The sequence below is a fragment of the Hordeum vulgare genome, chromosome 2H (assembly GCF_904849725.1).
Source record: "Hordeum vulgare subsp. vulgare chromosome 2H, MorexV3_pseudomolecules_assembly, whole genome shotgun sequence".
Taxonomy (NCBI): domain Eukaryota; kingdom Viridiplantae; phylum Streptophyta; class Magnoliopsida; order Poales; family Poaceae; genus Hordeum; species Hordeum vulgare.
In genome coordinates this window covers 637,951,083-638,023,171 of record NC_058519.1, presented here as the reverse complement: position 1 = coordinate 638,023,171, position 72,089 = coordinate 637,951,083, and the positions used below count along the sequence as shown (strand labels likewise).

Genomic DNA, 72,089 nt, shown 5'->3' with positions numbered 1-72,089 from the left:
GGCTTATGTAATGCACCTGCCACCTTTCAAAGATGTATGATGGCTATATTCTCTGACTTTTCTGAAAACATTGTCGAGGTTTTCATGGATGACTTCTCCGTTTACGGGTCTTCCTTTGATGATTGCCTCAACAACCTTGATCGAGTCTTGCACAGATGTAAATACACCAATCTTGTCTTGAATTGGGAGAAGTGCCACTTTATGGTTAATGAAGGCATCGTTTTAGGACATAATATTTCTGAAAGAGGTATTGAAGTTGATAAGGCTAAGGTTGATGCAATCGAGAAAATGCCATACCCCACATATATCAAAGGTATAAGAAGTTTCCTTGGTCATGCTGGTTTCTATGGAAGGTTCATTAAAGACTTCTCTAAGATTTCTAGGCCTCTTACCAGTCTCTTACAAAAGGATATTCCTTTTGTTTTTGACGGTGATTGTGAGGAAGCCTTCGAAATACTTAAGATGGCTTTGATAACGGCACCTATTGTTCAACCGCCTGATTGGAACTTACCTTTTGAGATCATGTGTGACGCTAGTGATTATGTTGTTGGTGTTGTTCTGGGGCAAAGAGTCGATAAGAAGTTGAATGTTATTGACTGCGCTAGTAAAACTCTAGACAATGCCTAGAGAAACTATGCTACTACGGAGAAGGAGTTTTTAGCAGTCGTGTTTGCATGTGACAAGTTCAGGTCTTACATAGTTGATTCCAAAGTCACTATTCACACTGATCATGCCGCTATTAAGTACCTCATGGAGAAGAAGGACGATAAACCTAGACTTATCAGATGGGTTCTCTTGCTACAAGAATTTGATTTGCACGATGTCGACAGAAAGGGTGCTGATAACCCAGTAGCAGATAACTTGTTTAGGTTGAAGAACGTTCTTGATGACCCACAACCTATTGATGATAGCTTTCCTGATGAGCAATTGAATGTCATCAACGCTTCACGTAGTGCACCGTGGTATGCTGATTATGCAAACTATATCGTTGCCAAATATATACCACCTAGTTTCACGTACCAGCAAAAGAAGAAATTCTTCTTTGTCTTGAGACAGTACTTTTGGGATGATCCTCACCTTTATAAGGAAGGAGTGGATGGTGTTATTAGACGTTGTGTACCTGAACATGAACAGGGAAAGATTCGACAGAAGTGTCACTCCGAGGCCTACGGAGGACACCATGCGGGAGATAGAACTGCACACAAGGTATTGCAATCAGGTTTCTATTGGCCCACTCTCTTCAAGGATGCCCGTAAGTTTGTCTTGTCTTGTGACGAAAGACAAAGAATAGGTAATATTAGCAAATGTCAGGAAATGCCTATGAACTATTCACTTGTCATAGAACCATTTGATGTGTGGGGCTTTGATTATATGGGACCTTTTCCAAAATCTAATGGTTATACTCACATCTTAGTTGCTGTTGGTTTCGTCACTAAGTGGGTAGAAGTTATCCCCACTAGTAGTGCTTATCACAACACTTCTATCAAGATGCTGAAAGAAGTTATCTTCCCTAAATTTGGAGTCCTAGATATCTAATGACCGACGGTGATTCACACTACATTCATGGTGCTTTCCGTAAAACGCTTGCTAAGTACGATGTCAACCATAGAATTGTGTCTCCCTACCACCCTCAATCCAGTGGTCAAGTAGAGCTAAGCAGCAAAGAGATTAAACTAATTCTGCAAAAGACTGTCAACAGGTCTAGAAAGAATTGGTCTAAGAAGCTCGATGATGCACTGTGGGCTTATAGAACTGCCTATAAGAATCCCATGGGCATGTCTCCGTACAAAATGGTGTATGGGAAATCATGTCATTTACCTCTTGAGCTAGAGCATAAAGCTTATTGGGAAATCAAAGAGCTCAACTTTGATTTCAAACCTGCCGGTGAGAAGTGATTATTTGATATTAGCTCGCTTGATGAGTGGAGAACTCAGGCATATGAGAATGCCAAGCTGTTCAAAGAGAAGGTTAAGAGGTGGCATGATAAGAGGATACAAAAGCATGAGTTCAATGTAGGTGATTATGTCTTGCTATATAACTCTCGTTTAAGATTCTTTGCAGGCAAGCTTCTCTCTAAATGGGAAGGTCCCTATGTTGTTGAGGAAGTATATCGTTCCGGTGCTATCAAAATCAATAGCACGGAAGGTAATTGTCCGAGAGTGGTAAATGAGCAGAGAAGAAAGCATTATATCTCAGGTACTCCCATAAATGTTGAAAGCAATATCATCAATACCATAACTCCGGAAGAATACCTAAGGGACATTTATTAGCGTGTTTCAGACTCCGAAAACGAAGAGGTATGTGATTCGGTAAGAAAACAGAGTCCAAAACTTTTCCAGTAGGAAATTTTATTCGTTTTGGCATATTTGAAAAAATACAAAAATTGGAAGTAGTCCGGAAAGTGCGCGAAGAGGCGACAATCCTGCACGGCGCGGGCCCACCCCTGGCCATGCCGTGCGGGCTTTTGGCCACCTCGTGCGATGCCCGGACTCCGTTTTCATGCAGGGTACTCCTTCTGGTCTGGAAAAAATCATTATATATACTTCCGTTTGGTCTGACCCCTGCATCACGCAGATTTCCTCTGTTTTTCGTTTCGAGCCTGTTTTTGCCGCAGATCTAGGTCAAGATGTCTTCTCAGGATTCAGAGGGGGAGAGCTATGTGGCTGATTACCTTGCTAACCCCAAGGTCTATGGGGACTTTAATCCATATGGCTGGACCACTGATGAGGAAGAAGATTATGATCCCAAGGGGAAGGAACAAACAAGTTCCGATGAAGAGGAGGCTCCTCTACCTTAACCTGGACGCACTCATGTGGAGTTCAAGAAGTCGGGCCTCCCTGGCTCAAGGAAGAAGCCTAAGACCTTATTTATCCCTTCTCGTTTGTTGCAAGAGAATAAGCAGGAATTATGCCAAAGGGTGTTGAAGCTTGAAGAGGAAAATGATGATCCGAGGGAGCAGAATTTTATGCTCAAGTGGAAATTAAACAAGCTCAAGACCTCTTCAACAACTCCACCACCTTCACCACCAAAGGAAGACAACTGAGCATTGGTATGGGCAATCCCCTTGGCTTTTGCCAAGCTTGGGGGAGTTTCCCCTGTATCGTGTCACCATCACATCTTTTGCCTTTACCTTTGTTTTAGTTTTCCTTTTCAGTTTTCTTTTTCTCTAGTAGTTTAAAAGTCTTAGTGTTTTAGTTTTGAGTTTTTCTTTGTGTCACCCCCGTTGTATTCTTGCTCGTGAGCCTGATAATAAAGAGTGTCTTAGTTGAAGGGCTTTGCCTCTTGCCATGATCAAAAGAGTGAGAATAAAAAAAAGCATGAAAGATCATGTAATGATCTTATGGGAAGTGATGGCTTCACATATAAAAAAGACTGAGGATTGAAACTTGTTGAGGGTAGGCAAACGTAGACCTTGGTCATTGTTGCAATTAATAGGAATTGATAAGGAAGGAGAGGTTCACATATAAATATATCATCTCTGACACCATCTATGATTGTGAACACTCACTAAACTATTGCATGCCTAGAAGTAGATGTTGGACAAGGAAGATAACGTAATGAATTGTGTTTGCTTGGCTCTGAACAATGTTATATGATTAAATATTCTTTAGCATGTGACGATTGCTTCCACCTCATATTAGCCAAAACTCCCGCACCAAGTAGAGATACTACTTCTGCATTCATAAACCTTCAAACCAGTTTTGCCATGAGTGTCCACCATACCTACCTATGGATTGAATAAGATCCCTCAAGTAAGTTGTCATCGGTGCAAGCAATATAAATTGCTCTCTAATATGTATGATCTATTAGTGTGTGGAAAATAAGCTTTGTACGAACCTGTGATGAGGAAGACATAAAAGCGACAGACTGCATAATAAAGTTCTTTATCACAGGAGGCAATATAAAGTGACGTTCCTCCGCACTAAGAGGACACACATCCAAACCTCAAAAGCGCATGACAACCTCTGCTTCCCTCTGCGAAGGGCCTATCTTGTACCTTTACTTTTTGCCCTTGAAAGAGTCATGGTGATCTTCACCAATTCCTTATTTCGCCTTTATCTTGGCTAACGTCATATGCTTGGGAAAGATCTATATTCATATGTCAACTTGGAGGTAAGTATTCATGAATTATTATTGTTGACATTACCCTTGAGGTAAGCAGTTGGGAGGCAAAACTATAAGCCCCTATCTTTCTCTGTGTCCAGCTGAAACTTTGATCTCATGAGTACCACGTGAGTTGTAGCAATTGTAGAGAACGAAAGAATGATTGAGTATGTGGATTTTCTTTACAAGCTCTTATTTGACTCTTTCTGATGTTGTGATAAATTGCAATTGCTTCAATGACTAAAGGCTATCGGTTGTTACTTCTCGGTAAGGTTCTTGATCCATGATTTACTTTGTGAAGGAATTATCACTTTAGCATGAGAGATTATATGTTGGTATTGCTGTTCTGGTCTTGATCATGATGCATGCATGTTCGTATCTTGTTTTGTCGACACCTCTCTCCCTAAACATGTGGACATATTTATTGAGCTCGGCTTTCGCTTGAGGACAAGTGCTTGCTAGCAGTCCACAGCAACGACACTAGAACAATGTTGTTGACGTCTGCCTGACTTGATGCCTCCACGGCAACAGAGCCAGAACTGCTCCCAGTTGCTCAACAATTAGTAATTGTCTTGCAATGGCCCACTAGCGTGTGGGTTCGCGACAGTTTTCGAGGGTAGAGTATTCAACCCAAATTTGTTGGTTCGCCCGACAGGAAGTGAGAGGATACTCTCAAGTATTAGCAGCTGAATGTGTCAGATTCAACCACACCTGAAAGATTGGTATCTGCAAGCAAAGTATCAGTAGCAAAGTAGTATGATAGCAAAGGTGTCAGGAACGATCTCGTGACAAGGCAGACTATTCCTAACTATCGTATCAATGGCGCCAGAAGTTGCCCGTGGACGGGAAATATTCTTTCCCGTCAACGTCGAGCAAAAAATTATTGTAGCAGGTAGCAGCAGTGTAACGAGTAACAACAGTGGCAAGGAACAGAAGTAGTGACAGCAGTAGCAAGTAGCAACAGTAGCGAGTAACAGTAGCAGAAAGTAGCAACAGTAGTAACTGCAGCAGAGCAACGCAAGTAACAGTAGCAACAACAGTAGTAACAGTAGCAGAGCCAAGGAAGTAACAGCAGCAGTGGGACAAACTCGTAGGCAATGGGTCGGTGATTCTTTTGGATGACATTCATCATGCAACAGTTATAACACGGAGAGATATGTGGCTAGCTCCCGTTCGTCAATGTGATGTAGGCATGCATTCCGTGTGTAGTCATACGTGCTTAGGGAAAAGAACTTGCATGACATCTATTGTCCATCCGTCCCGTGGCAGCGGGGTCCAAAAGGATACTACGGGATATTAAGGTTCTCCTTTTAATAAAGAACCAGAACAACGCATTAGCACTTGGTGAACACATGAACTCCTCAAACTATGGTCATCACCGGGAGTGGTTCCGGTTATTGTCACTCCGGGGTTGCCGGGTCATAACACATAGTAGGTAACTACAACTTGCAAAATTGGATCACACATATATTGGTGACAACATAATAATTTCAGATCTGAAATCATGGCACTCGGGCCCTAGTGACAAGCATTAAGCATGGCAAAGTAGTAGCAACATCAATCTCAGAACATAGTGGACACTAGGGATCAATCCCCGTCAAAACTAACTCGATTACATGATAGATCTCATCCTACTCATCACCGTCCAGCGAGCCTACGAATAGATTACTCACGAACGATGAAGAGCTTCATGGAATTGGATTGGGAAGAAGGTTGATGATGACGATGGCGATGATTTCCCCTCTCCAGAGCCCAAAACGGACTCCAGATCTGCCCTCCAGATGAAGAACAGGATGTGGTGGCGCCTACGTATCGCAAACGCGACGAAATCTTCTCTTCTGATTTTTTTCTGGACGAAAGTGAATTTATAGAGCTGGAATTGGGGGCGGCAGACCCATGCTACTGCAACAAAAGACCTTCCAACGGTGCCAGAAATAGGCACGTCGACGGGAGAATACTTGGCTTGATCTTTCTGTTGCGGCTACGCCTTAAGGGAATTCCTAGGCAAGTATGCAAAGGATTTCCCCGTGGCCTTGGAGCCTTGCGTTGGTGTTCCCTCGAAGCGGAAAGGGTGATGTAGCATAGCGGTGGTAAGTATTTCCCTCAGTTTGAGAACCAAGGTATCAATCCAGTGGAGGAGTATCTCAAGATCCTGCACAAACACAAAAACTTGCTCCCAACGCTATGAAGGGGTTGCCAATCCCTTATAGATTGTTTGCCAAGTGAGAACTGAAAGCAACAAAGTAAAAAAGCAAAGTAAAAGCGGAGATGTAAACGATGGATGTGAATAGACCCGGGGGCTGTAGTGTTTACTAGTGGCTTCTCTCGTGAAAGCAAGTAGACGGTGGGTGAAAAAATTACTGTCGAGCAATTGATAGAATCATGCAAAGTCGTGACGATATCTATGCAATGATTATTTCTATAGGCATCGCGTCCAAAACAAGTAGACCGATACTGTCTGCATCTACTACTATTACTCCACACGTCGACCGCTATCCAGCATGCATCTAGTGTATTAAGTCCATAAGAACAGAGTAATGCCTTAAGAAAGATGACATGATGTAGAGGGATAATCTCAAACCAATGATAAAAACCCCATCTTTTTACCCTTGATGGCAACAACTTGATGTGTTCCTTGCTGCCCCTACTGTCACTGGGAAAGGTCACCACATGGCAGAACCCAAAACCAAGCACTTCTCCCATTGCAAGAATCATAGATCTAGTTGGCCGAACAAGACCCAAGACTCGGAGATACTTACAAGGATATCAAACCATGCATATAAGAAATCAACAAAGACTCAAATATATATCATAGATAATCTGATCACAAATCCACAATTCATCGGATCTCGACAAACACACCGCCAAAGAAGATTACATCGGATAGATCTCCATGAAGATCATGGAGAACTTTGTATTGAAGATCCAAGAGAGATAAGAAGCCATCTAGCTACTAACTACAGACCCGTAGGTCTGAAGTGAACTACTCACGAGTCATTGGAGGGGCGATGATGATGATGAAGAGGCCCTCCAACTCCAAAGTCCCCTCCGGCAGGGTGCCGGGAAGGGTCTCCAGATGAGATCTTGTGGAAACGGAAGCTTGCGGCGGCGGAAAAGTATTTTCGAGGCTCCCCTGATTTTTTGCGGAATGTTTGGGAATTTATAGGCCAAAGACCTAGGTCAGGGGGCGGCCAGGGAGGCCACAAGCCTGCCCACCGCCGCCTCCCCCTGGTGGCGGAGTGGGGGCTTGTGGGCTCCCTCGAGCCCACCTAGCCTGGCCCAAAGCCCCCTGATCTTCTTCCGTTCGGGAAAAAATAATTTCGGGGTTTTTCTTCCGTTTGGACTCCGTTCAAATATCAGATCTGAAAAGAGTCAAAAACACGGAAAAATAGGAACTGACACTTGGCACTGAATTAATAAGTTAGTCCCAAAAAAGATATAAAAGGTACATAAAACAACCAAAGAAGACAATATAACAGCGTGAAACCATCGAAAATTAAAGATGCGTTTGAGACGTATCAAGCATCCCCAAGCTTAACTCCTGCTCATCCTCGAGTAGGGAAGTGATAAGAATGAATTTTTGATGCTTTCATGCTACCTAGCATAGGTGCCCTTTGTAATTCCTCTTATGTGACGTGAATGTTCAGATCCATTAGATTCAAAACAATAGTATGCTATTGACGTGGAAACAATAATAATTCAAGCAAACTAGCAAAGTAATCATGAACATTCAAAATAACAAGGCCAAAAGAAAGTTATCCCTACAAAATCATATAGTCTGGCTATGCTCTATCATCATTGCACAACGAATTTAAATCATGCACAACCCCGGTATTGGCCAAGTAATTGTTTCACACCTTTACTTTCTCAAACCTTGTCAACTCTCACGCAATACATGAGCATGAGCCATGGTTATAGCACTATAGATGGTGTGGAATGTGGTGGAGGTTGCAAGACAAAAAGGAGAAGATAGTCACATTAACTAGGCATATCAATGAGCTGTGGAGATGCTCATCAATAGATATCAATGTGAATGAGTAGGGATTGCCATACAAATGATGCACTAGAGCTATGAGTATGTGAAAGCTCTCAAAGAAAACTAGTGGGTGTGCATCCAACTTGCTTGCTCACGAAGACCTAAGGCAATTTTGAGGAAGCCTATCATAGGAATATACAAGCCAAGTTATATAATGAAAATTTACCACTAGCTATATGGTAGTGACAAAACGAGAGACTCTCAATCATGAAGATCATGGTGCTTAATATGCACAAGTGTGGAAAAAGTGGTAGCATTGTCCCTTCTCTCTTTTTCTCTCATATTTTTTTATTTTATTATTTTGGTGGGCTCTTTGTCCTCTCTTTTTTTTGGTGGGCTTCTTTGGCCTCTTTTATTTCCTCACATGTGACAATGCTCCATTAATGATGATCATCACACTTTCAACTCAAAACTTAGAGTAACGATGACTCTATATGGAATGCCTTCGGTAGTGTACCGTGGCAATGATCTAGCATGGCATAGACATCAATGGAAACATCATGCTAGCTATCTTATGATCATGCAATGGCAATGTAGGCGTGGTGGCACATGTCATGGTGGTATTTGCATGGCAATATATCTCGGAATGTCTTTGAAAAAGCCATAGTAGGTAGGTATGGTGGCTGTTTTGAGGGAGGCTAATGGTGGGTTTTGTGCACCGGCGAAAGTTGCATGACACTAAGAAGATAGTGATGGTTGAAGGTGAAAGTGCATCTAAACCATGGACTCAACATTAGTCATGAAGAACTCATATACTTGTGGCAAAGTTTTATTAGTAATCGAAACAAAGCATTCAACGCATATTCCTAGGGGAAGGGTTGGTAGGTATAAACCATCACGCGATCCCGACCGCCACGCAAAGGTTGACAATCAATATACTAATCATGCTCAGATTTCATCACATAGCGGTTCGCCATACGTGCATGCTACGGGAATCACTAACTTCAACACAAGTATTTCTAGATCCACAACACCTTACTAGCATGACTTCAATATTACCATAACCACAACTCAAAACTAATTGAGATGAATCAAACTTCTCTAACTATTCAATGCACATGAAGGTGGAAGTTTTTGTATCCCTTTGGATAACTACCCCTTTTGAGACTACTTTCAAAGCATAGATCAACTACCAAGACACGCACTGCTGTGCTCTAAAAGATATAAGTGAAGCACATAGAGCAGAAGTATCTAGCTCAAAAGATATAAGTGAAGCTCGACAAAATCATGGTGTGTGCATGTCTCTCTCTCTAGGTGTGCAGCAAGTATGATTGTGACAAAAAAAATACTCCTACGATACAAGACGCTCCAAGCAAAAGCACATAACATGTGGTGAATAAAAATATAGCCCCAAGTAACGTTACCGATGGATTGAAGACGAGAGAGGGGATGCCTTCCCGGGGCATCCCCAAGCTTAGGCTTTTATGGCATACTTGAATCTCTTGGGGTGCCTTGGGCATCCCCAAGCTTGAGCTCTTGCCACTCTTTATCTCTTTGTCCATAAGAACTTCACCCAAAACTTGAAAACTTCACAACACGAAACTTAAACAGAAACTCGTGATATCATTAGTACAAGAAAGCAAACCACCACTTCATTAGGTACTGTAGCAAACTTAAATTCTACTTGTGATGATGTTGGGTTACTGTACTGTCAATCTTCCATGGCTAATACCCCCGATACTATCCATAGTTTCATCAAAATAAGCAACCAACACAACAAAAACAGAATTTGTTAACAGCAGACCAGTCTGTAGCAATCTGTATATTTCGTATACCTCTGGTACTTCAAAAATTCTGAAAATTACGACAGTCTGAATAATTTGCATAGCAATCAGCAGCAAAAAGAAGCAACTCCAAATCTCTTACATAAAAAAATGAAAAAAAAATCGTGAGAAGAAAGTTTCTGTCTTTTCCAGCATGACCAAACAATCATCCCTAAGACTAATCATAACGGTTTTGCTTGGCATAAACGCAAAAAATAAACAAAAAACACAATCATAACATAATTATGAAATTGTGGAAAACACAAAACAGAAAGAAAAGGGATAAATTCGTTGGATTGCCTCCCAACAAGCGCTTTTGTTTAACGCCCTTAGCTAGGCAAAAAGTGATGGAATCACGTATAGTCATCTTTGGTGCTCAAACCATAAGTAGCCCTCATCATAGATTCATAAGGCAATCTTATTTTCTTTCTAGGAAAGTGCTCCATGCCCTTATTTAAAGGAAATTGAAATCTAATATTCCCTTCCTTCATATCGATGATAGCACCAATAGTCCTTAGGAAAGGTCTACCAAGAATAATGGGACATGAAGGATTGCAATCTATGTCAAGTACAATGAAATCCACGGGTACATAGTTCTTATTTGTAACAATAAGAACATCATCGATCCTCCCCATGGGTTCCTTGACAGTAGAATCCGCAAGATGCAAATTAAGAGAACACTCTTCAATCTCATGAAAACCAAGAATATCACATAGAGACTTTGGAATCGCGGAAACACTAGCACCCAAATCACACAAAGCATTGCACTCATAGTTTTTGATCTTGATTTCGATAGTAGGTTCCCACTCATCATGAACTTTTCTAGGTATAGAGACTTCTAGTTCGAGCTTCTCTTCAAGAGATTTCATCATAGCATCTACGATATGCGTGGTAAAGGCTTTGCTTTGGCTATAAGCATGTGGAGAGTTTGCAATAGATTGAATCAAAGAAATGCATTCAAACAAGGAGCAATTATCATAATTGAATTCCTTGAAATCCAAAGTGGTAGTTTCATTACTACCCAAAATTTTGACTTCTTCTACTCCACTCTCCACACCTTTATCATCAAGATAAGTGGTCTCCGGATCGTTTCTCAACCAAAGTGGATTCATATCCAGCCCCTCCATAAGTAGGTTTGACACGCGAAAACAAAGATGCAAGAGGAGATACACCAAGCACTTTAAGATCTTCATGATTTGCATCACTAGAACGCACCCTTTTAAACCATTCATGTCTAGCGCGAATTTGGGCGGTTCTTTCTTTGCTCTCATTCATGGAGATACGCATAGCTTTCAAAGTTTCATCCAAGTTGACCTTGGGAGGAGCACATCTAACTTTCAAAGCATCAATATCACAAGACATCCTATCAACGCTCTTAGCCAAATCGTCTATTTTGAGTAGTTTTTCCTCTATGGACGCATTGAAAATCTTTTGAGAGTTGATGAACTCTTTGATATTACTCTCTAAATCAGAGGGTAATTTGTTGTGATTTCCATAAGTGTTGCCGTAGGAATTGCCATAATTGTTATAGGAATTACTAGGAAAAGGCCTAGGAACATAGTTTCCTCTAAAAGCATTATTGTTGCCAAAATTGTTCCTACCAACAAAATTCACGTCCAAACTAGCGTTGCTACTCTCAATCAAAGAAGATAGTGGCATGTCATTAGGATCTACGGTAGCATTTCTACTAGCAACCAAATTCATCAACTCGTCCATCTTAGCACTAAGCGAGTTAATCTCTTCTATAGCGTGCACCTTTTTGCTAGCAGGCGACCTTTTAGTGTGCCACTAAGAGTAGTTGGTCATGATATTGTCTAGGAGTTTTGTAGCGTCTCCTAACGTGATTTCCATGAACGTCCCACCTGAGGCAGAGTCCAAGATATTGCGAGAAGCAAAATTCAAGCCAGCGTAAAAGATTTGTATAATCATCCACAAACTCAAGCCATGAGCGGGACAATTTCTAATCATAAGCTTCATCTTCTCCCAAGATTGTGCAACGTGTTCATGATCAAGTTGCTTGAAATTCATGATATCGTTACGTAAGGAGATGAGCTTAGCTGGCGGAAAATACTTGGATATGTAAGCATCTTTGCACTTATCCCAAGAATCGATAGTATTTTTAGGCAAAGACGAAAACCAAGTTTTTGCGCGATCTCGCAACGAGATAGGAAAAAGTTTCAACTTAATCACGTCATTATCCACATCTCTTTTCTTTTGCATATCGCAAAGCTCAATGAAGGTATTGAGATGGGATGCGGCATCTTCACTAGGAAGGCCAGAGAATTGCTCTTTCATAACAAGATTCAGCAAAGCTGCGTTGATTTCATACGATTCCGCACTAGTGGCGGGAGCAATCGGAGTACTAATAAAATCATTATTATTAGTGCTCGAGAAGTTGCAAAGCTTGGTGTTTTCAGCCATGATGACTTCAACAAACAAACAAGCACACAAGCAAGCAAGAAAACCGGCAAAGGCAAAAGAAAACGGCGAAGGCGAAAGGCGAATGAAAACGGCAAATGTGAAGTGGGGGAGAGGAAAACGAGAGGCAACTGGCAACAAAAGTAAATGCAAGAGAAGAGTTTGTGAGACCTACTTGGATAGATCTTGATTTCTCCTCCCCGGCAACGGCGCCAGAAATACTTCTGCTACTGCAACAAAAGACCTTGCAACGGTGCCAGAAATAGGCACGTCGACGGGAGAATACTTGGCTTGATTTTTCTGCTGTGGCTACGCCTTGAGGGACTTCCTAGGCAAGTATGCAAAGGATTTCCCCCGTGGCCTTGGAGCCTTGCGTTGGTGTTCCCTCGAAGCGGAAAGGGTGATGTAGCATAGCGGTGGTAAGTATTTCCCTCAGTTTGAGAACCAAGGTATCAATCAAATGGAGGATTATCTCAAGATCCTGCACAAACACAAAAACTTGCTCCCAATGCTATTAAGGGGTTTTCAATCCCTTATAGATTGTTTGCCAAGTGAGAACTGAAAGCAATAAAGTAACAAAGCAAAGTAAAAGCGGAGATGTAAACGATGGATGTGAATAGACCCGGGGGCCGTAGTGTTTACTAGTGGCTTCTCTCATGAAAGCAAGTAGACAGTGGGTGAACAAATTACTGTCGAGCAATTGATAGAAATGTGCAAAGTCGTGACGATATCTATGCAATGATTATTTCTATAGGCATCACGTCCAAAACAAGTAGACCAATACTGTCTGCATCTACTACTCTTACTCCACACGTCGACCGCTATCTAGCATGCATCTAGTATATTAAGTCCATAAGAACAGAGTAACGCCTTAAGCAAGATAACATGATGTAGAGGGATAATCTCAAACCAATGATAGAAACCCCATCTTTTTACCCTTCATGGCAACTACTTGATGTGTGCCTTGCTGCCCTTACTGTCACTTGGAAACGTCACCACATGGGAGAACCCAAAACCAAGCACTTCTCCCATTGCAAGAATCATAGATCTAGTTGGCCGAACAAGACCCAAGACTCGGAGAGACTTACAAGGATATCAAATCATGCATATAAGAAATCAGCAAAGACTCAAATATATATCATAGATAATCTGATCACAAATCCACAATTCATCGGATCTCCACAAACACACCGCCAAAGAAGATTACATCGGATAGATCTCCGTGAAGATCATGGAGAACTTTGTATTGAAGATCCAAGAGAGAGAAGAAGCCATCTAGCTACTAACTACGGACCCGTAGGTCTGAAGTGAACTACTCACGAGTCATTGGAGGGGCGATGATGATGATGAAGAGGCCCTCCAACTCCAAAGTCCCCTCTCGCAAGGTGCCAGGAAGGGTCTCCAGATGAGGTCTCGCTGAAACGGAAGCTTGCGGCGGCGGAAAAGTATTTTCGAGGCTCCCCTGATTTTTTGCGGAATATTTGGAAATTTATAGGCCAAAGACCTAGGTCAGTGGGCGGCCAGGGAGGCCACAAGCCTGCCCACCGCCGCCTCCCCGTGGTGGCGGAGTGGGGGCTTGTGGGCTCCCTGGAGCCCACCTGGCCTGGCCCAAAGCCCCCTGGTCTTCTTCCGTTCGAAGAAAAATCATTTCGGGGTTTTTCTTCCGTTTGGACTCCGTTCCAAAATCAGATCTGAAAAGAGTCAAAAACACGGAAAAAACAGGAACTGGCACTTGGCACTGAATTAATAAGTTAGTCCCAAAAAATATATAAAAGGTACATAAAACAACCAAAGAAGACAAGATAACAGCGTGAAACCATCAAAAATTATAGATACGTTTGAGACGTATCAACCCACGTGGGCCCCACAAGCTTGGTTGCCGCGGCCAGGGGGGTGGCCGCGGCAACAGGGCTTGTGGCCCACTGGCCCATCCCCCCTGGTGGATCTTTGCGCATGTATTTTTTATATTTTCCAGAAATATTCTCCGTAAATTTTCAGGACGTTCCGAGAACTTCCATTTTCTGCACAAAAACAACACCATGGCAATTCTGCTGAAAACAGCGTCAGTCCGGGTTAGTTCCATTCAAATCATGCAAATTAGAGTCCAAAACAAGGGCAAAAGAGTTTGGAAAATTAGATACGATGGAGACGTATCAACTCCCCCAAGCTTAAAACCTTGCTTGTCCTCAAGCAACTCAGTTGACAAACTGAAAGAGAAAGAAAAACTTTGACAAACTCTATTTGATCTTGTTGTTGCAACTATGTCTAACTCATAACAAGAATTTCAGCAAGATCACAAGTTAACCACATAAGCAAGTGACACAAAGGTCTCACGGTAAACTAATATCAATGGCATAATCAGCTAGCGAGCAAATAATAATGAGTTTCAGATACCAACAATTCAATCAAAACAAGCATGAAGCAATATGAATAGGTGGTATCTCGCTAGCTCTTTCTGAGACCGCAAAACATAAATGCAGAGCACTTTCAAAGATCAAGGGCTGACTAAACATTGTAATTCATAGCAACGAAGATCCAGACATAGTCATACTCAATATCAATCAAAATCAAAGCATAAAAATGACATAGGTACTCTCTAATTGGTGCTTATATAAGAAGAGGATGACTCAACGGGAAAATAAATAGACAAACCCTTCACAGAGGGAAGCATTGATTTGCAGAGGTGCCAGAGCTCAAGCTTTGAAAACAGAGATAATAAATTTGGGAGGCATGCTTTCATTGTCAACGCAATGACCAAGAGTTCTCAATATCTTCCACGCTACTCATGCTATAGGCGGTTCCCAAACAGAAAAGTAAAGTTTTAACTCCCCCACCACCAATCAATCACACTCCACGGCTAGCCGAATCCTCGGGTACCGTCCATACTAACATCAATCCGGGGGGAGTCTTGTTTTACAGTTATGTTTTCGATTTAAGCGTGGAACTGGGCATTCCAATTACCGGCCCCTTTCTCGTGAATGATAGTGAATAAACACATATCAAGAATAACACGCCTAGCATGGAAGATACCAATAGCCCCCTGTCACCACATGAGCGGTTCGGGCATGCAAAACATATTATTTCTTGAAGGTTTAGAGAATGGCACATGCAAATTTACTTGGAACGATAGGTAAATACCGCAAATAGGTAGGTATGGTCGACTCTCATGGAAAAACTTTTGGGTTTATGGAAGTGGATGCACAAGCAGTATTCCGCTTAGTACAAGTGAAGGCTAGCAAAAGACTAGGAAGCGACCAACTAGAGAGCGACAACAGTCATCAAGATGCAATGAGTTTGACTAACATGGAGTGCAAGCATGAACAGGATATAAATCACCATGAACACGAACATCATAGAGAGGCTATGTTGATTTTGTTTCAACTACATGCATGAACACGCGCCAAGTCAAGCCACTTGAATCATTCAAAGGAGAATACCATCCTATCATACTACATCATAGTCATCTCAAAATCTATGTTGGCATTCAAGACAAACCATTATAAGCTCCTAGCTAATTAAGCATGGCATCAGAAACTATGATCTCTAAGTTGTCATTGCAAACATGGTTCTCTCACAACAAAGTTGTATCTGGGACGACAAGCTAGTCGTATTTACAAAAACAAAATAGATAGAGTTCATACCAGCTTTTCCAGTCTCAGTCACTTCATCATATATCGTCATTATTGCCTTTCACTTGACGATCGACCGATGTGAACAATAATAAGAGTGCTTGTGCATTGGACTAAGCTAAATCTGCAGGCAAACACAAAGGAGAAGACAAAGTAATATGGCTCTTTGAAAGCTAAACAGGTATGCATACAAGAGCCAATAAACATTGTAACCAATATTTTCTACCTTGACCCAAAGAAAAATAAAACTATTTAAACGGGAAAGCTCCCAACAAGAAAAAGAAGAAATGAAAATCTTTTTAGGTTTTCTCAAAAGGACACAAAACAAGAAAACAAGAAAACGAAAATAAGCTAGCATGGATAATACAGTGACAAAGTGTAAACACCGACGAACAAAGTGAAGGCATAAGCATGAACGTAAGGTTGGTGAGAACACGTACTCCCCCAAGCTTAAGCTTTTGGCCTAGCTTGGTCTACTCCCAAGGAGGGAAATAACCAGCTCCGGGATACTCCGGAGCAGACTGTGGATGCCACTGCTGTGTGAGCTCCTCTGGCTCCCACTGATAAACTGGCATCTGGTACTCGACTGGCGGCTTGGGCACGGGCACCTGTGGTTGGGCTAAGCCCCAATATGCGTAGATGTCCGAGGACATAATAGTGTACCTGCCTGCATGAAGATCGAACAAAGAAGGAGCAGGCAAAGTAATAGTCTCTCGAGTACCCTAACTAAATACCAGGTTATAAATCATCCGTCTACTAGCATCTCTATCCAGAAAATCATGGCGAACCATGCTGTCATAATCCAGATATTTCCCAGGAAGAAGCATCTCTTCTTCCTAGCGAAGTCTAATAGGTATCTCAAAGTGTCTAGCAAGACGAGTAGCATAGATACCTCCATAGACGACACCTTTGGAACGGTTTGTGTTCAACCGCTGAGCTACTATAGCACCTAGGCTATAAGTCTTAGTGCTATAAAGGCCTTCGTGCAAAACCGCAAGGTCTGGAGAGCTAAGTGATCCAACCTCCCCACGGCCAATCAAACATTTTCCCACAAACAATGAGAAGTACCAAAGCACAGGAAAATGTATGCTAGCAATTCTAGCGCGAGACACTCCTCTCTCCTCTCCAACAGCAATAGTACCTATGAAATCCTCCAAGTCCCGTCGACGAGGATCATGAATATCGTAGTGTCATGCACTGGGGGATATCGTACAACATGAACTCAACCATGGGAGGATTCTTCCTCGGATAAAAGTTGAAACTTTGAACAAAAATATTGGTGAGGAGGAGGTATTGTGAGCACTTATCTTCAACGAACGCGGTAAGACCTGCGTTCTCCACCAAGTAATAAAAGTCTTCATAAAGCCCGGCGGCGCGCAAAAATTCATCACTTGGCCACTCGCACGCTCGAACTTCCGTGACTCGAGGAACCACGTACTTGGGGATGTTCTTCTCATCCTCCTTGGTGTTACGGCTTGAAGAGCCTCTCAAGAACCTCCTCATTTTTTTCCTTTTCTAGCTCTGAAAAAATTCTGAAATTTTTAGAGACTTCGAAAAAAAATTAAGTAAAGATTAACCCAATTCGTAGCAACTACTCCTACTAGTGCCTAGAGACCGTATCACGCGCTAAAACTACTTGGGACCAGCTAAAATCAACATTTCAAGCTCAAGAACAGGGTCACCAAGGTAGCAAGAATACGCGAAGGATAAAGCACTAGAGCAAAAACTAATTGGACCAATGGAGAAGTCACTTACCAAGGAGTAATTTCCCCAAAATGGTTCGGAGAATGATGCTTTGAGCAAGGAGATCGAAAATCACAGCCAAATGAGCAAGAACACGGGTTTGAGCTGCGAAACGATTTTTTCTGGAGGTAGAGGAAGAGGATGGGAGTTGGAATGAGTGGAGGGGGCCCCTACGGGCCCCACATGCTTGCTTGCCGTGGCCAGGGGGTGGCCGCGGTGACGCGGCTTGTGGCCCACTGGTGTGGCCCCCAGGCCTGCTCTCAGTCCCAGTATTTTTCAAATATTCTTGAAAAAATCATACTAAATTTTCAGGACCATCAGAGACTTTTATTTTGGGGTATTTTTCTCCGGGACGCTAAAACAGGAAATAGGAAAAACTAAACTAAACCTATCATTTTTATTCTAAGAAAAAGAAAGTGAAAGCTTAAAATAGAGGTATTTGACTCTTTGATTCATCCGTTTCATGGTCATCAAAAGAAATCCGTCAATGGGGTTGATCAAATCCTCATGACAAACTTTCTCGAATCGCAAAAGAGAACGGAGAATTTTTGAATAGCCACTAAGTCACCTCAATGGGGATGTGTATCTCCCCAACAAGCAAATCATACTTCATCTTGACACGAGGAATAGGGCATTCAAAGCTCCCAATAAGAATCGATGAAGTTTTTTCGATAGCATTGATGCAATGTACTTGATATCGTTTCTTCGGAAAGTGCACGGTATGCTCATTATCGTTGACACGGAAAGTGACATTGCCTTTGTTGCAATCTATAACAGCCCCTGCAGTGTTTAAAAAGGGCCTTCCGAGGATGACAACCATGGCATCGTCCTCGGGAATATCCAAGATAACAAAGTCTATTAAGGTAGTGGTGTTAGCAACCATAGCAGGCACATCCTCGCAAATGCCGACAGGGAAAGCAGTTGATTTGTCGGCCATTTGCACAGAGATTTTAGTGGGTGTCAACTTATCCAGTTCAAGTCTATCATAAAGAGAGAGCAGCATAACACTAACACCGGCTCCAAGGTCACATAAGGCAGTTCTTACATAGTTTCCTTTAATGGAGCAAGGTATAGTGGGCACTCCGGGATCACCAAGTTTCTTAGGAGTTCCACCTTTGAAAGTGTAATTTGCGAGCATGGTGGAGATCTCAAGATCTGGTATCTTCCGTTTATTAGCCACCATATCCTTCATGTACTTGGCATATGGAGACATTTTGAGCATATCAACTAACCGCATCTGCAGAAAGATGGGTCTTATCATTTCAATAAAGCGCTCAAAATCCTCATCATCCTTTTTCTTGGATGGCTTAGGAGGAAAGGGCAAGGTCTCTGAACCCATGGCTCTCTTTCTTTACCATGCTTCCTAGCAGTGAAGTTATTCTTATCATATCTCTTAGGTTGTGGGTTATCAGGATTAATCGAAGGTGCAATCTCCACATCCTTATCATTGCTAGGTTGAGCATCATTATGAACATCGCTGTCCATATTGTCACCAGGTTCATGTTCATCACCAGATTGTGTTTCTGCATCAGACACAGAAATATCATTTGGTTCTTCAGGTGTGACAGTATTTGGTGGACTAACATGCAGGTTTCTATCATCCTTCTTCTTCTCCTTAGGATGACTGGGTGTATCAGCATTAATTCCTTCAGAATCCTGATCAATTCTCTTAGGATGACCCTCAGGAGACAAAGGTTCCTGAGTCATTTTTCCTCCTCTAGTAATGACTCTGACAGAGTTGTCATTTAATTCATTGAGGAAGTCATTATGAGCTTTAAGTACTTGTTCTACCTGAGTAGTAATCATAGAGGCATGTTTGCTCAGAAGATTCAGATCATTGACATTTCTGTCTACACAAGCACTTAAATGACTAAGCATACAAGTACTTTGTTCCAGGATGTCTGCTAACATAATCATTGAAACTCTGTTGTTTGGCAACAAAGTTCTCAAATTCATCAAAGCATAAGCTAGCAGGTTTATCAAAAGGAATATCACTCTCATCAAACCTACGCAGAGAATTTACTTCTACTACCTGTATCGGGTTATCGAGACCATGGATCTCCTCGATAGGTGGTAGGTTTTTGACATCTTCAGATCTAATGCCTTTCTCTTGCATAGATTTCTTGGCTTCTTGAATATCTTCGGGACTGAGGAATAGAATACCTCTTTTCTTTGGAGTTGGCTTAGGCGGTGGTTCGGGAATAGTCCAAGCATCATCGTTGCTCAAGATGTTATTCAGTAGAGTCTCAGCTTGTTCTACAGTTCGTTCCCTAAAAACACAACCGGCACAACTATCTAGGTGGTCTCTAGAAGCATCGGTAAGTCCGTTATAGAAGATATCAAGTATCTCGTTCTTCTTAAGAGGGTGATCAGGCAAAGCATTCTGTAGCTGGATGAGCCTCCCCCAAGCTTGTGGGAGACTCTCTTCTTTGAGTTGAGCAAAGTTATATATTTCCTGCAAGGCAGCTTGCTTCTTATGGGCAGGGAAATATTTCTCAAAGAAGTAATAGACCATATCTTGGGGACTACTTACACATCCAGGAGCAAGAGAAGTGAACCAGGCTTTAGCGTCATCCTTTAGAGACAAAGGAAAAAAGCTTAAGGATATATATATAGTAGTGGCGGATCTTCTCCTCACTAGTGAAAAGGGTGGCTATATCGTGTAGTTTGGAAAGATGGGCTACGACCGTCTCAGACTCATAACTGTGAAAAGGATCAGATTCGACTAAAGAGATTATCTCAGGGTCGACAGAGAATTCATAATCCTTATCGGTGATAAAGATAGGTGAAGTGGCAAACTTCGGGTCGTATTTCATCCTAGCTTTTAGAGATTTTTCCTTCCACTTGAGAAGTAATTTCTCAGCGTCATAGGCATCCTTACACGGAAGAAAATCCTCAGCTATCTCTCCCTCCATAACGTAACCCTCAGGTATAACAGGCAATTCCTATCTAGGAGAGCTAGATCTAGCAGGAGCAAAAGCAGGTTCTATCTCAATAGTATCGGCAGTTTCAGAAGCATCACGAGCATTGGCAGTAACTCTAGCAATATGAGCATCAAGGAATACCCCTAGTGGCACATCAGGCAAAGTAGTATCTCTAGTAGTATCAAGCATAGTATCATCAGGCAAAATAGCATCTCTAGCATCATCCGCCAAAGCAGTATCAGGCATAGCATCTCTAGTAGTATCAGGCATAGCATCTCTAGCAGTATCAGGCATAGCATGTCTAGCAGTATCAGGCATAGCATCATAAGCATCATCAAGCACGGGCGACATATCAAGATTTCTAGCAGGAGGTGATGTCGCAAACTTACTCATAACTGAAGGTGAATCAAGTGCAGAGCTAGATGGCAGTTCCTTACCTCCCCTCGTAGTTGAGGGCAAGACTTTGGTTTTTGGATCTTTCAGATTCTTCATAGTGATCAGCAGATATAAATCCCAAGTGACTCAGAGAATATAGCAAACCTTCCCCGGCAACGGCGCCAGAAAAGAGCTGCTTGCTAGCAGTCCACAACAACAACACTAGAAGAATGTTGTTGACGTGTGCCTGACTTGATGCCTCCACGGCAACAGAGCCAGAACTGCTCCTAGTTGCTCAACAATTAGTAATTGTCTTGCAATGGCCCACCAGCGTGTGGGCTCGCGGCAGTTTTCGAGGGTAGAGTATTCAACCCAAATTTGTTGGTTCGCCCGACAGGAAGTGAGAGGATACTCTCAAGTATTAGCAGCTGAATGTGTCATATTCAACCACACCTGAAAGATTAGTATCTGCAAGCAAAGTATCAGTAGCAAAGTAGTATGGTAGTAACGGTGTCAGAAACGATCTCACAACAAGGCACACTATTCCTAATTGTCGTATCAATGGCGCCAGAAGTTGCCCGTGGACGGGAAATATTCTTTCCCGTCAACGTCGAGCGAAAAAGTATTGTAGCAGGTAGCAGCAGTGTAACGAGTAACAGCAGTGGCAAGGAACAACAGTAGTGACAGCAGTAGCTAGTAGCAACAGTAGCGAGTAACAGCAGTAGCAAGTAGCAACACTAGTAACAGCAGCAGAGCAAAGCAAGTAACAGTAGCAGCAACAGTAGTAACAGCAGTTGAGCAAAGCAAGTAACAGCAGCAGTGGGACAAACTCGTAGGCAATGGGTCGGTGATTCGTTTGGATGGCATTCATCATGCAACAGTTATAACATGGAGAGATATGTGGTTTGCTCCCGTTCGTCAATGTGATGTAGGCATGCATTCCGTGTGTAGTCATACGTGCTTAGGGAAAAGAACTTGCATGACATCTATTGTCCATCCCTCCCGTGGCAGAGGGGTCCAAAAGGATACTACGAGATATTAAGGTTCTCCTTTTAATAAAGAACCGGAACAACGCATTAGCACTTGGTGAACACATGAACTCCTCAAACTATGGTCATCACCGGGAGTGGTTCCAGTTATTGTCACTTCGGGGTTGCCGGGTCATAACACATAGTAGGTAACTACAACTTGCAAGATCAGATCTAAAACACACATATATTGGTGACAACATAATAATTTCAGATCTGAAATCATGGCACTCGGGCCCTAGTGACAAGCATTAAGCATGGCAAAGTAGTAGCAACATCAATCTCAGAACATAGTGGATACTAGGGATCAATCCCCGTCAAAACTAACTCGATTAAATGATAGATCTCATCCTACTCATCACCGCCCAGCGAGCCTATGAATAGATTACTCACGAACGATGAAGAGCTTCCATGGAATTGGAGAGGGAAGACGGTTGATGATGACGATGGCGACGATTTCCCCTCTCCGGAGCCCAAAACGGACTCCAGATCTGCCCGCCTAATGAAGAACAGGATGTGGCGGCGCCTCCGTATCACAAACGCGACGAAATCTTCTCTTCTAATTTTTTTCTGGACGAAAGTGAATTTATAGAGCTGGGTTGGGGGCGGCAGACCCACGTGGGCCCCACAAGCTTGGTTTCCGCGGCCAGGGGGGTGGCCGCGGCAACAGGGATTGTGGCCCACTGGCCCATCCCCTCCGGTGGATCTTTGCGCATGTATTTTTTATATTTTCCAAAAATATTCTCCGTAAATTTTCAGGACGTTCCGAGAACTTTCATTTCTGCACAAAAACAACACCATGGCAATTCTGCTGAAAACAGCGTCAGTCCGGGTTAGTTCCATTCAAATCATGCAAATTAGAGTCCAAAACAAGGGCAAAAGAGTTTGGAAAAGTAGATACGATGGAGACGTATCAACAAGCGAGGTCTAAGCTTGGGGGGTTGATACGTCCATTTTGCATCATGTTTTCATGTTGATATTTATCGCTTCTTTGGCTATTATTTCACTTCACGGTACTATTCTTATGCATGTTCTCTCTTATTTTGCAAGGTTTACATGAAGAGGGAGAATACCGGCAACTGGAATTCTGGCCTGAAAGTGGAGCAAAGTTGATATACCTATTCTGCGCAACTCCAAACGCCGTAAAAATCAACGAGGAATTTTTTTCCCGATTTATCAAAAATACTAGGCCGAAGAAGTGCCAGAGGGGCACCAGGGGGTGCCCACAAGCCTGCACGGCGCGGCCACACCCCGAGGCTGCGCCATGGGGGCTTGTGGGCAGCCCACTGGCCCACTTGCCCCCCTCTTTTTCTATATGGAGGGTTTCATCCAGGAAAAAATCACAAAGGAGCTTTTCATGGATTCGCCGCTGCCACGAGGCGGAACTTGAGTAGAACCAATCTAGAGCTCCGGCAGGACGATCCTACCGGGGAAACTTCCCTCCCAGAGGGGGAAATCGTCGCCATCGTCAACACCAACACTCCTCTCATCGGAGGGGACTCGTCACCATCAACATCTTCATCAGCACCATCTCATATCCAAAGCCTAGTTCATCACTTGTAACCAATCTCCGTCTCGCGACTTCGATAGGTAATTGTAAGGTTGCTAGTAGTGTTGATTACTCTTTGTAGTTGATGCTAGTTGGATTACTTGGTGGAAGAGTTTATGTTCAGATCCTTGATGCTACTCATTACCTCTCTGATCATGAATATGATTATGCTTTGTGAGTAGTTACTTTTGTTCCTGAGGACATGGGATAAGTCATTCTAATAATAGTCATGTGAATTTGGTATTCGTTCGGTAATTTGATATGTTGTATGTTGTTTTTCCTCTAGTGGTGTTATATGAACGTCGACTACATAACACTTCATTATTTGGGCCTAGAGGAAGGCACTGGGAAGTAGTAAGTAGATGATGGGTTGCTAGAGTGACAGAATCTTAAACCCTAGTTTATGCGTTGCTTCGTAAGGGGCTGATTTGGATCCACTAGTTTAATGCTATGGTTAGACTTTGTCTTAATTCTTCTTTCGTAGTTGCGGATGCTTGTGAGAGGGGTTAATCATAAGTGGGATGCTTGTCCAAGTAAGGGCAGTACCCAAGCGCCGGTCCACCCACATATCAAACTATCAAAGTAACGAACGCGAATCATATGAACATGATGAAACTAGCACGACAGAAATTCTCGTGTGTCCTCGGGAGCGTTTTTCCTCCTATAAGACTTTGTCCAGGCTTGTCCCTTGCTACAAAAGGGATTGGGACACTTTGCTGCACCGTTGCTACTTTTGTTACTTGTTGCTTGCTACGAATCATCTCACCAAAGAATCACTTGTTACCGACAATTTCAGTGCTTGCAGATATTTCCTTGCTGAAAACCACTTGTCAGATCCTTCTGCTCCTCATTGGGTTCGACACTCTTACTTATCGAAAGGACTACGATTGATCCCCTATACTTGTGGGTCATCAACCGCCACCTCCTATTCTTCCTCGGGATGGCTGATCTAGAGTCCCTTTGGGGCTTCAGAGAAGGGGATTCGTCGCCGTCGTCATCACCAACCCTTCCGCATCAACACCATCATGATTCTCACCAACGGGAGTGAGTAATTCCTTTGTAGGCTTGTTGTAAGGTGATGGGATTGGATGAGATTTGTCATGTAGTTGAATTATTTTGATAGAGCTTGATCCCTAGTATCCACTATGTTGTGTGATTGTTTTGTTATGACTTTGCTATGCTTAATGCTTGTCACTAGGGCCCGAGTGTCATTATTTCAGATATGAACCTTTTATGTTTCCATGAATACGAGAGTGTTTGGATCCTACATTGCAAGCTATATGCACCTATTACGTGCCATGATTCACATACCGCCAAGGTGACAATAATTGGGATTCTTTCCAGTGATTACCGTAGTTTGACGAGTTCATTTATTAAAAGGAGGCCTTAATATCCCTTGTTTTTTATGGACCCCACTACCACGGGAGGGTAGGACAAAAGATGTCATGCAAGTTCTTATTATAAGCACGTATGACTATATGTGAAATACATGCCTACATTACATTGATGAATTGGAGCTAGTTCCATGTCGCTCTAGTATGTAATGAATGTCATCCAATAAATATACTTATCCATCACCGATCCAAATGCCTACGCTTTTCATATACCGAATCTTGCTAAGTTACTATTGTTGCTACTGTTGTTACAATCACTACAAATTGTTCTTGTTACTGTTACCGTTACTATTACTATTTTGTTGTGCTACTAAAAGTTATGCTACAGAAAGATATCCCCGGTGTGGTTGAATTGAGAACTCAACCGATAAGACCAATAAATATTCTTCGGATTCCTTTGTGTCGAATCAATAAATTAGGATGTAATAGTACCCACAAAGACTGTTGCGATCCCCTACACTTATGGGTTATCATGATGTTGTAATAAAATAAAAATAAAGTAAGGGTTGTGTCGTGGTAACGATTCCGACACTAAAAGGGTGTAGGATAAAGGAGCATGATATATCGAGATGCACATGGGTGACACGGTGGTTTTAGCGAGTTCAGGCCTCTCACAGTGGAGATAACAACCCTACGTCTCGTGCTCCGGAGAGGCTTTGTTTTATCTGTCATGGACATGAGTTACATGGTATAGAGAGAGCCAGAGCTCCAGGGAAGGAATGAGCCCGAAGGAGGAGAAGAAGAAGATGTCCCTAGCTATGTGGAGGGGGGTGGCTTATATAGAGTGCGCCACCTCCTCACCTCTTCTGTTACAAGATGGGTCATTGATGCCATAATGTCAGCCCACTACAGATGTCTTGCCGACTGTTGGTATTTGCATGACCGAGTGAGTCATACGGCCGAGTGGTTGACTGTCATCCGAGTGGATGGAATGTACTTGTATGAGTGGATCCGTACCGAGTGGATTAGATGTTGTCACGATCCAGCGGGAACTTCCCTTGTAGTCCTTAAACTAATAATGAGGTGCCCTTGGGTAGGACGTATTGGTCAGACCTATGACCCCACCCTAGGGCTATATCCCCGTCATTAGCCCCCGAATGGATCAGGGTCCGAGTGGTGAAGGTGTCGATGTAAATCTAGTAGCAGCAGACCGAACTTGAAAGTGCTTCAGGGCCTTGCAAAATTATGCGTTGATTGAAGTCTTCATCATTCGCCCTGATCGATTCCGCTGAGTAGTACGTCCGAGTGAACCTAAGAATTGAAGTAGATCCGAGTGACCAACAGGATCTTGAAACTCTGACTGGCTGCTGGTAGTCGGTTGGAATCTGTTGAATCTTTTGAACTTGGATATTGTTGGTGGACCTGACCAAGCAGAATGTTTCTTTTTTGTTTTTCTCTTCTAGTGGGGGCACGCTAAGTGCACCCACTAGGTGTAGTCCCCGAGCCTCTGTCGGACTAGATGAGTCCGGCAGAGGGTTTAAGTCATCCAATGCTCATCAGGTTGAATGTTTGTTGTATCTGCATTATATGATTTCTAGATCAAAGTCAAGTCTCTAAGAGTTGTTTTTAACTTAGGCGATACGGGGTCGCAGCTAAGTTCCCGAGTGTGGAGCGTGTCTGTACTCGGAGTAGTTTTTAACTTAGGCGATATGGAGCCGCAACTAAGCCCCCGAGTGTGGAGCGTGTCCGTACTCGGAGTTGTTTTAACTTAGGCGATACAGAGTCGCAGCTAAGCCTCCGAGTGCGGAGCATGTCCGCACTCAGAGTTGTTCTTAACTTAGGCGATACGGAGTCGCAACTAAGTCCTCAAGTGTGGAGCATGTCCGCACTCGGAGTTGTTTTTAACTTAGGCGATATGGAGTCGCAGCTAAGTCCCCGAGTGTGGAGCATGTCCGCACTCGGAGTTGTTTTTAACTTAGGCGATACGGAGTCGCAGCTAAGTCCCCGAGTGTGGAGCATGTCCGCACTCGGAGTTGTTTTTAACTTAGGCGATACCGAGTCGCAGCTAAGCCTCCGAATGTGGAGCATGTCCGCACTCAGAGTTGTTTTTAACTTAGGCGATACGGAGTCGCAGCTAAGTCCCCGAGCGTGGAGCATGTCCGCACTCGGAGTTTTTTTTAACTTAGGCGATACGGAGTCGCAGCTAAGTCCCCTAGCGTGGAGCATGTCCGCACTCGGAGTTGTTTTTAACTTAGGCGATACGGAGTCGCAGCTAAGCCTCCGAGTGTGGAGCATGTCCGCACTCAGAGTTGTTTTTAACTTAGGCGATACAGAGTCGCAGCTAAGTCCCCGAGTGTGGAGCATGTCCGCACTCGGAGTTGTTTTTAACTTAGACGATACGGAGTCGCGGCTAAGCCCCCGAGTGTGGAGCATGTCCACACTCAGAGTTGTTTTTAACTTAGGCAATACGGAGTCGCAGTTAAGTCCCCGAGCGTGGAGCATGTCCGCACTCGGAGTTGTTTTTAACTTAGGCGATATGGAGTCGCAGCTAAGTCCCCGAGTGTGGAGCATGTCCGCACTCGGAGTTGTTTTTAACTTAGGCGATACGGAGTCGCAGCTAAGCCGCCGAGTGTGGAGCATGTCCGCACTCGGAGTTGTTTTTAACTTAGGCGATACGGAGTCGCAGCTAAGCCCCCGAGTGTGGAGCATGTCCGCACTCAGAGTTGTTTTTAACTTAGGCGATACAGAGTCGCAGCTAAGTTCCCGAGTGTGGACCATGTCCGCACTCAGAGTTGTTTTAACTTAGGCGATACAGAATCACAGCTAAGCTGAGCGGTGGTGCGCGGGGCAGCCGAATGATGAAGGCGTGCCACACGGAGTGGCGATGCGCATGGCATCCGAGTGAGGTAGACGATTCTGGCTGAGTGGCAACGCGCGGGGCAGCCAAGTGATGTATGTCGAGGAGGCGTCCGACCCACTGACGGCTCGCGGGACGGCCGTGTCCACCACGTCATTGAAGGGGCTTCCGAACACGTGAAAACGCATGAATGATCGTTGCGGCAACTGAGCCTGAGCAGCGACGAGGATGGCGCGCGGATGCGTCGAGTGACATGTGTATGAAAAATAGCACAAGCCAGCATAAAAAATTATCAAAGTAATATGATCTTTTCTGAAATAGTTCGTGTAAACTGCACCCATAGACACCCGCTGGGTGTGCCACGTGATTGCTGGTTCGGAACCAGCAAGAGTCTAAAAGAGTGAAGGATCCGGCTGAACTCATTTGAGTACTGGACCCAAACGAAGCGGAAGTGAAGTGTTCCCACATAAAAATAAACAACCGAGTGCAGAGGTACACTCAGTGGCGTGGCCTCTGAGTGAACGTCATGTGCGACTTCCTCGACACTCGGTAATGATTTATTTAATAGAATGCAGTCTGTGAAAAAATGACTTAGCTGCCTGACGACGCGCGGGGCGGTCGAGCGAAGTAGACACGTCCGGCTGAGTGGCGACGTGTTGGGCGGTCAAGCGATGAAGACGCGTATAGCTGAGTGGCGACACGCGGGGCGGCCGAGTGACGACGCGCAGAGCAACCCGGTGACGAAGGAGCCTCCAGCCGAGTGACGACACGCGAAGCTGCCGAGTGACGAAAGAGCGTCCAATCGAGTGGTGGCACGCGGAGCTGCCGAGTGACGAAGGAGTCTCCAGCCGAGTGAGGATGGCTTGTCTTGCTGACTGGCGATGCGCGAAGCTACCGAGTGCTGACGACGGATCCGACTGAGGGACGGCGCGCAGGGCGGCTGAGCGCTGACGACGCGTCCGACTGAGTGACAGCATGTAGGGCGGCCGAGTGATGACGAGACATCCGACTAAGGGGCGGCGCGCGGGGCGACCGAGTGCTCATGACGCGTCCGACTGCGTGACGGCATGCAGGGGGGCCGAGTGATGACGACGCGTCCGACGGAGTGACGACGCGTGGGGCGGCCGAGTGCGGATGATGCGTGTCCGACTGAGCGACAGTGCGCAGAGCGGCCGAGTAATGACGACGCGTCCGACCGAGCGACGGCATGTAGGGCGACCGAGTCACTGCATGTTGGTCATCTGTATGCAAAATTCATCTCAGCCAAAACGGTTAGCCCACGTTTACTGCATGGAGTTGATCCTCCAGCCAATTAACCCGGCGTTGAAGGCCACCACGTCCTTCCGTTTTCGTTTTTCCTGCATGTAGTTAATTGATCGACCAAGTGGTCATGTAACGCATGCACTTACCATCGGCATTGAACGACCGACTAGTTACTCTCAACGTGACGTTTTGTCCAGCATGCATGACGTGAGGTAATGTTATTTAGTCCATGCATGTGAAACCGAAGATATTTACTCCATGCATGACTGAGGTAAAGCTAGTTACTCTATGCATGCGAAACTGAAAACATTTAATCCATGCATGCGAAACTGATCGCATTCAGTCCATGCATGAAGTCTGGCATAGATAATTACTGTATGCATACAAGGCAGAAAATATTGTGTCGAATGCACGGACCTGATCACTGAGATGCCGCTCCATGGGTTGCAGGCAGAGCCGATGCCACAAAATGGGGCTGCCATGTGTGGAAGCTCGACGGTGGTGTCCTAGAGGCCGAAAACGACGAGATGGATCGCGTCGTGGCCGTTTGCAGGGGCTCGACGATTATGTCGCAAATGAGTATGATGCATCGACGTGTCGGTGGCCGTTTGCATGGCAACGATGAAGCAGCCGGCGCCGGAGGCCGCGCGTGGCGATGATGAAGCAGGCGGCGCTGGAGGCTGCGCATGGCAACGACGAAGCGGGAGGCACCGGAGCCGTGTGTGGCGACGATGAGGCGAAGGACGCTGGTGGCCGCGCGTGACGACCATGATCGGGACGATGCCGGTGGTCGCACACGATGACCGAGGCGGAGGACGCCGGTGGCCGCGCACGATAACGATGAGGCAACGGACGTCGGTCGCTGCGCACGACGACCATAAGGACGCCGGTGGCCGCGCATGACAACCATGAGGCGGACGACGCCGGTGGTTGAAGGAATAACCATATGCATCATGGCTCGATAGACGCCATGCCCCACGGTGGGCGCCAACTGTCGTGGTAACGATTCCGACAATAAAAAAGGGTGTAGGATAAAGGAGCATGATATATCGAGATGCACATGGGTGACACGGTGGTTTTAGCGAGTTCAGGCCTCTCACAGTGGAGATAACAACCCTACGTCTCGTGCTCCGGAGAGACTTTGTTTTATCTGTCATGGACATGAGTTACATGGTATAGAGAGAGCCAGAGCTCCAGGGAAGGAATGAGCCCGAAGGAGGAGAAGAAGAAGATGTCCCTAGCTATGTGGAGGGGGGTGGCTTATATAGAGTGCACCACCTCCTCACCTCTTATGTTACAAGATGGGGCATTGATGCCATAATGTCAGCCCACTACAGATGTCTTGCCGACTGTTGGTATTTGCATGACCGAGTGAGTCATACGCCGAGTGGTTGACTGTCATCCGAGTGGATGGAATGTACTTGTCTGAATGGATCCGTACCGAGTGGATTAGATGTTGTCACGATCCAGCAGGAATTTCACTTGTAGTCCTTAAACTAATAATGAGGTGCCCTTGGGTAGGACGTATTGGTCAGACCTATGACCCTACCCTAGGGCTATATCCCCATCAGGTTGTGAAAGTACAATAAATAAAAAGGTTGTCCTAAGGCAATTGGATATGAAACGATAGTGATAATTATCATACTTACGCGGGAGAGGTCTAAGCTAACATACCATCTGTACTTGGATCTTACACTCATAGGATCGAAACTTTAGCAGTCATCCGCAACTACCAAAGATTCGTTAAGGTAAAACTCGACCATAGCATTAAGTTCTAAGGTCACATTTAATCCAATATATAACAACCCACGAACTAGGATTTAGGTTTCTATCACTCCAACAACCGCAACATAAGAAAATCAATCACATATTACAACACCCTATAGCGTGAATCCTATAGGTGTGCGTGAAAGGGCGGGCACCATATGACAACACCATAATACTCCCTTTGTACCAAAATAACAAGTTTTTTTATTTCTATTTGAACTGCAAGAATGTATTTTCTTTTAAAACAGAGGTAGTAACATACAACTCATATCAATCATAGCATATCACTAACCCATAGGACAAAAAGAAACCACTCACACATAAACATTATAGAGATGCAACATATCATTGGATAATAATATATATCATCAAACACCATTTTAAGTAGAGATTACAATGGGGCGAGGGAGAGTACATCGTTGCGTGGAGAGGGAGAAAGATGTAGATGACAACGACGAATTTGACGAAGATGATCACTGTCACGGTGATTCCCTCGACGACGCTCCGGCGCCAACGAGAGAGAGGGGGTCCTCTTCTTGCTTTAGCTTGGCCATCCCCTAATTGGGAGAAGGGTTTCCCGTCCGGTGCTTGGTCTTCATTATTATCGCAGACTCACCTTTAATAGTAACTAGTTTTTGAGAATGTGATTGCACCTCGACTTTTTTTTGTTGGCAAAGATTAGCTTGAACGAGAGGATGTGAAGACTATGAACGAGCGATGTATCTCTATCTAAGTAACATCACCGTTGCAGACTCTCATCTAATAGTAAAGATTTTTTCAAAATGTAATTGTGTCTCGAGTCTTCTCATTGCAGAGGTTTGGTTAAACGAGAGAACGCGGACACGACGGACGAATGACGTATCAAATATATCAGCATCGCTACAGACTCCCCTTTATAAATAGTAAACATTTTTCAAAATGTGATTTTGCATCTTGATTCTTCCCGTTGGCAGAGATTTGAGTAAACGGGAAGGATGGGGAGACGACGAAAGAACATGTATCATATATATGAATACCTGTGTCTGTACCGTGTTAGAAAAATCCGCAAACTTCTCTTTAATAAATAGTGAAGATTCCCCAAATATATATCTCAGGTCTTTCCATTGGCAAAGAATTCATACTTGAATAAGAGGACAAGAAGACGACGGACGAACGAAGTATGAGACATGTGCACGGCAGGATAAGACATGTGAGGCCAAATTAAAGAGCAGATCAGTAGGTGGACGCGTTTATTTCACTGTGATCTCGTGACATCCTTCGGGCTTCATCAGTGGCGATTGTGCTGGCTGAAGACGGAACGCAACTTCAGCAAAGTCTGGCCTATACACGCACATAGCACAACGCACATAGCAAAGGTGCCGAGCGTGAAAGCGAATTAACACACCATGTGCTGTACAAATCTCGCCATCCGCGCTCGCGATGCCCGTAATCTGCTGACGGCGCCTGCTTGAAAGTTATCCTCTGCTGGTGCTGGGGCATCTTGTCCAACGATATACAAGCTTATATGTGACGAATCGCTGGCATGCAACACAAGTACACGGCCACGTCCACGTCCACGTCCAACATTGGAAGGAAGTAATGAAGCATCAGTGTACAGCTTGTCTTTCTCTATGGACATTGGTTGGCACGTGAATCTCTGCATTATTCATAAGAAAAATTCAAAAATCACATTTTAAAGTTTCCAAAAAATCGTAGAAAAAAACCATACATGTTTATATGGATGTGCATGGCGAGAGCTACACAAAAAGAAACAAATTTGTGCATTTTTCAATAGTACTATTCATCATTATTTTCAAAATCACAATTATCTTTTTTTTTCCTGTAGCTTTTATCGTAATGCATACCATCTTCAAATTTTACACATACATAGTATACATCCATATGGACGTGTGATTTTCTTTAAAGAATTTTCTAAAATTTCAATATGTGATTTCCTATTTTTTTCAAAATAAAGAGCTGCACGGAATTCATCCTCCCTTTAGCATTTTCGTACCCACACACACACGCCTATAAAAGTGGTGCCAAGGGAAGCCTTTGACGCTGAAACATAGCCGCTTGTCATCACACCATATGGCTGCAAGAGCATTGCTGGTGGTTGTCCTCCCACTTCTCCTTCCGGTTGTCGCTTCCAGCACCGATGACGGCGCCTACGGCAGGCAGCCGATAAGTCGGAGGAGCTTCCCCAACGGCTTCGTCTTCGGGACAGCATCCTCCTCCTACCAGGTTTCCTCTCGTTTTTCCTTCATTGATCCATGGTTCCCTTTCTTAGTTCAGAGCGATCCGTTGACAAGTATGAAAGCTGTAGCATATGCTGATGCTGATCTGATAGTCATTCACAGGCCAGACTCAAACTGATTGCATGATTTTGGGCAACAACTCGTAAAAAGAAACGTTGTAATATATGCCATATACGACTGCATCTCATTCACAACAACTTGAAGTTCTAGTGGTCAGCAAGCCGGTTTCTTTTTCCCTCCAGTTAATGCACAACCGCTTTCCCGACTGATGCGCGGAACTCGAAAAGCTAGCTTAGCAGCGTTGCATTTAAAAAAATATTATCTTCCAAACCGTTATCTCGATCGATGATTCGTTTTCATCACTGACTTTATCGCGACGAGATCTTTAAAACTAGATCTCATGTCGACATATTTTCACAACTTCTTTTTGCTCGTACTTACCATATTTGTTGCACTTACTTGTCTAATAAAAATAACTTAATCGCCATATTTTTGAAAATTCCGTATAAATATGACATCTTGACATAATCAAACTGGCAAGCACAAACAACTTTTTTTAGATGATTACGCGCAGAAATATGATAACTCAACATATTTAAAACCGGTGAGCACAAGAAATCTTTTTGGGTCATCGTTTGTAAATATGACAATTTGACATAGTTAAACTAACAAGCACACAAAATAGTTTTCTGGCAAAGTTGTATGTAAATATGACAAATTGGCATATTTAATTTGATAAACACAACCTACGACATGCTTTTATATCATGTATGATGAAAACTGCTACAAGGCTTTGTACGAAACAACATTAAAAAGTGACAATCAAGTTTTTTTCAGGCAAGTAAGTGGTTAATAATATGGCAAGTGGATAAAAAAATGTGGCAAGTATGAACTGAAAAAAATAGTTGACGAAACATGTCGACATGGGATCTAGTTTCGAAGAACTCGTCGCAAGAAAGTCAATGATGAAATCGGATCATCGATTGAATTAACGGTTTTGTAGATAAAACTTTTAAATTTTAAACATCAAAGAGAATCTTGCATGTGGCGTTGTATGCCTTTTTTCTGCTTTTTGCATGCGCTTTTTCAATCGTGCTTAGTTTGTGTAGGGCCGCCGCACGACAAGACCTTCGTGCGGCGCTGCTAACTAATCAAGTCCAAGAATCAAAGTTGCCAATGGAACCACCGGACCAGACTGGTGATGTTTTGCAAAACGACTCCTATAAATGTTAGTCCGCTCTCAAACGATTAAAGGAATGTTGATGTGGTAGCCACTTGGTTTGGTTTTTCCGCTCCAAATCGGTTTTGGTATTACTAGCAAAAGAGTCCGTGCCCCAGTACGTTAACATTCTTTACTTAAACACCACATCCTATCTATATTGTCATTTGTCTTTCGATCCCATCCCCGCATATGAAGATCTTAGTGCCTACAGAACCAGAACGTGTTTGAATGTGGTCAACCCTAAGTCGTCTCTCTCTCGACATAAGATGAGAATATTTTTCCTTACTAGGTTTGCCAAGGCGTGCATGCGTGGTTATTGATGGTTTCCTTGGTCTCCAAATTTGTTTGTTGTGCTCGTACGAAGAAAAGATGAAGCATACACTATTGATTAAGGTTTGACTTCAAATAGTATTTTCAAAATAGTAGGTAAAATTACATCATATTCGGATTCTACACATTTCTCTAACCAAAATTCATATATAACATGTTAAAATTGAAGTTAGGATGTAAAAGATATGGATATTTTAAAAAGCATGTTTTGTACTTAAAAGTGAACTACACATTAATTACCAAAAAATATAGAGGGTTTTCTGTAAAAGCAAAAAATGATTTGTTTTGTCACTTAAAAGTGAACTGTAGGTTACTTATCCGAAACTGTAGGGTGTTTTCTTAAAAGAAAATTCGTTTTTTCAATTAAAGATGTACCACGGGCTGATTGCTCAAAACGTATGGGACTTTTTGTAAAATTACCACGATGGTGAACAGGTAGAAGCAATCCGTACTTTATTGGTAGGTACATATTTGATCAAATAAACGAGTTTATGACATAAATCTTATCACTTTTTAAGTTGTTGGCCTAAAGAACCTGTCTGTTGTCATGGGAGGAAAAAAATACCACATGTCCTAACACAATAATCACGACTGAAGATCCAATAGGTCCACGTGCATCTTACCTGTGTTGTCATTAATCGTCCTTCCCACCCTCTTCATCGGTGACCTCAGTTTTCACACAATCACAAACGCATTTGAATATAGTCAATTGTAACGTCTCTCTCTCTACATATAAAATGAGAAATGCTCTTTCTTTCTTCACATGGATGTTTTGTCGAGGCTTGCATGTGTGGCTATAGATGTTTTTTTTTTCTTTCCAAACAAATTTCACTGAGGTGTTGATTCCTAATCTGGATGTACACCAGTACGAAATAAGGACGAATCATGCACTATGGATCAAGGTTGCACCATAATTTTTGAAATGTTTAACAAGTAAAAATAACATCATCTTTGAATTCTACATATCTTTCTAATCAATTTTCATATATAACAAATATCAAAAACTGAGTTTAAGTTTAAAAGATATTGATATTTTAAAAAAGCTTTCAAACTCACTTGAAATAGAACCGGGTTGATTAACCTAAATAACATGGGGTTTCTGGAAAACAGCAAACTGTTTTTTTTCTCACTTAAAATAGGATTGCGAGTTGATTTCTAAAAACAGCATTTTTTTTGTAAAAAACACGGCAGGTGGGCAGACGCACTAATCCCCTTATTTGTATAGGTATAGATTTGATCAAATAAACGGGTTTATGACATAAATCTCACCACTTTCCGAGTTGTTGGCCTAAAACGTGCAATCAATTTGAGTTCATGGAGTAATGGATCATTGCACTATTAAATAATGATATCTATCATTATGAAATTTTTGGTTCTAGCACCATCCTATTACAAATTTGGTGGGCGTTCATATGTTGCAGTATGAAGGTGGTGCAATGGAGGGGGGCAGGGGATCAAGCATCTGGGACAACTTCACTCATCAGCACCCAGGCATGTATATGCATCTTTTCTATTAGGAAAATGTTTGTACATATCTTGTTACTAAGAACATTATCTTAGATCTTTTTCTTGAGAGATCATGACATAGAAAATCAACTTTTTATTTCAGCCCGTGAAGCATTCATAATGTTTAACTACTGGATGAAAGAAGCACCCGCACACCTCAGGGCTAATCCAACACTTGTGAAATCAATTCTGAATTATTTTATTTAAGAGTGCTACGCAACTTAGAATAAGAACATGGTAGTAATGATATACTATATACGACTCACCAGGGACGGAGCCAACATTCATGCATAGAGGGGGCAAAGTTCATATGAAATGAAACTTTTTGGCTACAACAACCATAATCATAGTAGAAGAACCAATTTATTCCCCCCCCCCCCCCCCGGTAAATTCGTCCATGCGACTCACACCTATAAAGTGTAAAATCTAAAGTTCTCCAACTTTGACCGGGAAAGAAAGTTGTTTAGAACAGTGAGGTGGAAACAGAAAGATGACATTTATTGCGAAAATATTTGCATAGTAGTATCATAGTTTCTACAAACACAATTGTAAGAAAAATAGAGTCAAGGTAATGTGTTGGTGACTCTGCATATTAACAAACAAAGCCAGTAGTATTATCTCAAGGGACATACATCTGAGTATCTCACAAAATTTTGATGCCAATATTTCTTTTTATTTTTTGGGATTAGCCAATATTTGTAGTTATATGGACAGTAGGCCATTCTATCCTACAATGTTGTGATTATTATAAAAAGTAATTTGAATTTCTCCCCCGCAAAAAAAAATTGAATTTCTAACTGAGCTTAAATCATTATGTTCATTTCAAGAAAAAAGAATATACATGAGCAGAATAGCCTTTTTTCATGAAGCTCTACTGAGTAATAACTTCGGCAGATAAAATTGCCGACAGAAGTAATGGGGATGTGGCAGTTGACTCCTACCATCTTTACAAGGTAGGGATATTGTATATTTCTTACTTCTTTAACCATATGTTAAGTTTATTCATAAATTATATGGTCAATGCTTTTTATTAAGATATTTGAATTTTAGTTTCAATTCAACAAAAAGAAACTAGGTACTCGCGCTATTTAAAAAATAATACAAGTTCTAGGATTGTCCTAAGTAAAACCTTTTAAATCTTAACCAAATCTATAAAAAAAACTTCAAGGATATATGGAATTCGGAATATATATAATATGAAAATATATTTCATAATGAATACAATATGGAGGGAGTAGTCTGATTCTAATTTGCCAAAAACACAGGAAGATGTGCGCCTCATGAAGGATATGGGAATGGACGCATACAGGTTTTCCATATCATGGACAAGAATTCTTCCAGGTATGATATTTTCAAACTGGATACCTCGACTCCATAGTAGAATACTCTATTTCACACCATCTTCGCATTTCCTAGTCAATATAGCATGTTCACATCGATCCTAATGTCTTAATATATAACAGACGGAACTCTGAGAGGTGGAGTCAACCGAGAAGGCATCAAGTATTACAACAACTTAATCGATGAGCTTCTGTCCAAAGGTATGCCTTCTAACCGTCAATATCTAATTAGATTTATTACCTAATCTATTAAACTACATGGAACATCAGGCCGTTTCTTTATTTTATTAGACTATTCTTAAGATTTTAGATGTTTATATATCTGCAGGGTTGCAGCCATTTGTGACCCTTTTTCACTGGGACTCTCCACAGGGATTGGAAGATAAATACGGAGGATTTCTTAGCCCTAATATCATGTAAGTCAACCACTATTTATTTTCTATAAGAATGTAATTCCCTCGCGTAACGTTTTACACGTGAGCAGAATGCAACTCTGTCCGAGTAACTTTTGAATAAGTAAGGTACTCCCGCTGTAAACTAACATAAGACCATTTAGATCACTAAAGTAATGATTTAAATGCTCTTATATTAGTTTACAGAGGGGATAGAAAACAACTAGTACAATGTTTTTTCATCAGAAGTCTAATGGGAGCATTTCCTCCTAATGTACCTTAATACTCTGTAGGTTTTAAAGATTAGTTTATGAAGATTGAAAAAGTGTGCCTACGCGCTTTGTAAAACTATTACGGTTCTAGTGAGTATACGTTAACTTTCACAATAACCAACTGCACTGGTGCAGAAATGACTATAAAGACTTTGCTGAAGTCTGCTTCAGAGAATTCGGAGATCGGGTGAAGCACTGGATCACATTGAATGAGCCATCTAACTTCTGCAATTCGGGTTATGCAATGGGCGTATCCGCACCAGGCCGGTGTTCTCCTTGGGAGAAGGCAAACTGCAGCGCCGGGGATTCTGGGAGGGAGCCCTACACTGTCTGCCACCATCAGATACTCTCTCATGCAGCAGCCGCGAGATCGTATACACAGAAATATAAGGTGACTCATTCAGCCCTTCATTATATCATGCAGTTGCAACTTGCAATTCATCCATGAACGTGATTGATATGGAGTACATCAATAAAATGCAGAGGGTGCAGAAGGGCGAGATCGGAATAACTTTGGTGTCAAACTGGTTTACTCCCTTATCCGGTTCAAAATCAAGTGTTGCCGCGACGCGGCGCGCTATAGAGTTCATGGTTGGATGGTAAATTCTTTACATTTCACGCTGGCATAATTTCGTTGTTGAAGTTTGGAAGAGAATGCAGATTGATATTATGCTAGGAATAAATAAAAGTATAAAACCCTTGTAGGTTTCTGGACCCCCTCAGCAGAGGAGACTACCCTCGGAGCATGAAAGTATTGGTCGGAAATCGCCTGCCGCAGTTCACCAAAAAACAGTCTGAGTTGGTGAAGGGTGCATTTGACTTCATTGGAATCAACTACTATACTACAAACTACGCTGGCAGCCTTCCTCCATCAAATGTCATGAGGAAGAGCTACTCTACTGATGCGCAAGCTAATCTCACGGGTGAGTCTATCATGCTAAGTCCATGATCAATATGTCTCTGTTCTTCGTTTGCCAGCCTAATAATATCAAGGAAATTGCCCCCTTCCAGAAATAAATTAATATGTCGTAGCCCCAGATTGCATATGTCAATACTGCAAGCTAACATTGCCCGACTATATATGTCAGGTGTTCGAAATGGCGTCCCCATAGGCCCTCAGGTAACTTGCAACTTATCCACATAAGCAGACGAATCTTCCGTCGATTTACTCGCAACTTTCTTATCCTGCATGTAGGCTGCTTCGCCTTGGCTCTACGTGTACCCTCAAGGTCTCCGTGATCTGCTACTTTATATCAAGGAGAAGTACCACAATCCAACCATCTACATCACTGAAAATGGCAAGTGCATTTTCCTCCCCTAGATAAGAACAATGAGATCAAAACTTATTTGAACAGTTAGTTGTCTCTCTGTGTATTCTAGGAATCGATGAAGCCAACAACAAGAGCCTACCACTCCATGAATCCCTTAATGACGATGCTAGGATAGATTACCACCACAGGCACCTTGATGCCCTGCTGAGTGCGATCAGGTCGGAGTTAGCTGCTTAATTTTACAGTCCTACTCTGCCAACAAACCTCTAAATATGACACCAACTGATTTACTGCAGGGACGGGGCAAATGTGAAGGGGTACTTTGCGTGGTCTCTTCTCGACGACTTCGAGTGGTCGAGCGGGTACACGGTGAGGTTCGGGTTACACTTTGTGGACTACGACCATGGTCTGAAGCGGTACCCCAAGCGATCCGCTGGCTGGTTCAAGAAGTTCCTCAAGGGATGATCTCACATATCAACTGAAAGTAGCGACAAATAATGGAGACAGTGTGCGTGTTCTAAAACCTTTAGAAAGACTTATAATTAAGAACGGAGGGGTAGAAAATAAAATATCTTCTCCTCACGCTGCAAAAATGTGCACACAGCAGTTCCCGCCAAAACAAAGACCATGTGCATGTCCGCTTGAAGGAAAAAGAAGATCCACTCAAAAAAAATGTCCACGTGCATGACCATAGTAAGGATTATTCCACAAGCGTCACATTATGAAGAAAGATTTTGCGTAACAAGTGTCTCTCATTTTTCCACAAAAAATAAATAAAATAATTTTAATACCCACGTACAAAAAGAAGAACCAGTCACCTTAAAAAAGATCAAGTAAAATAAAATAAATCAGACAGAACCCTACATAAATCTCTACATAATGGCTCCTAGATATTATCACAACCAAGGTCCTTAAATTAATATGTGAAATCGCATAATTTGTAAACAACAATAAAATATGCGTAAATTGTCACACACCCAAAAAATATTATAACACACCCAAAAATTATTATACTAACGTAAACCCGATGGAAAATATAATTAAAGGAATATCATTGTTTTTTCGGGGGGTGGGGTGGAAAAGGAGAGCTTCGAGTATTTCAAATAGGGATACTTTACAAACAGATCCATTAAATTTTAATTTTTAGAGATAATTTTTTACTGAGTATTATGAGATACTCTATCGATTGATTTAGTGCTAGACAGATACATTCTACATTCCCATATAAAGAAGTGGTCCACTTCTCAATTCACACAAAAAAGTAAACCATGTACACCTTACACATGAAGTAAGAAATACAAACGTACAAATAAGGAATCCTCAAGTTTCATGTTAGAGAATATAAGCCTATTTGAGATGGAAGTAGAAATTCCTAGCCCACATATATCACCGCTACCAAGGCCATCAATTATATATGTGAAATCACTTAATTGCAAGAGAAGTAGAAATGCATAAATAATCACACATTGGAAAACCATATATGAACATCAACCTGTTTGTAAGTATCATTTCAAGAGACAACATCGATTTTTGTGGTAGGTTCTGACAAGGTAGAGTGTCAGTTTACAAATAGGGATGTTTCACAACCAAATCCATCAAATTTTAGATTTTAGGGTAAAACAAAATTTCATGTATTACCAGATAATCTACTATCTAATTTGATGATTTATTGACACATTTTCAAATGAGTAAAGCAATGTTTCTATTTTTTGAAATTTGAGGCTGGAGCACTGTCCAATGCTTTAATAAGAACCATAGTTTATTTAGATGATAAGAGAAGCGGAAGTGTAGATAATAAAATCCATCACTAATTAGAACACATATCTATCACTAGAATTATCATTGGAAAACACTAGTACCTCTTCTGACAAATTTGTTTATGGAAGTGTTTAATATATACATTATCTTTGATAAAACTAAGGCATGCGGCTTACGCCTCTCATTCAAAGTGTAGTTGAGCAGTGGTTGTGTGTAACGTATCTTTCTCAGAACTTTTGAGTGTATGTCAGATATATGCTACACTGTAGATCAACCAATATATAATTGTGTAAGTTAGGATGATTACCTTGCCATATGGATCAAATTAATATCTAATTTTGCCATCAAGTAGTAGGTTACATGAATTCAGGAAGAGATGCACTATGAATGGAGAGGCTCAGTCAGACAAACGGTAGCAGTTTGGAAAACATTGATAGGAAAACAGACACACTCCATCCAATGATGAAGCCTATAATACATGGAGTAAGGCGTTGCAGAGACCATATATATATATATATATATATATATATATATATATATATATATATATATATATATATATATATATATATATATATATATATATATATATATATATTTTTCAAATTTGACAAAAGAAAAAATAATATCCAATGATATATATATATATATAGAAACTCTATTTATCACCAGGGTGATAAATAGATTATTCTTCATCCGAGATAATCTTACGATTAATTTATAAATAAATTATATTTGAAATACAAATAATTATATTTATATTGAATCACTACGTAAAATTTGACAAAAGAAAAAAAATAACATGGGTCACAAGATCAGAAAAAATTGAACTTATTGTATTTTTTGCACCATTTAAGTATGTTCGTAATTTTACGTGACATAAAATATTTTTATGTTGATTATATTTTTTAGGTCTCTTTTTACATATAAAATAAGGTAAAATTTACGGAATGTAAAATTACGACGCATTGATGTTAAAATTATATATATATATATATATATATATATATATATATATATATATATATATATATATATATATATATATATATATATATATATATAAGGATTGACTATTCGTCATCCTGGGTTCACATCAATGCACCGTAATTTTATGTTTTAATTCTTTTCTTATTTCATACGTAAAAAGAGACTGTAAGAAAATATATAGTCATCATAAAAATATTTTATGTCATGTAAAATTACAAACATAAAAACATAGTGTAAAATATACATGAAATGTGATTTTTCTGGTCTTATGACCTATATTTTTAATTTTTTTGATCAAAATTTACGTAATGGATCAATATTAATGTAACAATTGGTATTCCAAATGTAATTTATTTATCAAACGGTCGTAAATTTTATCCGGGTGAAGAATAACTTATTTTGAACCCTAGGTGACAAATAGACTTTCTATATACTTAAAAAAATAACAATGTTTTTATGCAAATACATATACATGGTAGTCAAGTATGTAAAAAGTTTCATCAGGTAATTCGGCTATTTGCGTGCTACGCAAAAAAGATAAAAATCTGGCCCAAACACAACAATGATAAGGTCCATTTTAATCTGTGTATTTGTTTTTTGTATATGCTACATAAGAGCATAAATACTAGTGAAAAGTTATACGCGTGTATTATGAATATGTACCTATATATATACTTTTTTCAGATTTTTTTAGTGTGTGGAAATAGTATTTTGGTAAAAAAAAAGCCTCACTGGAGCCCGGGAGCTGCAATGCTTTAGCGATAATACATGTGCTTATTAAAAGCTTTCCAATTGTATGATATATCAAATCTAACATCTTATATTTTACAAGGTAATGTACTTCTGAGAATATCCCGATATTAGTTAGGCCGTGCAGATGCACGGGTTGATGACTAGTGAGTAGAAACTATGATCCAAGGCATACAAACATTTATTCCAAAGGCATGAGCACAAAAAAGAAAAAAAATGTACGGCAGTCACTTCAGTTGGAGTTGGACGCTGGGCTTCTTCTAAATTTTACTCTGCGGCTTCAAACTTGGCTGCCAGTCACTTCAGGTGGACACTTCGGCTTTCGGACAATGTCAATGCTCATGTATGATATTCAGGTACATGCACGCGTTCTTATGAATTTTACTCCTTGGCTTGCTTTGGGCTCTTCTGCTCCTTGATGTGCTTGGTGATGGCCTCAGCAACAGCAGCCAATGCCTCTGTACTGACAAGGGAGGCATTCTTTGCATGCTCGGCATCAACTTCATACTCGACGGTCGATCTTATAACGGATCTGCCATCTTCTTTTCCTACGACCTCGAATCGCACCAAATATTTCCGGAAGCGGAGATCCAAAAAGCCTCCCTCCACTATTTCTGCCTCCTTGATGTACTTCTCATGGTCGACCACATTGAACTTCTCCTTGTAGCTTCTTGGTTCTTCGGAAGCTCCTACCAGAATGAATCAGCAGCACAAGTAGGTAAAAATTGGCTGAAGAAGCTGCGATTCGGACCTGAAGCTGAGGTTTTGAGATTCAGACCTGCAGGAGGGAAAGTGACGAGCAGGACAGTGCCGACGCCGCCGTCTCCCTCCACAAGCTCGACCTTTGAGAGGACGTGCGGGAGCAGCTGGGGGACTAGTTGCCCGAGAGCGAGGCTGCCATAGACCTCCCACACGTCGGCGGCCGGGAGGTCCGTCTCGAACTCGTGCCAGAGGCTCCCCCCTTCCATTGCTCTCTCGCGCTGCTGGAGTCCAAGAAGCTGTGATGTGATGAGAGGCATTCTGTTCAAGTCTCCTTTCGTGTGGATGTCCAAACATTGGAGGAGACAGTTGCGATATGGTACTCTCTACACCACAGGTTCAGATCACAACGTGATTACATCCATCCATCAGTGACTATCCTTGGCCCTGTTTGTTTTGTTTCATACTGAAAATCATTCATGTCCGATAAGATACACTAGTAAATTTAAAACCTTCGTATTATCCGTCTTACGCGGTCAAAATTAACATGATTGCATACAAAAACACTCAGTGTTTTTTTTTTCCAAAGTAGTATCCCTTCTTTTCAAAATGCCTACATAGTTCATGACTGCTACAACATTAGGCCTTGTTTGTTACTAGTGTATTTTAGAGAGTTTGTGGGGATTATCCCGGTCAAACTCCTCAATCCCCACATATCCCATAACACCATTTGGTTCTAGTGTATTTGACATGTTTCATCCCCACATTTCCCCTCAAATCCTCAAATTATAGTGCATTTTTCTCAATACCCAATACACTACCCCTACCTAGTGTATTGGGGATAAATGGGAATTTGAAGGGATTGGGTGAAGGTTGGGGTTTCACGCAATCTCTTGGGGGATTATCCCCATCAATCTCCTCAAAAACACTAGTACCAAACAAGGCCCTAACTAACATGCTTCCAATTTCAAAAAGAAAAAACTACTCCAGAAGGAGGCAGAAATAACCATGTTAATGACAGAGTTTTTCTTTTCAGAATGCAAAAATGCAATAACATCATCAAAACTGGTAATAGTATCAATATGAAAACATTCAGAGACAAAGGACCAAACATGGCTAGCCACCACACAGTCAAACATCAGATGCTGAACAGACTCATTATCACCACAAAATAAACATATTACATCAGCCAACTCCCTCATTTTAGCCAGATTATCTATGGTAAGGATCTTGTTGTAAATGCATAGCCATAGGAACACATGAATTTTATGTGGACATAGAATTTTCGCCCCCCACAAGAGGGACCACACCCCCAAAATTAATCTTGCTATAAAAAGATTTGACTGAATACACCCCATTGGAAACCAAAGTCCAAATGGGAGTATCAGGTTCAGTCTTAATAGGGTAAGTTCTAACTAAAGCAACCAATTGCCCCCATCTAACCATCCCCTCATGATCAACACATCTCCTAAAAGACAATTTAAGGTTCCTTCCATCCCACACCTCGGCAACACTGCTGTCAACTTGGTTACATATCTCAAACAGATCCCAAAATTGGACTTTAAGGGAACAATCTCCAACCCACGTACCATGCCAAAAGTTGATGTTCACACCATTACCCAATTTCCATTTATAAAAAACTCCAGAGGCATTAAGAGCCGAGGTGATGCTTTTCCAAAAAGTAGATCCCCTAGCATCTTTAGCCAACAAAATATTTGGAGAGCCCACCTCATACTTATCAGAGATAATCTTCTTCGAGTCACCATTGTTGTGCTCAAAAAATCTTTTTCCCCACGAAGCCAGCAAAGCCATGTTAAACTCCCAAATATTAGGGACCCCCATACCCCCAAATTCTTTTTTTTCTCCAGATCAAGCCCCAATTAGCTAAGTGACATTTTTGTTGCCCCGCCCCCAGATCACCCCAAAAGAAGTAGGCCATCTCAGAGTTAATGGCATTAATGGCCCATTTAGGGAACTTGATCACAACCATCAAGTAAGCAGGAATGCTCACAATACAAGCACAAAGTAGGATGATCTTCCCTTTGTAGGTCAGGTATCTCCCTAACCATCCAGAAATACCTTTAATAATCCTATCGATGATAGGTTGAAGGTCCTCCCTCCTAAGTGCATCATAGTGCAAAGGCACTCCTAGATACTTGATAGGGAAAGTCCCAAGTTTACACCAGAAGATTTGAGCAAACAGGTTGGCCATATCTTCCTCCGCATTAATGGTCATAAGGTCATTTTCATGAAAGTTAATTTTCATACCAGATAGACACTCAAAACAGGATAAAATCCATTTAAAATTCCTAGCTTTATCAACAAAGTTTTCCAGGAACAGGATGGCGTCATCAGCATATTGCAAGCTAATAACACCCCCTAGAATGATATTAGGAAAAAGCCGAGAGATTAAATTTTGTGAAGCTGCTTTTTTAACATCTTGGAGAAGACATCCGCAACTAGATTAAATAGAAGAGGGGACGAAGGATCTCCTTGTTTAAGACCCCTACCCCCAACAAAGTGAGGACCATTAGCATCATTGATCCTCACACTAAAAGTACTATTAACCAAAGTGCACTTGATCCAAGAGATCCATTTTGTGTCAAATCCCCTCGAATGGAGCATCTCAAAAAGGAAATCCCAGCTAACCTTATCATAAGCTTTTTTATAGTCCAGCTTAAGAACCACACCAGGGGTCCGAGACTTTTTCACCTCATGAATCACCTCATGTGCCATAACCACACTCTCCAAAATATATCTGCCCCTAATGAAAGCAGTTTGGTTAGAGGAAATAATCCTGTGCCGAACCGGAGAAACCCTATTGTCATGGCTTTAGATAAAACTTTCACCCCCCAATTACTTAAGCTGATAGGCCTAAATTTCTTCATATCTTTAGCATTCTGTTCCTTAGGAATCAATACAATTAAAGCAAAGTTTAGTCTGTGGAGATCCAACGAACCTTTCTCAAAATCCTTCACGAAAGCCATGAAATAAAATTTTATATCTTCCCAAAATGTGTGGTAAAACAAGAAAGACAACCCAGCTGGACCAGGGGGCCCGTGGGCATAAGACCCGAAAACTGCTGCTTTAATTTTTTCCTCAGAAAAGGGTTTTTGCAGCATATCGTTTTCATCTTGAGTGATGAGCTCATCTTCCTCCCGAAAGGTAGGACCGAGGCTAATATTGTGTTTAGATTCATATCCAAACAAATCTTTATAAAAAGAGGTGGCAATGCCCAGCATCTCATTAGTAGTATGAACTGGGCCATTCTCCCCATTCAGCTCAACAAGGTGGTTCTTCCGATGCCTATGGTTAGCCAAGGCATGAAAATATGCATTATTTTTATCCCCATCTTTGATTTTCCTACCTCTCGAGCGTTGCCACAAAGAAACCTCCTCTTTATGCCAAATCTCTTCAAGTTCTTTCTTAATCTCCTTCATCATGGATCTATCTCCATCATTCAGTTGGCTCGTTTCCGAAAGACATCAAGGATGTCGAACTCAAGCAGCAAGGATTTTTTTTAATGGCTACTTCAATATTAATACTCCACCCTTTAATCTTTTTCCTAAGAATCCTAATTTTATTTAACTAGACATCCATGACACAATCCCCCTGAATCGGGGATTTCCATATCTTCCTAACCAGGTCCTTAAAGTCAGGTTGATCCAACCACCTGTTTTTCAAAACGAAATAGTTTCTGGGAGGTAACCCTCCGGGCTCCGGTATCTAGAATGAGTGGGGTATGATCACTCCCTATCCTAGGTAAAGCTGACAACACACACAAGGCATATTTCATATTCCAAGACCCGGAGACAAACACTCTATCAATCATGGCAAATATAGTGTCATCCTGATTGTTTCTCCAAGTAAAACTCCTATTGGCAATGCCAATTTCCATCAAGGACCACTTATTGATCCAATCATTAAAAAGATAAGAGAAGTTACCGTTAATAACACCATTGTTCTTATTAGCAGTAGATCTAACAAGATTAAAATCTCCTCCTAACAAGACTGGGTAAGTCAAAGTGGTCATAATCTAATGCAGTTTAGCAATGAACTCCAGTTTAAATTCATTATAAGAAGTACCATATACAGGAACAAGGTGCCACACAAAACCATCCTTATTATTTTTCAAACTGACTATAACACCATACTTTCTCATAATAACCCATAAAACTTCATACATGTCTTTTTTCAGACCCACAAGGATCTCTCCAGCAGTGTTATTCATAGGTAATACAAACCATGAAAAGTCATTTTTACCAGAGATACATTGGAGAATGCTATTATCTATACTTTGTATTTTGGTCTCAAAGAAACCAACAAAGTCTACATAATTGTTCTTAAGGAAGTCTCCAAGGCAGTGTATTTTACCTGGTTGCCCTAATCCACGGATATTCCAAAATGCACCAATCATTTAACTTTGAAAGGATGAGACAGACCATAAGGCCTACTTTTAGTATTGAGGATAGGTCTACAAGCTTCCTCGTCAGCAGTGCCCCATGACCGAGGAAGGTGAGTATCTAGATAATCATCCACACACAGAATGGAAAAAAGAATTTCCAGATTCTAAATCCCTTGGGAGAACAATCTCCGGGTTAGAATCAGCAAACTGAAGACACTTAACTTTCTCAGAAATGATCAAGTTCTCAATAATATCTTGTTTTTCTTTTTCAGAATTGCCAACACACAGATATAATTTAACAGTTTGAGATGCAAGTTCAAAAGGATCAATGATAACAAAAGATTTACCTTGTAGGAGGGATTTCCAGATTCTTATTTTGCATGTAAGCAGTAGCTTTGTCCATAATTTTGACATTGCCATGGTTTCTAGTCACTCGCCTGCTAGCCAGAACAGGGCCCCAAGAGGTAGATGCACCAGCAGTGTGTTTCATCTTCTTCTTAGATCCAGCTTTGTTCAATGTTTCCATCAAAGATCTTTTGACACAACCCAGGGTTGCAGCCAGGTCTTCAGGTAAACATTGTAATTCAACAACCATATCCTCCTCTTCCTCATCAGATTCCACCATTTCAAATTTCCCTAGTTGTTCAGAGTAGTAAGCAAGGTGAATTGATAGAGGAGTGTCGTCAACATGTTTAGCTAAGTTTTCTTTACACTCAGCCATCTTCTTTTCCAGGTTTGGGGTAACACACAGCAACTCCTCAATAAATCCTTCATGATCAGAATTGAACATCAATTCAGGCTGGTAATCCACTGCAGATATTGCACCCGTGTGGATACCCTTTTTCCACTAGAAGGGCCATTATCCTTATCAGAAAAAATTGCCTTATCCAGATCATCAATAGCGTCATCTTCTTCACCCTCACTATCCATCTTATCTTGCCCAAAAAGACCATCTTCGTCTTCCTTGTTCAATTCTCCATCATCTGAATCAGGATCACCTCCATCTGATTCCTCTCCCATCTGTTCATAACCCTCCACTACAAAGAACATAAGGTATAATTTCTTCTTCACCTCGAATAGTCTCTCAAATGGGATCTTAGATGGGTCTCTGCAAGCCAACTTTAATCCTGATATTTTCATAGAAACTTTTAAAAATGCCATTCCAATCCACATCCATAAGGATACCAAAGCAAGAAGCAACTTGAGCAAAGACCTTCCAAGCACACCACTTGGGAGGGATTCCATCTATTTGCACCTAAGCCTCTTTAAGTTCTCCAAACTCATCCAACATCCCTTCCCAGGTAAAGATTTTAACAGACACACCATCTATGGGCAGATTAAAAGCATGGAATTCAATCAAATCTTCAACATTTTTCCAAGGAAGGAACCTCAGCAAAAAAATCTTGTTTTCCAACTCCCTAATCTGCCAGGGCCACTCTTTATTTTTGCAAAAGATGACATTCGGCTGTATCAGAAGTTCCTTAGCAGAGACCTCACCATTGTTAACCTTCAGCATAGCACAGTTTTTGTAATTCAACCGCCCTGACTCAGCTGCCACAGGAATGTCCACATGATAGAAACCCAGACCAACAGCTGCACTACCAAAGTATGTTGTTATGGGGGTGAGGTTTAGTCCAAGCCATGCAATTGTTCACATTATGAGATCTAGTGCAGATAAAACACTTTTTGGCTCAATACAATTCCCAACATAGTGCCCAGGCCAACTGCAGTTAAAGCATGTCATCTCTTTATATTTGCGATCAAGGACTTGTACCGTGGGCACCAGCGAGGGAGGAGGGCCTGCAGCCGCTGCAAGGGGGAGGGGGAGGCTTATGCACCACCGGTGCTTTCCCCCGAGCCACCCCCCCCCCCCCCCCCTTTGGTCTGCCCCGGTTGAGCAGCTAGGGCAGGATCAAGAGCCCCATCCTTAACACCCGTAGGATTCCGACGTTTGACGGGGGGTTGCGACGCTACTGCTTCTGTCCATTGTTGCCATGATTCTCCATCTCACCCCTCAGAACTTCTACAAAATATCGAGATCCAGGGCCTATCCCCTCGACGGATAGCTTAAAGATTGTGGGAATCGGGTCAAAAGGCCCACGGGAGGAGACAGGGAAACAATCTTGGATCGAGATTTTTTTTTCTTTGAAACAAATCCTTCCTAACCCAGAACAATCTGGGGAGTCAAAACTAGGGTTTCCAGGAGCGGGCACGCGCTTGTTATAGCGGTGACAGGGGCGTGGGGAAGGGACATCCCACCATTGTCCAAAGAATTCCGTCACCATCTCCTCCTCTCCGTCACCCAAAAAGGAAGACGCCTTCTACAAACCCGCCTCCCTACGAACCACGTACCCCCTGATAAGTGGGCGGGGTAGTAAGTGGGCTCAAGGGAGGCACTAACGCTCCACCGACCACGTCAGCCAATCTCGCACAAGCGATATCATGGCATGCCGTAGAGTTCGTTGGATAAGAAGAAATCCCCAAATTATCATCAGCAGAAACTGAACCCACCCGCAATAAGCCATGAATATCACCAGGGATAGCCCCACATTTCTCAACAAATTTAGCACTAACGACCACACACTCCAAATCAGCACCGTCAACAGACAGAACAGAAACAGAGTTGTGAATCAAATTTACCTTATCCCGACGGTCTCCCGGCCATGGAAGCAGATCCACTTGCTGCCCTCGCAGGCCAGGAGCCAGATCAGTTAGAGGAACGGAGAGAAATCGGTCCCCGGTGGCAGAAATTCCGGCAGGATGGCCGCAATTTCTGACACCGACAATGGCCGGATGTTGAGCCTCGAAGGATTCACCGTCTTGTACCTCGCCCACCGCGCAGCTTGGAGTGGATCCGATGACTCCGCCTCCTGGATAGCCCAGAACAACATGTCGTGATCCATCGCGCCGTCATCCGAGATGAAATGCGCGCTCTCCAAATAGGTCGCCTCACGGATGATTTGCATGCAGATCTCTGCCTATCTAGATCGGTCGGGAAAGCGCTCGCGCACCACCCGAAGGATTCCCGTCCGCGCCGCCGGCGAAATCGCCTCCACCACCGGCAGCTGGGCCATCGGGACCGGAGCCATCTGTGTTGAAACACATTGAAAGGGAGCATATTTTCTGGAGGCATTTCATGACAGAATGCAAAATACGTTCCAAAAACAATTTATAAGCGGAAATTCTATTGCCTGGAGGCATTTCATGACGAACGCTCACCCAAAGCTCTTACAAATAAAACAAACTTAAATGACAGTTTTGCAAAAATGCCAACCCCTTCTATTAAAACTGCCAACCGTGTTGTTCACAGATGTCATCCTAATTAACTAAGGTGGCCTCACAAATAAACAAATCTACCTAAGGGCATCTCTCACCCTCAAACCACTCGCATATGTTCAGACCATGTGATCCACACATATTGTGCCATCCAATGTGGGTTTATATCAAGCTGTCGAGCGGTCCGGACGCATTTCGCTTGTAAAACGAAGACAAAGTTGGAGGGTGTGGAGTTCAGATAGCATACATGTAGGACTTGGACACCCCGGTCCACTCAATCATCCCTATCGGGCCCATTTCCTCCCACTTCGTCCCTTGCTTTGCATCTGTACCTTCTACCTCCGCGGACCGCGGTTGTCGTTGTACCTCTCCGAACATCAGTGAGGCCTTTTCGGATGTACGTTATCCAGATCAACATCATCAAGTTTTGTCACATGGTTGGTCGGCTGAAGGCAAGATGGCCATTGCACGCGACACATAAGGAGATCATAAGTTTTGCCTCTTCTTGGCTTAACAATATCTCAAATTAACCGGCATGCGTTGTTGTGATGTACCACAAGATAGAGGAACGAGCATTTACGTACACACACTATTCGAGGTATCTAAAGGGACAGTATGCACGGGACAACATCATCCGTTGATGAAAAACTTTTTGAACATCCGGTTAATCTCGTTGAATTCGAAACATTGTTATACTAGCTAGACTTAGTTGCATGTTGTGTATGAATGATTTATGCTATTTTCTATCCAGACTTGACGAAAAATCCATGCGTTTGCATGATTGTCGTCTGGTTGCATGATTGTCGTCTGGTTAATATGAAATCTGTCATGTTTGAACGAGTTTTGTTCATTTTGTTTAAATAATTATTAAAATATATGTGAATAATGTTGAATGCCTTTGACACTAGTGTCTGCAGACAGATACCAAGCAAAAGGTCAGCATTTATCATGCTCTAAACAATCAATGTCCGAGTAAGACATAGAGTGAAGCAACACGTTTTGCTTCTGTCATCAGAGGCAGATTGCAACCCTGCAAAGTGACAGTTGAGTCGGAAGTTGGTGTTGTGAATTGCGACTTCGACGTTTGGTGAACAGCAGTCAATCTGCAGGAGCAATATCATAACGAACGGTCTAGCAGAGTTTTTCATTAATGGAGTTGTGTTTGATTACTTGTAATAACTTATACGGCGGGCAAGGAAACAAATTCCTTGCTTTCGTCCTGCTTACTTGTCCTAATTAACTATCTTGATTTAGCGCATCTCGCTTCTCTAATCTGTTCCAAACGAATGAGCAATAATACTTCCACCGTTGCTAAAATAGCATTGTTCTCTGATCATATGATTAAAAGGCTCACCTTTAGAGCATCTACCGCTGGGTACCTTAAATCCCCTCAAACGCCCGGACAGTTCGTTCGATCACTAACCGATCATGAAATTTTAACTTGGATGGACATCTCAAACAGGTCTCAAACGTGTGGAGTGACCGGCATTCTTCATATTCAACCTAAATATAGGATGGATATGGGTGTCCGTCACGTCCGGTCATGAAATTTAAACCTGGACGGGCACCTCAAACAGACCTCAAACGTCCGGACTGACCGACATCCGTCATATCCAGCTTAAATATAGGACAGATATGGGGTGTCCGCCACGTCAGACCCGACAGCGCGCCCCCATCGCAAATTGCACTAAAATCACCCTCAAAATTGTCAGATCAATTTGCTTTCTCATCTCTTCTTCGTCCTCCATGTTGTCTGTCTCACAGCTCCGTCGTCACACACGCTCTGCAGCCATTTCTAGCCTCTGTGACGCCAGTTCCGACGGAGCAGTCCTATCTTGCGTCCTCTCCGCGGGGACGTTGTTGTCGATTCGGACGCCACCGCGGTACGTCCGACAACTCTCTGGCTTCGCCTTGGGCTTGATGTGTTCGACACATTGTTTGATCGGATTTTCTGTGATTTTAATAGGAATAACGATGGACTTTGACGCTTCGTCCGACGAGGAGTATTAACTGGCGGAGCTTGATTAAATGATTCAAGATGAGTTCTTCAATTCCTCGGATTCAAACGAACAAGCGAACCTGATCATGCTCTTGAACATGCAAGAGGAAATGGACCGGCAAGTGATGGATATTCTTAACTTCAAGGACTCAATCAAAGGGAGAAGAGTGATCAATCGAGATAGGGTGTCCGAAGCTTGGCTAGTGCAAAGGGACTACTTTGCTCCGAGATCATCAGGTGCACGCGCAGTTACCCAATGATCTTGTGAGCATATGTGGACCCATAATGGAAAACCAAAGAGCTGATGTTTGATTGTGCACTTAAAATAAATTTTATGTAAACACTATTTATGTTCAGTACCACCATTTATTATTTACATGCTACAATGGCTTGTATGGTCGACGTGCATGGAATTGAGAGTCCGGATTTGAGATATGTGGATGCCGGAGTGAAATATCATCCGCAAGCGTGTCCGAACGCGTCCGCGGATGTATAGGTGGCCGAATTTGTCCAGTCCAGTTGCAGATACTCTTAGCATTACACGACAAGATACTATTTCCCATACAATAAATATAACCATAGTTTAGCCCCCTAGGGTTAGTAGTTCCAAAGGGCAACTTTAACTATGCCCCTATTGGGCCGTAAGGGAGGCTATATTCGGTTTTTCCCTTACGCCGCATCTAGCTGACCCCTAAACCAAATAGAGGAGGATAATTTATTCTCCGGCACATATCCAATGCCTAAATATATTTCGTCTCGAGGCGATCGAAAATAAATTATCTTCACGCAAAGGCCTTCTTGTGGTTGGTCGATGATGACCCACAAGTATAGGGGATCAATTGTAGTCCTTTCGATAAGTAAGAGTGTCGAACCCAACGAGGAGCAGAAGGATTTGACAAGTGGTTTTCAGCAAGGTAAAATCTGCAGGCAATGAAATTGTCGGTAACAAGTGATTGTGTGGTGAGATGATTCGTAGCAAGCAACAAGTAACAAAAGTAGCAACGATGCAGCAAAGTGGCCCAATCCCTTTTGTAGCAAGGGACAAGCCTGGACAAAGTCTTATAGGAGGAAAAACGCTCCCGGGGACACACGGGAATTTCTGTCATGCTAGTTTTCATCATGTTCATATGATTCGCGTTCGTTACTTTGATAGTTTGATATGTGGGTGGACCGGCGCTTGGGTACTGCCCTTACTTGGACAAGCATCCCACTTATGATTAACCCCTCTCGCAAGAATCCGCAACCACGAAAGAAGATTTAAGACAAAGTCTAACCAAAACATTAAACTAGTGGATCCAAATCAGCCCCTTACGAAGCAACACATAAACTAGGGTTTAAGCTTCTGTCACTCTAGCAACCCATCATCTACTTACTACTTCCCAATGCCTTCCTCTAGGCCCAAATAATGGTGAAGTGTTATTTAGTCGACGTTCACATAACACCATTAGAGGAAAAACAACATACAACATATCAAAATATCGAACGAATACCAAATTCACATGACTACTATTAGCATGACTTATCCCATGTCCTCAGGAACAAAAGTAACTACTCACAAAGCATAATCATATTCATGACCAGAGAGGTAATGCGTAGCAGCAAGGATCTGAACATAAACTCTTCCACCAAGTAATCCAACTAGCATCAACTACAAAGAGTAATCAACACTACTAGCAACCTTACAAGTACCAATCGGAGTCGCGAGACGGAGATTGGTTACAAGTGATGAACTAGGGTTTGGAGATGAGATGGTGTTGATGAAGATGTTGATGGTGACGAGTCCCCTCCGATGAGAGGAGTGTTGGTGATGACGATGGCGAAGATTTCCCCCTCCGGGAGGGAAGTTTCCCCGGCAGGATCGTCCTACCAGAGCTCTAGAATGGTTATGCTCAAGTTCCGCCTCGTGGCGGCGGCGAAACCACGAAAAAGCTCCTGCCTGATTTTTTTTCCTGGACGAAACCCTTCATATAGCAAAAGAGGGGGGCAAGTGGGCCAGCAGGTTGCCCACAAGCCCTCATGGCGCGGCCTGGGGAGGTGGCCACGCCGTGCATGCTTGTGGCCAACCCCTGGCGCCCCTCTGGCGCTTCTTCGACCCAGTATTTTTTATAAATCAGGAAAAACATCCTCGTTGATTTTTACGGCGTTTGGAGTTGCGCAGAATATGTATCTCAACTTTGCTCCACTTTCAGGCCAGAATTCCAGTTGTCGGCATTCTCCCTCTTCATGTAAACCTTGCAAAATAAGAGAGAAAAGGCATAAGAATTGTACCGTGAAGTGAAATAACAGCCCAAGAAGCGATAAATATCAACATAAAAACATGATGCAAAATGGACGTATCAACTCCCCCGAGCTTAGACCTCGCTTGTCCTTAAGCGAAAGCCTAGCTCAATAAATATGTCCACATGTTTAGGGAGAGAGGTGTCGACAAAACAAGATACGAACATGCATGCATCATGATCATGATCAGAACAGCAATATCAACATATAATCTCTCATGCTAAAGTGATAATTCCTTCACAAAGTAAAGAATGGATCAAGAACCTTACCGAGAAGTAACAACCGATAGCCTTTAGTCATTGAAGCAATTGCAATTTATCACAACATCAGAAAGAGTCAAATAAGAGCTTGTAAAGCAAATCCACATACTCAATCATTCTTTCGTTCTCTACAATTACTACAACTGACATGGTACTCATGAGATCAAAGTTTCAGCTGGACACAGAGAAAGATAGGGGCTTATAGTTTTGCCTCCCAACTGCTTACCTCAAGGGTAATGTCAACAATAATAATTCATGAATACTTACCTCCAAGTTGACATATGAATATAGATCTTTCCCAAGCATATGACGTTAGCCAAGATAAAGGTGAAATAGGGAATTGGTGAAGATCACCATGACTCTTTCAAGGGCAAAAAGTAAAGGTACAAGATAGACCCTTCGCAGAGGGAAGCAGAGGTTGGCATGCGCTTTTGAGGTTTGGATGTGTGTCCTCTTAGTGCGGAGGAACGTCACTTTATATTGCCTCTTGTGATAAAGAACTTTATTATGCAGTCTGTCGCTTTTATGTCTTTCTCGTCACAGGTTCGTACAAAGCTTATTTTCCACACACTAGTAGATCATACATATTAGAGAGCAATTTTTATTGCTTGTACCGATGACAACTTACTTGAGGGGTCTTATTCAATCCATAGGTAGGTATGGTGGACTCACATGGCAAAACTGGGTTGATGGTTTATGGATGCACAAGTAGCATCTCTACTTAGTGCGGGAGGTTTTGGCTAATATGAGGTGAAAGCAATCGTCATATGCTAAGGGATCTCTAATCATATAACATTGTTCGGAGCCAAGCAAACACAATTCATTATGTTATCTTCCTTGTCCAACATCTACTTCTAGGCATGCAATAGTTTAGTGAGTGTTCACAATCATAGATGGTGTCAGAGATGACATATTTATATGTGAACCTCTCCTTATTTATCACTTCCTATTAATTGCAACAATGACCAAGGTCTACGTTTGCCTACCCTCAACAAGTTTCAATCCTCATTCTTTTTATATGTGAAGCCATCACTTCCCATAAGATCACTACATGATATTTCATGTTTTTGTTCTATTCTCACTCTTTTGATCATGGCAAGAGGCAAAGCCCTTCAACTAAGACACTCTTTATTATATGGCTCACGAGCTCGAATACATCGGGGGTGACACAAAGCAAAACTCAAGACTAAAACACTAAGAGTTTTAATCTACAAGAGAAAGAGAAAACTGAAAAGGAAAACTAAAACAAAGGTAAAAGCAAAAGATGTGATGGTGATACGATACCGGGGCAACTCCCCCAAGCTTGGCACAAGCCAAGGGGATTGCCCATACCAATTCTCAGTTGTCTTCCTTTGGTGGTGATGGTGGAGGAGTTGTTGCAGAGGTATTGAGCTTGTTTAATTTCCACCTGAGCATAAAATTCTGCTTCCTCAGATCATCATTTTCCTCCTCAAGCTTCGACACCCTTTGGCATAATTCCTGCTTACTCTCCTGCAAGAAACGAGAAGGGATAAACAAAGTCTTAGACTTCTTCCTTGAGTCAGGGAGGCTCGACTTCTTGAACTCCACATGCGTGTGTCCAGGTTGAGGTACATGAGCCTCCTCTTCATCGGAACTTGTTTGTTCCTTCCCCTTCGGATCATAATCTACTCACAAAGCATAATCATATTCATGACCAGAGAGGTAATGAGTAGCATCAAGGATCTGAATATAAACTCTTTCACCAAGTAATCCAACTAGCATCAACTACAAAGAGTAATCAACACTACTAGCAACCTTACAAGTAGCAATCGGAGTCGCAAGCCGGAGATTGGTTACAAGTGATGAACTAGGGTTTGGAGATGAGATGGTGCTGATGAAGATGTTGATGGTGACGAGTCCCCTCCGATGAGAGGAGTGTTGGTGATGACGATGGCGACGATTTCCCCCTTCGGGAGGGAAGTTTCCCCGGCAGGATCGTCCTGCCGAAGCTCTAGATTGGTTCTGCTCAAGTTCCGCCTCGTGGCGGCGGCGAAACCATGAAAAAGCTCCTCCCTGATTTTTTTCCTGGACGAAACCCTTCGTATAGCAAAAGAGGGGGGCAAGTGGACCAGCAGGTTGCCCACAAGCCCTCATGGCGCGGCCTGGGGGGTGGCCGCGCCGTGTAGGCTTGTGGCCAACCCCTGGCGGCCCTCTCGCGCTTCTTCGGCCCAGTTTTTTTATAAATCAGGAAAAAAATCCTCGTTGATTTTTACGGCGTTTGGAGTTGCGCATAATAGGTATCTCAATTTTGCTCCACTTTCAGGCCAGAATTCCAGTTGCCGGCATTCTCCCTCTTCATATAAACCTTGCAAAATAAGAGAGAAAAGGCATAAGAATTGTACCGTGAAGTGAAATAACAGCCCAAGAAGCGATAAATATCAACATGAAAACATGATGCAAAATGGACGTATCAGTCGATGACTCGCCTGAAGCTCCCTTGTCGATGACAGCGACCTCGTCCCTCACTGATGACCGCACTGTTACGTTTGGCAGCAGGCACACGCCCGAGAGCAGCCTGCTGCCAGCGCCAGACGCGCAGAAGTTGTACTTTGTCTAGCTGACCTTAAAGCACCGGGTGCAGTCCCAGCCGGAGTTGCTCGTCTGGTAGTCCGGGCAAGTGCAAGTCATCGAAGTGGCTTGTCTGGGTGCTGCCGACAGCGGGCAAGTGTGAGGTGGTCTCGTGGAACACTATGAAAAGCATGGCTAGCGACGTGTTGACGCAAATGATGCTTGGGTTGTACGCCTTCGTTCAAAAATACTTGTCCTAGAAATGAATGTATCTAGACTTATTTTACTTATAAATACATCCATTTTATTTGTTTTTAAAAAAATATTTCCGTATGAAAGGAATAATACATTACGATGTTGATACCAATGAGCTGCTGCAACACCTGCAGCCCGAAGCGAGCCACCAGCGACCGAAACACAGTTTCCTTCTTCACGCACCGCCATGGGTGTTCAAGGGCAGGCAAACACCTCCCCTCCTTTCCTCTGTTCACCATGGATGGTCTAGAGCTAAGAACATCTCCAACAGCCATCCAACCCACGGTGCGCTAAAAATCAGTTTGCAGCGCGTCATTCGCCTGTTTTGGCGCGGCGGCCAGCGCTGGCTCCGACAGACGCGCTAAAATGCAGCGCACGCGCGTAGCTTTAGCAGGCACGCTAAAATGCAGCGCACGCGAGCAGCCGGCGCTTGCCATATGTTGCATTTTGGACAGATTTTGAACACAAAATGAATTTCAAACATCAAAACAAAGACATGGCATAATTTTAATCACACAAACAAGTTCATGATGACATAAAAAGTTCATGCCCACAAGTTTAAATTCATGCCCACAACATCATCCAACCAAGTTCATGCCCACAAGTTCAAATTCATGCCCACAAAAAAAGTTGACACCAACGAATGGCCCATCAAGAATCAAGCCCCGTCCTCGTCCTCGTCTTCATCTTCATCTTCCTCTTCCTTTTCCTCTTCCTCTGATTCATCATCCGAAGAGGATTCTTCCTCCTCCTCTTCATTGTCGCACGCGGTGTTGGTAAGATCTTCAACGGCATCATGCGAAAGTGTTGACACACCGGAAGACATGCCGCCCATGCCGCCCCGAGGTGCTCCCATGCCTCCCATGAGAGACACAAAACTCATGCCTCCCATGCCGCCAATGCCGCCCAGAGGTGCTCCGAAGCCACCCATGCCTCCCATGGTCTCCATGGTAGCTCCAAAGCCACCCATGCCGCCCATGGTAGCTCCGAAACCACTGATGCCTCCCATGCCACCAATGCCACTGCCACCCATGCCGCCTATGCCACCGCCACCCATGCCGCGAATCATGGCTCTTTTTTGGATCAAGACTTCTTCACGGGTAAGATTGACATACTCCTTTTGCGCCTCATTGAGGGTAGATGTGTCCAAGAAGAACAAGTACTTCTCACATTCGAACAACCTAGATCGCTCCTCCATGCCCACCTTCCTCTCCTCCAATGTCACCTTCCTCTCCTCGGCCGCCACCTCCCTCTCCTCGGCTGCCAACCTCCTCTCCTCGGTCACGACATCTTGGGTCCTTGCCATCTTCCTCACCTCGTTCGCTTATTTTCTTGCCTTCACAATAGCTTCCATAGCATTTTTGAGCTCATCATCCCCTTTCCTCTTCTTCTTTTCTTTTGTGTCATTCGTGCACCCATCTGGTTGTTTTGGCTTCGAGTATGAAATGGAGTTTGGTGTAGGGATTCTCTTGCCGTCATCACTTGATGCCTCTTCCTCATCATGATCCAACTCAATTGTTCGATTGCGTTTCTTGCTCTCATCAACATCATCGATGCCATCACGCTTCTTCCATTTCTCATCATCCTTCAATTCCTCATAGCAATGAGGCAAGGTAAATGGTTCCCCTTTCTTGATCTTCCCTTTCTTGGTCTTCTTCCCCTCTCCATTGAACAAGTTTTGTGGAATATTTAACTACAAAAAAAAAACAAGTTAGCACTACAAACACCAATAACAAGCATGATGAACATGGATGAAATGACACTTACCCTATCTATATCATTAGTGCCACTTAGGTTCAACTTGTCAACCGCCACTTGTGCGGCCGCCCACTTTTGACGACCTCGGTTGATGGTCGACCACCGGGAGCAAAGAGATCGTTCCGTGCGGTCAACTCCACTATTGTTGTGTAGATCAAAGTGCTCCTTCATCCGGGTCCAATATGCATCTCTACTTTGCTCACCTCCAACGGATGGATCCCTCGACACTTGCAACCAAGTATTGCATAGCAATATGCCTTCATCGTTGGTGTAGTTGCCTCCTCTTCCTTTTGGTGCGTCGACAATGCCCTCACCATCCTGGTCCACCTCGAACTCATGGTCATCGAAATGCATGTTATTGGTTTGAGACCAATGAGAATTGTTGGAGCCAACACCCATAGTTGACATATATGCATCATCGTTGACACTACAAAGTATATAAAACGAAACAAATGAGCTATCTACATGTATGCATTCAAAAAATAACAACAACAAAAAGTTGGCATTTTTTAACCTTTGGGGCATTTCCTCGAACACCTTGTGCGCGTCGGCCGCCGGTTCAACAAGTGAGCTCGCCGGCGCTTCGGTAGCCGCCGCGGCCGTCGCACGCCCTGCAAGTTTCTTCCTCGACGGTTTGGAGGAGCCGGAGCCGTCCGACGCCTTGTTCTTCTTCGCGGAAACCTTACCCTTCTTCGGCCGCGCTGCATTTGGGAGCTTCGAGAGGGGGGCACGTGGCTTCACGGCGGGGGCCGGCGCGAGGCCACCCGCCGCCGAGGTCATCCGTGGCAGAATGAAAAGGCCGCGCACGACGCCGGTGCTTGGGGGAGCGCCGACGGAGGCGAAGCCAAAGCTCCGCGCGCTAGGATTTGCAGTGGCGGCGACGGCCGCCGCGGAGGGGTTGTGGGTGTAGGAAGGGGTGAGGGGGGTGCCGGCGAGGGCGTCCATCGGGTCAGTTCGCCGGCGGTGGCGCGAGGCGGCGCGAAGGTGGCGCGGTGGAGAGAGTGCGACGCGCGAAAGCGGGCACATCAAATACACAGCGCGCTGTAATCTATATGCCGCACACACGTTTATTGCTATTGCGCGCACGCTAAAAAGGTCAAATTTGAAGCGCGGCGCTGTTTTAGCGCGGCTGTCGGAGATGCTCTAAGGTTCGAGGGATTGATTGTTTTGATGTGCATTGCAGACCATGGCAGATGTTCGACGAAATGCATCAACCAAAAAATAACTTGACGTCATTAAATTTAGAAGATCAAATAAAACCAACCAAAACTTAGTGAAGTAAATATACTTCATTAAGTTTTACTCGGCCATATCCTCCTTTATTAGAGTTTTATTTCATTAAGTTTTACTCGGCCATATCTTGTTTGTTTGCAAACCGGCAAGTTCATCCCCATCTATCTCGTTTACAGCCACACAAGAAAATTAGAATAAGAATAACAGCTCACTTGCAAAATGGCAAGCTCCCGTGGGTTCTATCTCGTTTGCTTGCTCTTGCTCATAATGTACATTTTTTCCTTTTTTTTTCTGTAATTTATAGTTTTGCCCAAAAATAGATTTAAAACTTGTTGACTTTTTCATGTGAAATAAAAGCCTGATAACTTTATTTGCTTGAAGTACTGAACATGATAGGGCGTTTATGATCCACGGTGGTTGTTTCATATATGCTTTCTTAAAAGTTCCATTTTTTTGCCATTTTTAGTAGAAAATGATAATTGGATTATCTAAAACTACTACCACGATCGACCGAATGACACCATTCATAATTTAATATAGATTTTTGACTTTTTTTTATAAAAATTCTATCGCCAAAATTTGATCATTTTATTGCTATAATATGGAACGGAGGGAGTATATGCTTTCTTAAAAGTTCCATTTTTTGCCATTTTTAATAAAAAATGATAATTGGATCATCTAAAACTACTACCACGATCGACCGAATGACACCATTCATAATTTAATATAGGATTTTCAGTTTTTTTATAAAAATCCTATCGCCAAAATTTTATCATTTTATTGCTATTGATTTTCTCTAAAACTATCGCTCAAATTTTGTTCACAGTTAGAATAATAGTAACACGCCATTTTATGATCTAGTCTGATATTTTTAGTTTCATTAAATGAACTCAATTTTTTGGGGAACTTTGACTATCAGGCCCTTCAACACAAGCTATATGGCCAAGGGCAAAATCATCTTACCATCAACCGCTTGATAGAATCTAGAAAAACACTTGATAGTCAACACAACTTTTTTGAACAATCACCGCGGGCGGGGGAGGGGGTCCCACCTAAATTGCCACTACCTAGTTTACATAGTTGCGCTAGTGCACGAGGGCAGGTACAAAAACCATGGCATTTCGGCACCCTTGTGTTGAGCTACTCTAAATCTACCCAACCAAAGAGTAAAATTCGAAATAATGTTTCTAAGGATTATATTGATGGAGAGGGTCTCATTTCTAAAAAAATGAGTGTTTCACGCATCCCATGTGTATAATCCTTAGAAACATTATTTCAGAGTCCACGCACACTTTGACCCAGATTTGGTACACAACAACGTGCACATCATTTCTAGAAACCGTTTAGGGAGTCCATGTGTGTTGGTCGGGGCGGTGAGACGGTGATGTTGTCCACTTGTCCTAGTTTAGAAATGATGTGCTTTCAGTCCTATCCCTATTTTATATGTGCATTTAGTGTTGGTGGAGGTGTCTCTCCGGACAGATTTTTATGGATCCGACCGGCTTTGTTCCCGATGGATCTATGTAGATTCGGTTGGGCTTACCGTTTTTCGAGTATCTACATGCTTTATAATGCAATCTTCTTTTTTTACAAGGATGGCTTCGTAGGGACTTTATAATACAAATGCACTTGGGGTCTTTTTCTGAAGAGAAGAACTGTGTTCTTATTTGTTTATTTGCAGGGAAAGAGAAGAACAATGCGGCGTGTTTGACGTTTTGTGGAGTTGAGTTGAGTTCAAAATACAAAACGTGAGCAACCACAAATACGAACGTGAGAGTCCAAATCCAAAGGGACCCGAGATCGAAAGATCCAAATATAGTGGGGCGGCCCGGGCCCCGGATGCGGGATAGGATATATCCACCCAGGCAGCCAAAACAATCCCAGCTTATAAGGGAAAAAACACACAGGCGCACACGCCACGCGAAACGAGATACCTAGACGGCCGAGGCCCATCGTCTCGTCCACCTCCCATCCCCTTCCCCTCCCCTCCTCGCCGGAACCCTAGGTAGGTAGGTAGGTAGGTAGGTCGGTCGGCAGGGAGGGCGGATCGCCGCGGCGGCGCGGGCGGCGGCGGCGGCGGAGGCGGAGATGAACCCCCAGAGGAAGCGCATCCCCAAGATCGAGCCCTTCAAGCACCGGGTGGAGGTCGACCCCAAGTTCTTCGACAAGTCGTGGAAGAAGCTCGATGACGCCATCCGCGAGATTTACAACCACAACGCCAGCGGCCTCTCCTTCGAGGAGCTCTACAGGTTGACACCTCCGATCCGCCCCCCCTCTTCTTCTTTTTTTCGCTGTTGATTTCGCCGCACGTGTGGCCGGGGACGTGCGGCGACCGACTGTAGATGTGCTGGTTGGCGCGGATCGGGATTCGCCGCTGGATTCGGATCCCTCGTGGTGTCTAACCTTCGCCAGGGTGTGTGTATGGATTCTGTTTCTGTTTTGCTTAGGTTTCGTTGTATATAGTCGTAGATTGGATGTGGGGGATATGCAGGAAATTCCCAAGCTCCGGGTGTCTATTGGGTTAGGTTTTGATTGGTCGGGGCGTCCATTAGGTTATCCCATGTATGCGGGTTTGGGGGTTTGTTGTTAAGAAATCGGGATGCGCCGAGACTTGAAAGTGCGTGGACGTAGCGCTTAATTTCGATAGAAATTAGCTGCAGGGGTTTTCCCGTGGTGCCGTGGCCGTGACTTGCGCAACTCTATATTTGCTATTTGCAAATTTGGATGTGTTGCTCTGATCATAGTTTGGAGTTGCGGACACAGTGCTTAATTTTGGTAGAAATTAGGTGCATGGGGTTTACCGCTCTGACATGGCTGTCAATTACTTGAGTTTTCATTTGTTGTCGGAAATTGGCAACTCTTGCCCTGGTGTAGTTGTGGAACATTTGATGTAGCGCATAGTTTTGGTGAAAATTAGTTTGCGCGCGTTTTGACCTGCCAGTGTGCCCGCAAGGTCATGTGAACCATAATATATTTCTTGTTCTGCTATATATAATTAATTTGCCGATACAGAATTACAAGGAATGATACTTTTAAGTTGCCCTAATCTTTGTCCTGTTAGTGTGTGGTGTGATTGAAAGGCTTGATGAACATGTTTTGCATGCTGGTGTTGTTGCATGGATGTTGGTGTGCATCTAGTTGTTACCAAAAAAGTTTGGCGCTGAAACCATTACGATAGTGTGTCTGTGTCATAATGTATCCAAATGTTATGTATGATGAAATTAATTGGAACTCACTTGTTTATAATAGGTCATCTTAGTCCTCTTGAGATTTTTTTAGCTAATTACTTGGAAACTGGGGTGAGAGGGGGCATGAAAGTTGTGAGGATATATTGTCCAGAATGTGCATATGGGTTCTATATCTAAAAAAAGGCCATATCTTTACTTTGCCCTGTGTATTTTGTTTCTAGGTTCTGGTTGATTTCTTATTCTGGAAGGTTAACATGACTAAATTTGATTGTTAATGTATGATTTCCATGAGTAAAATCCTTGTGTCGTAATAACAGATTTAGTAAGAGTTATACTTGTCACTGTAACCTTTCTACTCAGTAACTGTAAACTCAACATCCCCGACTAGCATGGAAACATTTGTGTTACAATAGGTACTAGTAGACACCTAAGGACGGCCATTACACTTGGTAGGAAATTCTGAAGAAGCATGAGAATTATGCATCAGTCAATCATATTGAGGTTACAGCTATTACATACTCACCTTTTGGGTTCTATGTATGCACATATAATCCTCGAAGTTCTAGAGATTCTCCTACCTGGTATAAAAGCCCGCTTTTGGTGTCCTGCCAGTATCCTTTTGTACCACTGATATTGCCGTGCTAGTTGTGGATGTGTATACTCATCCATGCTTTCGTCCAATCCATGGTGAGCTTGCAACTTGTGGCTCTGTACCCATGCTGTTAACATTTTTTAGTACTTAGTTCTCATCTTGAAACCAATATCTTGTCTGCCGTTAACAAACACAATATTGCCATAATGATGTATGGTGTAATTCATTAGCAAGTATTAATGGCTGTGTCTGCTGGGCAGATATGTTGGATGCACTTGAACTGCTCTATTTGACAATAGATTTAATTAAAGTAAGTGCTGAAGTGACCACGCTAGCCCCCATAATGTTGTAGTTAGATAATTTTTATTGTAACGGATTATGGGGTACAGACTTTCTCAGCAAAGCATGCATGCATGCACGATAGCCAATTCATTTACCCATCCTGGGACTTAAAGTGATTGGGTAGAAATGAATTCAACTCCGTAGAATGAGTAACAACATACACACTGGTTTTTTTTGGATAGGGGTAGTAGATCCCAAGTTTTGATTCCATAGAACCTCATCGTAGCCACACCGCAGTTGCCAAGTTGTATGTAGGTTGCTTTGGTGGAGTTGATGGATGACATTCGGGAGCTGTATGGCAAATTTGATGATAAAATATGAGTTAGTACCTATAAGCATCAATCCTGTGCTTTTTGCAACCAGAACCATAGAAACTCAGTGCTTTCTGAAATTGACTCTTTTGCCTTTTAGAAGAGTAGGATTTTACTATGTGATTAATACAACCTAATTATTGCTTGGGTGTCCTCATACATCTGGTTAGTGCCTACAGGCATCAAACCTGAGCTGCCCGCGACCATAACCACAGCAACCTAGTGCTTTATGAAATCGACTCTTTTAACTTTTAGAAGTGTATATGAGTTTACTATGTGATTGCCACAACTTTTGGATGTTCTCTTACAGTCATGCCTATTTATATTAGTTGGTTATATGTATCACAAAAGAGTTTTGTACTGTTATACATTAGCTTTGTCATCCTTGTATATGGCTTCACCTATGTTATGAAGAATCATTATTTTTCCTTTGTGCGAGGTCCGCTTTTACTAAGATGGAATATATAGATACTATGGTACGAAATTGCAGAGTATAAATGACCTGTTTGAAGTAAAAAAAAAGTAAGACCGGATTGTTTGGAATGTAAATCATATAGATGACTTGTCTGCTTTTATTTAGTTCACTGAAGATTATTTCAAAGAAATACCGATCATACTTTTGACATAACAAACTGTATGAATGATTTTCTGTAAATTGTCTATATATATTGTTTTAGAAATTATGGCTGGCATATGTGTTGTCTGCCGTTGTTTTGGAGTTGGTGGGATTTCTTAATGTGCTTATTGACCAAGTTATTCACTAAGGATGCCAATATAGTGCAGCCTAGTCTGTATTTGTGTTTATTTAGAGATCTGTGGTGGCTGTGCTGTTTTGAGGTAGGAGTGACTTACTTTATTATCTGAAATATTATTTTTAGGCCATATATTCCTGTTCTGTCATGATGCTATTGGTCTTAGTACAGATTGTTATTTAAATTTCATGATGTAACACTCCCTTTTGTGTTGGTCAGGACTGCGTATAACATGGTTCTTCACAAGCATGGTGGGAGGCTCTATGATAAATTGGCAGAGAACTTGAAAGGACACCTTAGAGAAATGGGCAAATTAGTAGAGGCTGCCCAAGGTGGTTTGTTCTTGGAGGAGCTGCAGAGAAGGTGGGCTGATCATATCAAGGCATTACAGATGATCAGAGATATACTCATGTATATGGATAGAACATTTATTCCATCTAGCAAAAAGACACCTGTCTTTGAACATGGTCTAGAACTGTGGAGAGACATTGTTGTCCGCTCTCCCAAAATTCATGGGAGATTGGTCGACACACTTCTGGAACTCATTCATAGAGAGAGGATGGGTGAGATGATAAACAGAGGTTTGATGAGGAATACAACCAAAATGTTGATGGAACTCGGGTCTTCTGTCTACCAGGATGACTTTGAGAGGCCATTCCTTGAGGTGTCTGCAAGTTTCTATAGTGGTGAGTCACAGCAGTGCATTGAGCGTTGTGACTGTGGTGAGTACCTGAAGAATGCTGAGAAGAGGCTTGCTGAGGAATCAGAACGTGTTACGCTGTATATGGACGCCAAAACTGCAGACAAGATAGCTAATGTTGTCGATAAAGAGATGCTCACGAATCACATGCAGAGGTTGTTTCTAATGGAGAACTCTGGTCTTGTGAATATGCTCATTAATGACAAGCATGAAGACCTGACCAGGATGTATGACTTGTTTAAACGTGTCCCTGATGGGCACTCATCCATTAGATCTGTCATGGCTTCTCATGTTAAGGAGACTGGAAAGATTTTAGTGACTGACCCAGAGAGATTAAGGGACCCTGTTGATTTCGTCCAGCGTCTTCTGAATGAGAAGGACAAGTATGATGAGATTGTCAGTGTTTCATTCGGCAATGACAAGACTTTCCAGAATGCTTTGAATGCCTCATTTGAGCATTTCATTAACTTGAACAACCGCTCCCCTGAGTTCATATCATTGTATGTTGATGACAAGCTTCGGAAAGGTGTGAAAGGAGCTGCCAATGAAGAGGATATTGAGACAGTTCTGGACAAGGTTATGATGCTGTTCAGGTACCTGCAGGAGAAAGATGTTTTTGAGAAGTATTACAAGCAGCACTTGGCAAAACGCCTTCTATCTGGGAAAACTAGTTCTGATGAAGCTGAGAGGAACATGCTTGTGAAGCTGAAGACTGAATGTGGCTACCAGTTTACCTCAAAGTTGGAAAGCATGTTCACTGATTTGAAGACGTCTCAGGATACGATGCAAAGTTTCTATGCCAATCTTGCTGGTGACGTTGATGGCCCAACTATATCTGTCCAGATACTCACCACTGGATCCTGGCCAACACAACCATGCGCTACCTGCAATCTTCCACCTGAGATCCTTGTTGTTTCTGAGCAGTTCCGGGCACACTACCTTGGCACGCACAATGGCAGGAGGTTGACATGGCAGACAAATATGGGGAATGCAGACATTAAGGCAACATTTGGAGACCGGAAGCATGAGCTAAATGTCTCAACTTACCAGATGTGTGTCCTGATGCTATTTAACTCAACAGATACTCTGACCTACAAGGAAATTGAGCAGGCCACAGCCATACCATCTGTTGATCTGAAGCGCTGCCTCCAGTCTCTGGCTTGTGTGAAGGGCAAGAACGTACTGCGGAAGGAGCCCATGAGCAAGGATATATCTGATAGCGACTCTTTCCACTTCAACGACAAGTTTACCAGCAAGTTGGTCAAGGTGAAGATTGGCACTGTGGTTGCACAGAAGGAGTCAGAGCCAGAGAAGCAGGAGACCCGCCACAGGGTCGAGGAAGACCGGAAGCCCCAGATTGAGGCCGCCATCGTGAGGATCATGAAGTCCAGGAGGGTCCTGGACCACAACAGCATAGTCACAGAGGTTACGAAGCAGCTCCAGGCACGCTTCCTGCCGAACCCGGTGGTGATCAAGAAAAGGATCGAGTCCCTGATTGAGCGTGAGTTCCTGGAGAGGGACAAGGTAGATAGGAAGCTCTACCGCTATCTTGCGTAATTAGGTTTCTTTTGCTGTCGAAACATTAGACTGTCCATGAACGAATGAACAAAAACCATGTCGTCCCGGTACCGTTGACTTGGATCTTGGCTGTAGTTCTTCTGCAGAGTCGTGGTGGCTTGGAAACCTCCGGTCTGCCATCTTTGGTACATAATATAGAACTATCTTATCTTATATCTCGTTATTTCTGCGTGGGTGGTTTGATGGTAGTCACAGTTCTCGCCAGATGCTTCCTGTTGCCTTTCTCTGTGTAGTGTTTGACACTACAGTAATATCAAAAACGTTCTTATATTATGGGACGGAGAGAGTAGATTGCAGGGGCTTCGACGAGTGTTCATGTAAGCTTGTTCAGGGGCTTCGACGAGTGTTCATGTATGCTTGTTCAGGGGCTTCGACGAGTGTTCATGTATGCTTGTTCAGGGGCTTCGACGAGTGTTCAATATGCTTGTTCTGGGGCTTCGGCGAGTGTTCATGTATGCTTGTTCAGTTTAGGACGTGCTTGTCTTGCTTTGGTTGTTATATGGTGTGTGCTTTAGCTGAAAATATATTGCTTTTGCAAGCTGAACATATGTTGCTTTTGCAACTTGTTAGCATATTGAAGGTGATAAAACTTTTTTATCAATGATGCCTGTCGACATCTAATTTCCCATTGCAACTCAATTTCATCTGGTCTAATATAAACAATTTCATGCCCAATCGAGCTAATAAGCCAAACCGAAGCTGCTAAAACCTGATGAACATAACCTATAAATATTTACATGAAGAATGTCATCCATCCTCTTCGACCTATTGATGATTTTAACAAATCGAATTAAACATGCTAAAAAAAAAGATCCCCAAAGAGACCTGAAGAACACCCTAAAGAACTGAACTAGTATCTACATTGCCGCCGGGCTTACCACCAGGTGCACCGGAGCTGCCGCCATCGCCGTGGAGCTTGAGGGCCTTTACCTTCTTCTCCCTGAGCTTCTGCACCTTGCTGTTGCGGTTGGAGTAGTCGCCGCTGCGGAAGAAGGGGCTCGTCGACGGCCGGTACTCCGGCACCAGCTTGTCGCTGCCCATCCTGTAGCGGATGCCGCAGGCGTTGCACAGCGTGCCCGGTCCGTCCGGCCCGTGCCGCCACTGCGGCGTCTGCGTCACGTGGCAGTGCGCGCACATCTTGCCCTCCGCCTCGTCCCGCGACCGCCGGGGGCCGCCGCCCGAGTCGCCGACGTTGCTGCTGAAGTCGCCGCCGCCGTGACTCAACCTGCCAGGTTTGCTGTCGACGTCGTGACCGAACTCCCCGGAGTTGACGGCGCTGACACCGTGTCCGTCGGGGACATCGAAAGACAGGGACGGGTGGGACCAGGCCCGCGTGCGCGCGGCGGCTGGCTGGCGGCGCGGCTTCGTGGGCACTTCCCAGAGCGGGAACGGCGAGGCCGAGCCCGAGCCCGGCGACGGCTCCCAGGACGACGTCGTCGACGAGAGGCTGCGGCACGAGGACGCCCCGGACGGCGCAGAGCCCTGACGATCACTGCCGCTGGAGCTGGCGGTCTTCCGGGCGCCGCCGCTCTCGGTGTCCACGTCCATGAGCGAGCAGTCGATTCCGAGGGCCTCGAGGAACGCATCGTCCAGAGCGGGCAGACACGCCAGGATGTCGTCGAGCGAGTCGTCGGGGCAGCCGAGCCCGGCCGCCGAATAATCCTGCTCCTCGCCGGCGGGGACATCATCCAGGGGGAAGAGCAGCTGCGGCGTCCGCATGCGAGCCCCTTGGTAATAGGGCTGTATGGTAAGTTGGTAACTAAATAAAATCTTTTTTTCTATCCTCCAAATTAGAATCGCAAAACCTGTTAGGATCTTGCCCCGCGTGGAGTCTTGCCAGGAGTCTGATTTGGTTCCTGCGCAATCCCGTGCCGTCCAACGCTTTCCGTCCGATCCGACGGCCGACGACACGCACGGTTATGAAATTGTAATCCTGGTCGCTCGCGCGCGTCTTTTGTCGCATGGGAGTTTGATTATCGTGGACTGTGTGGCACATCGCTGCCACATTGAATTTAAACGCAATACAAACATTAAATTTAAACACAATACAAACGTAAACGCTGATCTACATGCACATACACTTACATCTATAAATGCATATATGCACATCCTATCTCTATAAGCATATTGAAGAGACCGAGCATATATATCATCTTGAGATTTATGAAGTCACTGCAAGCACTTCGTCATCACGAAAACATCTTTTTTCACTGAATGGACATCGTCGGAAATCCTGAAATAAATCCAGAAATAATGTGAGCATCAGGACTTGAACCCTCGTATGTTGGGAGGCCATTCTTTCTCTAACCATCCAACCACATATTGGTCCGTGCGCTGCCACATTGCTATCGCCCGGGCCACCTACTATTGCACCTCTCGGCACCTCAGTCCACAACCAACCAAGCAGTTCGTGTCCTCCTTCACCTCGGTCTATTGAGTCACGTTCTTTGTCGACCCTAAGAGAATCTACAACCGAACGCCTCAAACCCGCCTCATACACCTCAGGCTGCTCGGTAACTGACTGGACACGAAATTCGACCCAGCTCGACGTCTCCGGGCTGACCGACACTCCTCATATCCAGCCCAAATATGTGCGAGCATGGGGACGCCCCGGGCGCACCCCGGCACGTCCGCCACATAGGACCGGCGATGTGGTCCTACGCGGAAACCCGACTGTCCAACACACGCTTTCGCCGTCGCCACGGTGTGAACGTCGCGTGGCGCCGCTCCGGCTCACCGCCCGAGGCCAAATCTGGCTATTTAAGCCGACTAACGTCCCCTAGCCCTAGCCCATCCACCTCCTCCCTCTTTGCGCCACCACCCGAGCCCGTCTGCCTCCTCTCCCCCCACTCTTCCATGCTCTTCGACATCGCCATGGTTCGGCGGAAGATCACCACCTACGCGGTTCTCACGCCGGAGTGTCGGATGCAGATCGAGGAGGAGATACAGGCTACGCGCACCTCCCGCATCACTGTCGGGCTACCTTCGAACTCGTCGGAGCCGAAGGAGAAGGAGTAGGAGCAGCCAGAGAAGGAGGGGGAGGAGTGAGACCAGCTGCCTGAGCTGATGGACGTGGC

At 43.3% G+C, this 72,089-nt stretch overlaps 2 protein-coding genes across 2 annotated transcripts; both read left to right on the top strand.

The window, feature by feature from the left end:
• Window positions 1–36,799: 36,799 nt before the first annotated feature.
• On the top strand, window positions 36,800–40,283 carry LOC123428191 (beta-glucosidase 12-like). The gene is made up of 11 exons (XM_045112377.1): window positions 36,800–37,038; window positions 37,351–37,426; window positions 37,549–37,626; window positions 37,754–37,841; window positions 38,225–38,480; window positions 38,573–38,688; window positions 38,795–39,012; window positions 39,178–39,209; window positions 39,285–39,387; window positions 39,470–39,578; window positions 39,657–40,283. Exons 2-11 carry the CDS (start codon window positions 37,366–37,368, stop codon window positions 39,823–39,825), a joined length of 1,230 nt encoding a protein of 409 aa, XP_044968312.1. The 5' UTR covers window positions 36,800–37,038; window positions 37,351–37,365; the 3' UTR covers window positions 39,826–40,283.
• Window positions 40,284–63,428: 23,145 nt separating this feature from the next.
• On the top strand, window positions 63,429–69,165 carry LOC123428190 (cullin-3A-like). The gene is made up of 2 exons (XM_045112375.1): window positions 63,429–63,798; window positions 66,954–69,165. Exons 1-2 carry the CDS (start codon window positions 63,638–63,640, stop codon window positions 68,989–68,991), a joined length of 2,199 nt encoding a protein of 732 aa, XP_044968310.1. The 5' UTR covers window positions 63,429–63,637; the 3' UTR covers window positions 68,992–69,165.
• Window positions 69,166–72,089: the final 2,924 nt, after the last annotated feature.

Bases quoted from the DNA above. Each gene is read 5' to 3' on its own strand.
- LOC123428191 (XM_045112377.1), top strand. From the start codon at position 37,366: ATGAAGGATATGGGAATGGACGCATACAGGTTTTCCATATCATGGACA. The intron at 37,627-37,753 runs GTATGCCTTCTA...ATATATCTGCAG, and splicing joins CGATGAGCTTCTGTCCAAAG to GGTTGCAGCCATTTGTGACC. The intron at 39,210-39,284 runs GTAACTTGCAAC...TCCTGCATGTAG, and splicing joins GCGTCCCCATAGGCCCTCAG to GCTGCTTCGCCTTGGCTCTA.
- LOC123428190 (XM_045112375.1), top strand. From the start codon at position 63,638: ATGAACCCCCAGAGGAAGCGCATCCCCAAGATCGAGCCCTTCAAGCAC. The intron at 63,799-66,953 runs GTTGACACCTCC...TGTGTTGGTCAG, and splicing joins TCCTTCGAGGAGCTCTACAG to GACTGCGTATAACATGGTTC.